This window comes from Sus scrofa, unplaced genomic scaffold (genome assembly GCF_000003025.6).
Source record: "Sus scrofa isolate TJ Tabasco breed Duroc unplaced genomic scaffold, Sscrofa11.1 Contig42, whole genome shotgun sequence".
NCBI lineage: Eukaryota > Metazoa > Chordata > Mammalia > Artiodactyla > Suidae > Sus > Sus scrofa.
In genome coordinates, this window is record NW_018085200.1 from 177,902 (window position 1) to 249,990 (window position 72,089).

The 72,089-nt window shown below is 36.3% G+C and overlaps 5 pseudogenes; all 5 read right to left on the minus strand.

Moving 5' to 3' along the window:
- Positions 1–10,857: 10,857 nt before the first annotated feature.
- On the minus strand, positions 10,858–11,895 carry LOC100512040 (annotated as a pseudogene).
- A 13,814-nt stretch (positions 11,896–25,709) lies between these two features.
- On the minus strand, positions 25,710–31,528 carry LOC100512952 (annotated as a pseudogene).
- Positions 31,529–31,747: 219 nt separating this feature from the next.
- On the minus strand, positions 31,748–33,689 carry LOC100512770 (annotated as a pseudogene).
- Positions 33,690–36,430: 2,741 nt separating this feature from the next.
- Positions 36,431–40,341, minus strand: LOC100512592 (annotated as a pseudogene).
- A 237-nt stretch (positions 40,342–40,578) lies between these two features.
- On the minus strand, positions 40,579–46,521 carry LOC102166126 (annotated as a pseudogene).
- Positions 46,522–72,089: the final 25,568 nt, after the last annotated feature.

Below are 72,089 nucleotides of genomic sequence, written 5' to 3' on the forward strand. Positions count from 1 at the left end.
AAGTGAGGAGATAGAATTATTATTCTTAAATCCTAGTTTCTTCCATACAGAACATGCTGAGGATAGACCAAAGTCTTGTCTCTGAAATGTCTTCACTTTCCCATTGAAATTGGTGTTCCCATAGGAAACACTTATCTTATTATAGTGTAGAGATTCACCCATTAGCTAATACCATAACATGTACATAACTATTAGAAAACACTTGTACATAAATGCATAAAATATTAAAAGAGTCTAAGAAAACATATACAATGTTGGCCACAAAGAACATGTATTGCTAGTATATTTTGCCTGTATGCACAAATCTATTCATGTCTTTCAGAGAATATGTTTCTCTTCTAAGGGTAAGGTAAATTAGAAAAATCTAGGAACAGAGCATAGCAATTCTACTTTAGCACCTTTTGTTCATTAGTGTCTAATCTTCCCATGGAATATTTCAGATGCTGAGGAGGACAATGGCTCATTCATTTTGAATTCTGAATAGAGTGTACACTTTATCAGGATTTATAGCCTATGAATTCTCTTATCTTGCAGCCCTAGTCATTGAATAGATATCTCTTCAAGGTCTCAAGATATGTCAGGTAAGAATTCCTTCAGAAGTAACTAGTTCCCAGAGTTCCAACTGTGGCACTCTGGGTTAAGAATCCAACTGCAGCTGGCTCAGGTCCCTGCAGAGGTGTGGGTTCAATCTCCAGCCCATTACAGTGGGTTAAAGGATCCAGTGTTGCCACAGCTGCAGTGTAGATGGCAAATATGGCTTGAATTCAGCCCCTGGCCTGTGAATTTCCACATTCTGCAGTTGCTGCCACTAAAAAAAAAAAAAAAGTCCTCATTGTTGTGAAAGCTTATCTATCAATTTAAGGTACATATAGAGAAATATGTATTATTATCTATTCCCAGCCCATAAGTTTATCCTAATCTTTGTGAGATGGTGGCCAGTGGTCTGGAAGCCAATTCTGCATGGCTGTTAGCTTGTGTCTTTATTATTATTGGACTCAGTATTAGATAGCATTTATAGTGACATAACATAAGTAAAGTTAAAGAAGATCCCAGTTACAATATCAAGAAAATAATACTCTTACTGTTTCATAAACAGCCTGAAAAACTTAGCTGCTTCAGAGAAGCAGGTCACCCCCACTGCATTTCTATGGAAACTGAGTATTCCTGGGCACCAAGTATTTACATTGACCTCTGTAGCCCTGGGGACTCAAACTCTGCAGGATCACTGGCAACTTATCCCCAGAAGCATCAAAACAGGTCATTAAAGTAAATGGCATGTCTCCTATACCATTTTAATGACTGAATTTCTTTGAAATTACACAGAATAATGGTGGCTTCAAGTTGACTACTAGGCTTTGCTTGCACATAATTGAGACGCTCTCTGGAACTAATAACTAAACTAAGAAAAAGCAACATTGGGATTCCCATCATGGCTCAGTGGTTAGCGAACCTGACTGGTATCCATGAGGACACAGGTTTTATTCCTGGCACTACTCAGTGGGTTAAGGATCCAGCATTGCAGTGAGCTGTGGTGCGGTATACATTGCTCGTGGGGCTCAGATCCTGCATTACTGTGGCTGTGGTATAGGTCAGCAGCTGTAGCTCCCATTCAACCCCTAGCTTGGAGACCTCCACATGCCTCAGGTGCATCCTAAAAAGACAAAAGACAAAAAAAGGCAACATTGTATATATCTAATGAGGTTCACAATTGGAAGTTGATTTGCATCATTCTCTTTGCATTTTGATTTGTCTCTTTCCTGAATACATAGTATATTAAACTATTCTGTTATGGATCTATTTCTCATTTACCAAAAAATGACAAAAATCAGATATAACTTTCCAAAATTTGTATGAACAAATATGCATTTTTTATACCCAGTGTGCACATTGACGTGATTATTTTCCTAGAAAGTATTTAGTCGAGATATGTTTTCTGTGTAAGTTATTATACATAGAATACAAATCAATTCACAGTAAGTTACTCTGTGTTTAATGGGACTCTGTAGGATGGAACCATTAGTAGCTGATTTCTGTCCAATTGAAATCAGAAAAAAATACTACACTGTGTTCCTCTCTGTCCTCATGGTTGAACACATCACTGATCTCTTCTCTCATTTGATTTGTATAAAATACCTAGTAAGCTAAACTGATCTCTCTCTCTCTCTCTTTTATATTTTTGCACTTTTTAGGGCTGTACCAGCTGCACATGGAGGTTCCCAGGTTAGGGGTCGAATCAGAGCTGTAGCTGCCAGCCTACACCATAGCTCATGACAATGACAGATCCTTAACCCACTGAGAAAGGCCAGGATCAAACCTGCATCATCAGGGATGCTAGTCAGATTTGTTAACCACTGAGCCATGAAGGGAACTCCCAAATTTCTCTCTCTATATAGCTCACAAAACTACTTTGTAAATTCTGTTAAGCTGTCCTCCTTTTCTTTTCATTTTTCTTTTTTTTTTTGGAGGGATGGGTAAATAAGTTTTTGAAAAGTGTTCTAGGCTATTTTGAATAATATTCGAATATGAATTCATTTTGCATTTCAAGAAAGATTTACATCAACACTGTGGAGAAAGAAATTTGGGCTTACATGGGCCAGTTTTCTGAAACAATACAATTACCCACCTTGAATATAAATGTAACCTCATTTACATCTCATAGGATTAAGGAAAATCTCCTGAGGCATCCACATGATAACCATTTTCCATTTTCCCCATGATTTTCCTAGACAGAGGTCAAGTTCCTAATGTCCTGAACTGAATAGGAACATACTCCTCTTCTCACTTGATGTAATTTTCTGATTTTCTTGTGATGTTCTTGTCCCATCTCTTTGGCTAAGAGATTACTCAATGTATTAAGTTGTGGTCATATGTATTTAGTTTCTTATGCATCTTTTAAGGTTTCTATATTTAGAAAGACTGATTCCTGTATTATTTTCCTGCAACTCCTATAATAAATTTACCACAAATGTAGTGGTTTAAAATACGACATAATTATTATCTTGAAGTAAGCAAGAAATTCAGTATGAATCTTTTGGGACTTAAGGAGTCTGCAAAACTGGTTCCTTCTAGACGTTCCAGAGGACATCCATCCCTTGCTTCTTCCTGCTTCTGGTGGCTGCCGACATTCCTTGGCTTATGGCTGCATCCCTCTAATCTCTGCTCCCAAGGTTACATCTCCATCACTTCCCTAACAAATTTCCTTCTTCCTCTCTCTTATATAGGCACTTATAGTTGTATTAAGGATTCAGTCAGATAATCCAGGATAATCTTCGTATCTCAAAATCCTTAATCACATCTGTAAAGTCCCTTTTGGTTAAAGGTAACAGTCACGGATTCCAGGATTTAGAGCCTGGGTGTCTTTGGAATCTCTTTTCAATCTATCATATTAATCCTCTACTTTTACCCAGTGAAGACATTTTATGTAGGTGTGTATATACTATGCATTTATACATTTGTATATTCATGTGTTTATTTATCTTCATTCATTTAGCCCACAAAGTACTGGACAACACTATTCATTAAGAGGAAATATTGTTCCCCCTCTGGACTTGCTGTTAAAATAATTTACTATTTCTATTCTTATTTGATTTTTAAATCTTCTATATGTATCATCTGCCCCAATGAATAACGAGAACAGATTAATTCTTAACTCTTTTTCCACCTTTATATAATTCTTTATCCATTCCATCCTTAGTGGACAATTATGTGGTTTCCACATCTTGGCAATCATTTATAATTCTGCATTTGGTATGGAGGTGCAGATATCTCTTCAAGATATAGTAATTTAGGAATTCCCACTGTGGCTCAGCGGTAGTGGACCTGACTAGGAACCATGAGGTTGTGGGTTTGAACCCTGACCTCACTCAGTGGGTTAAGTATCCCTTGCTGAAAGCTGTGGTGTAAGTTGCATACATCCTGTGTTGCTGTGCTGTGGCATAGAGCAGCAACTATAGCTCTGATTTTTCCCCTAGCCTGGGGAACTTCCATATACAGAGGTGGCGCTTTGAAAAAATGGGGAAAAAAAAAGATACAGCGATTTAAAAAAAAGTGTTCTTGCTGTGGTACAGTGTGTTAAGGATCTGACATTGCTGTAGCTGCAGTGTAGGTCACTGGTTTGTCTTGGATTCTATCCTGGCCCAGGAACTTCCATATGCTTCAAGTGCAGCCAAAAAAAAAAAAAAAAAGATATAGTAATTTCATTTCCTTTGGATATATACTTGGAAGTGAGATTGCTGGATCATAGTAGTTTTATCTACATTTTTATCTACCTTTTTTAAAGGAATTTCCATGCTAATTTCCTCAATGGTTATACAAACTTACATTCTCACCAATAGTGCACCAGGATTCTGTCTTTTCCTTGCCAGTAACAAATACTTGCTAGCATTTCTTTTCTCTAATTGTTTTGTCTTGTTTTTGTGTTTTAGATAATAAGCATTCCAAAAGGTACAAGAGATGATAATCTCATTTTGGATTTGATTTGCATTTCCCTAATGATTAGTGATGATGAGCATGTTTTCATGTATATATTGGTCATTCATATGTTTTTGGAATTAATAATCTAGTTCTAGGAGAAAGATAAAGAACTTTATAACTATGTTGTAAATCAAGGTGACACTCTTCTTTTAGCTAGGATTTTATAGTTTTTTTCAGTGAGTTAAAAATTTAAGAACACTGAATAATAAGGTCAGTTAAAAAGCTCTTTTTAAATTTAATTTTCTAGAGTTTCTTTTATTATTTACCAATATACCATTTAATATGATCCATTTACTATTTGCAATACCTCCTAACCTTCTTCATGTGAATTTTCTTGTCTTATAAAAGTCTCAACAATTTTGGATTTACACAAGAGAAATATGTCAATTTGGTTGTAAACAAGCAAACTACATGTGAAGACAGGTTGTTTTACCGCTCCAAGCTCCCTGAGCATGGAAATGTAATTACTTCCTAGAAAAAGATATTTTGTTTCTTTTAATGATCTCCCTTTGGGATCACTGAGAATTTTCTTTTCCCTCTAAAGCTCTTGAGGGTTTGACCTGAAAAAAAAAAATTAACGGTTGCTCATTTTTTAGAAACTAGATTGCATATCAAAGCCCTTTTCATAACTTGCAGCTGTGTCATTTCCCTCTCCCTCCTCAATGCAAACTTCATCTTTAATATGGTGATTTTCATTTCCATGATATAATTTATTTGGTTCATATATTAATATCCATATCCAATATACATGTGTGCATATATAGAGTATTCATTGCACTTCTATTTTGGCTTTGCCCACAGCATGCAGAAATTCCTAGGCCAAGAACTGAACCTATGCCACAGCAGTGACAATGCCACTAGGCTGCCAGGGAACTCCTTCATTGTACTTTTTAACTATTTAAAAATGATATTTATACTAAATGGTATATTTTTCATACCATAGTTTTAACTTGTATGATATTCAACATAACTATTTTGAAATATCTATTATGCTATTTTCATTTGTTTAATTATAAGCTATATGCAATTGAACATTAAAAAAAAAATTTGGCCAAGCCTAAGGCATATGGAAGTTCCTAGGCTAGAGATTACAGCTATGCCACAGCAGTGACCCAAGCTGCTGCAGGGTCAATGCTGGAGCCTTAATCTGATGCACCACAAGGGAACTTCCTTGAAGAGTTTTGTAGATCTCTTTTTGTCCATATGTGTTTGAGTTTCTCCAGAGCAGTGATTTTGCCCTCTTTTTTTTCAAATCATGATATACACAGAAAATAATATTTGGAGGATACACAATGAAAAATGGAAGACAATTTTTTATATAATTCCCCAGTATTATCACTTTCTTTGTTGCCTTTTCCTATTTAATTCTTCATAGATATTGCAATATTTATCTTTAGCAGATATTAATTGTAGATATTGATCTTTAGTCTGTTAAATATGTTGCAAAAATTTTATCTTCATCTGAGGCTTCTATTTCTAATGTTCCCATGTTCTTCAATGAAATATGCTTTAATTTTAACGTGGTAACATTTATTTTGCTTTTGGGATGCTTGTCTGCTCTGAAACCACAAAGTTTCTTCATTGTGTCAAGAGAGAACAACTTTTATAAGCATTCTTTTTTTTTCTTTTTAAGGTCTCACCTGCTGCATATGAAAGTTCCTGGGCCAGAGATCATACTTAAGCCTCAGCTGCAACTTGCACCAGCTACAGCAACACTGGGTACTTAACTCACTGCACCGGCCAGCGAAGAAACCCACACTGCCACAGAGATAATGTTGGATCCTTATCCTGCTCTACCACAGTGGGAATTCCTATAAGAATTCATTTTTTCTTTTAATGCACCAACAGCCTATGGAAGTTCCCAGGCCAAGGGATGAATTGGAGCTGAAGCTGCAACCTATGCCACAGCCATGGCAACACCATATTTGAGCTGCATCTGTGACCTATGCCACAGCTTGCAACAATGCATGATCCTTAATCCACTAATTGAGGCTAGGGATTGAACCTGCTTCCTTACAGGGACAACATTGGGAACGTAACCTGCTGAGCCACAAAAGTAACTCCAAAGAATTATTAATAGAAACTCTGCTTACAGAGAGCTTTGCATAGATATTTTGCAGAGCACTTACACATTTCAGACAGTTTTTCTTGTGGGTTGTGCATAATTATTTATGAATCCTAACCATTTTTGAGGTTTTACATGTCAAGAAATCTGGTAGTGACACATTATTATTTCAAACTTTGCAATAAGCAGTGTTACTGCTTGGCCAGTTCCCAAGAGGAATTTAGCCAGAAACACAAGGAATGATCCAGGAGTATTCTGGCACTTAATTGAAGCTATACACAACTTTCACCTCCATGTTGAACCAGGGTCATCTAATCTAGGGATATTATTTATCAATTATATCTATAACCCTAAAGGTTTGAATTTCTGAGTCTAAGTAATTCAAATGAACCAATGTTTCCTGAAATATTAACTGAATTCCTTAATAAACTATTCAATTTTTCTGAAATCTGTATTAAACTCTGAAAAAGAAGGATGTCTAAATTAAACATGACCCATTTTTAAAAACTATTCTCAAGCCTAAATAGAGACACCATTGATGATGGAAGCATCATTTTTATGCTTCTGACTACTGCAAGATAGTTAAGTAGTTATAGGATATCCAACTACTAGTAAATACTTAAAATTAGACTAGAAATATCTTCCACATTTCAATTATAGCAAAAGCATTCACATAAATAAGCATAGTTAAGGTAAACACTTTTCTCAGGGTATACATCAGGGAGTTTAGCACGGGGATTAGCACAGTATAAAAACACAGACCCTCCTTGAACAATTCCCTATGAGTATTTGGAGCTGAGCATACTGTGGAGAGAAACGATGATGGTGGTGGAAGACACAGGTGGGAAAGACTCTGTGATGCCTACAGGCAGAAATGACTTCTAGGACAAGGATAAAAAGGAAAACTAGGAAAAGATGACCATGAGCTTTCGTAATTCATTGGAGTTGGCTAAAGTAAAACACCTTACCTGGATAAAATGAACAGGATGCAGGAGGGCAACAGAATAGTCATACAAAACCTATTAACTATGATGGACTCAGTGCAGGCAATACAATTGAGAGGATGAGTGTAGGGAACAGCTTATCCTCAGCTGTGGCATCAAGCCTGGAGGATGGAACATAGCACCAGGTACAGGGCAACTGTGTGAGCCTTTTACAGGAAGCAATTATAGATCAGCACTGCTAAAACTGAGATTTTTTTTTTAAAAAAGAATCCTGTTTGGTGTAGGAGGAAAGAGAGAAGAAGAATTCATCATCATTTGTACACTATATATGCCTCTTATGCTTCTTATTTCTATTCTTGTTCTTCCCTCACAATTTGTTCTCAATATCAGACAGTTTTGCTTTTAAAATTTAGGCTGAGTCATTTCACTCTTCTAAAACACTGTATATGTCCCCATTTCACTTAAAGTAAAAGCCAATGTTCTTAAAATATAAAACAGAGCCCTGCTTGATTGTTTCTTGCCTTTTTGACTTCTGCAAAGATTTTAAAAATTCAAAGAAATTTAAAAAGGGAGAGTACTAAGACCACAAGATTATGAAGACTTTATTTCTCTAATTTAAATATTTCACATTAAGTATAGAACAGGGAACTGTGTCTAGTCACTTATGATGAAACATAATGGAGGCTAATGTGAAAAAAAAGAATGTATATATATGTGTGACTGGGTCACTCTGCTGTACAGTAGAAATTGACAGGACACTGTAAACCAACAATGATGGAAAAAATAAAAATCATTTAAAAATTCACATTAAGGAAACAAGCTTGTTATAAAGTTTGTGAAATTATAACATTATTTTAAATAATTTAAAAATTTTTTAAAATAACATTATTTTATTTCAGTCATAATTTAAATCAGTTTAATAGTTATTCAAATGGTTGCCAATGGCAGAAAAGGGAAAAGAGTTCACATAAGGGAGTCTCTGATGACTCAATACACAAAGAGATATGAGTTTAAACCAGTTGAATTTTACCCCAAATAAAAATGTCTGTTTATATTCTTACTATCCAGAGCCTGGTCCAATGTTGTAACACCTGCATTGCTTCCTTGGAGGTCTACTAGAAATGAGGAATCTTAGGACCCATCACAGACCACAGCACCAATATCTGATTTTTACCATATACCTGGATGAATTGCATGAAGAATAAAGTTTTAAAATCAATGATTATTTTGATTCAATGGAAACATTGGTGATTTGGCAAAATAAAAATAAATTAATAGACTCAGGCACCTTTTTGCTACTTTTTTCTATGTTGTCTGTTATCACTTTTTTCCTCTTTTATTCACAAATACAATCCAGAGAGTAGTCTTTCTCTTTCTGTACACAAGCCAGTGTGTCACAAAATAAGTAATAAAGTGATTTTTCTGAAGAGGAATGAATGAATGACAGTGCTTACTCTGTCATAAGTTTCTATATATTTTATACCCCAGTACCACACACATACACAGAAATACACAGTCCCAGAGAGTTCTCATTGTGGCTCAGTGGATTAAGAACCTGACATAGTGTTCATGAGGATGTGGGTTCAATCCCTGGTCTCACTCTGTGGGTTAAGTATATGGTGTTGCCATAAACTGTGATGTACGTTGCAGATGCAGCTCTGATCTGATGTTGCTGTGGCTATAGCATAAGCCGGCAGCTGCAGATCAAATTTGACTCCTGGCCTGGGAACTTCCATATGCTGTGGGTGCAGCCATTTAAAGATAGAGAGAAAAAAATATACAATCCATCCTGATGGAATTAAAACTGAAAATTTTCATTTCATTGCCCAGAGTGAAGACCAGCTTTTGATTAGCAATATCTGGAAAATGCACAATACAGTACATTAGTAACTGGTCAGAATATTATGGTAGTCATGTGGGACACCTCATTTAACTAAGAAAAATTAAAAGTAAGATGTCTGTTTATTTTGTTTTATAGTTGCCTACCTATTCACATATCAGACAAGTGTTGGTGGCATGCCTTTATAGTACTAGGTAAAGTTAACTGTTTTATTTGAGACCAACTCATCTTCTCTGGAGATGTGGTCATTATTTGACCACTAAGTTGGTGTGGAACAGCAATATCACACATCTATACAGTACATATCATGGGGAACCCTCTGTGATACAGATTATGGTCAGCAAGAGATAAACAGATGATATTTTGCATTATATTCTAACTCAGTCACTCACTGGGTTAAGATCAACAAATGATAATCAATTTATAGGATATTTCAATTAAAACAAATGTAATCCTGCCACATTTGTCCAGCACATGAATCCATGCCATGCAAGTAAAACATGTAGTTAATTAAAGATTCTAAAGATTAACCTTTAGAATCAAAACAATAATTATAGAAACTATTTTGAAACATATTATGATACTCATGGTATTTGTAAACAGAAATTACAATATCAAGTTTGACACAGTCTGTGAAATATGTGGAATTAGTAATAATGTTTCATTTTTGTCCATTCCACTCATTAATCCCTACAGATATAAAATCCACACTTTTACTTGAAATTCAGAGTCATCGTGTTTAACATCACTTTCTACATTACAATAAAATACAGGAAGACCTTAGGAAGAAAGGAGTAAAGAACTTGGCCTGATTTAGAGACAGTGCCTCCAGGCTCTCATTGCTAATTCTCCCATATTCACACTTTAAGTCAGCTACAGCTTTTCAGAATTCCTCTCTAATCCCGAGGTTCATATTACATTGAATGGAGCAATAGTTTTAAAAAAATTATTTACTACTCCAAGATTTTCTGACCTGGTATTTACTGTTACATAAGACTGTTAGAATTGCTGTAGGACATGACCACAGCCTTGGGGGTTAAACAACAGAAATTTATTTCCTCATAGTTCTCAAGACTGGAAGCTTGAAATTGAAGGGCAGGTAGGGCTGTACTCCCTCTAAAGATGCTAGGGGAGAATCATTCCCTGCATCCTCAGATTCTGGTGGCTTCTGGAGCCCCCTGGTGGGTATCAAAAAAGGGGAAATCTCTGCCTGCATCTTCACATGCCATCATCCCTGTGTACATCTGTGTGTCCTTTTCTCTCTCTTATAAGGACACATGTATTCAATCTAGGGTTCACTTTCATCTCATATTGATTCTTACCTTAATTACTTCTGTAAGGATCCTATTCCCAAATAAGGTCACATCCTGAGGTTCTGGGTGGAAGCGGACATTTGGGGAGATAACTATTCACCCACTAAATTTATGTTATTTCATGTATGATTTACATATCTTTTACTAAACATTGAATTGAGTAGAAACCAAATGATCAAATAACTGTTTTATGACTATAGATTTAAAAACCTAGTGAGCTGATTACATGATTTGAATAATCATCTCTACTAGAAGCATTGAACAGTGCTCTGTGTAATAGGTCACTTTTCTTTTAGAAATACAATATTTTGGAAATACAATATTTGACAACATTGTATGAAGTGATCCATTAATTTCCTGACACTCTTTCACATCTTTATTCCTGAGCCTGTAGATCAGGGGATTCAGCCTGGAAATCACCAGTGTATACAATATAGAACCTACTTCAACTATGAGCCATGAGTTTTTGGAGTAGGGTACACAATAAAGGAATAGGAGAGTCCCATGGAAAATGGTGAGGGCTGTGAGATGGGAGGCACAAGTAGAGAAGGCTTTTTGGTGCCCACCAGCAGAAGGCATTTTTAGGATAGTGACAAAAATGTAAATGTAATTAGTGAAGATAATTACAAGGCTGCTCACATCATTAAATATGGTGATGACAAAACAAAGCACTTGGCTGATCGAGGGGTCAGAGCAGGAGATGGAGACAATGACAGAGTGCTCACAGACAAAATTATTTATGATGTTAGACCCACAGAAGGAAACACCAGGAAGAAATAGGTGAGAGTCAAGAAAGCAACTATACCCCACATGTACAGTCTGGCCAATAATGATGTACAGAGTTTTGGGGACATGACCACTGTGTAGAGAAAAGGCTTACAAACTGCCACAAATCAGTCATAGGCCGTCACTGCTAACGTGAATGTTTTTGCAACCACAAATATGCATGCCAAGAAGAATTGCATGATGCATCTGATGGAGGAGATAGTTCTGTCTTCCACAACCAAGTTCTCCAAGAGTTTGGGTGTAACTGGTGGAATAACAGAAGTCAACAAAGGACAGGTGGCTGAGAAAATAGTACATGGGGGTGTGGAGTTTTGGACTGGTCCTGATGATGATGATCATGCCCAGATTCCCCTCCACAGTGACTGTGTAGATAATGAGAAACACCAGGAACAAAGGAACCTGGAGGTCAGGATATTCTGAGACCAAGTGGGTGAATGTGGCTCCAGCTCTCTGATTTCTTTCACCTAACACCATGATTGTTGTTGGATAAAATCTGAAATAGTGACAATGAGAATGATAACAATGATGTTGATAATGTATTTAGATCATATTAAACTCATGGCAGAATTTATGCCAAAACATTAAGATACATTATTATCATCATTATTTTGGCTGAAACTGCAGCATGTAGAAGTTCCCAGGTGAGGGATCAAACCTGTGCCACTATAGTGAGAGGAGACCTAGCAGCGACAACAATGAATCTTTAATGCACCTGAAGGATACATTAATTTTGGTTGCTAAATAACATTATGAAATCTGAAGCAGGAAATTGCGGTGTATATGAGTTAACAAACTTGTTTGCGGTTACACAGCTTGCTAATGATGAGTTATGTTTTGAAGTTGACCATAAGCAACAGAAATTGAATTAAGTTTAGAGTTAGAAACATTTTCTAAGGTATTGTAGAAAATGCGTTTTTCAAAGTTACTTCATTCAGAAGTTTTAATAAGACTAATATAAGAATGATGTAAATTTAAATCTAAAATGTATTTTAGAAAAATAATCAGGAGAAGTAATGTATTAAAGGCAGCAATACTTTTATAGTTATGCTGTTCAAACTGGAGGTCATAGGAAAAGCAGAGTTTATAAATCACCACAAGAATTTTCAAGTTTAAAAAAAATATATGAACATTGAAGGAAATAGAGACCTGCATATTTTAAAGATTTCCATTGACTCCAGTTGGATGCTAAAATTATTGTCTTAGTAGTCTGAAAACAAAGCAGCCCCTGGTAAAATAATGAAGTCATATTTATGATGCATAATACATTCACTCTTGTGTTTCCTTTACTTTGTTTCTACTTTTCTCACTTACTGATACTTTCAGTATCATCCTCTAAATTCCTTAACCAATATGTTTCAGCCTACTATTAATATTTTAATATCATATATTTACTAGGAATATTATAGCATTAAATTCTTAGATAATGTTTAGACTAGAAAGTAACTTAAAATATATTTTGTTCAACTCTTCCACATTCTGTAAGTTTTCTCGCAAGAACTAGACAATCTGCTAATAAACATCAATGGCTACATTTTCAACCTCAAGATTTCAGGTCACATAAATATTAGTTTTGATTAAAACCATATGTGTTCATCTTGTTTTGAGTTATGCAATCTTTTCTTGTATACATTATTTTGAGAAAGCAAAAGCATTTTGTATTTGAAAGCAGTTCATAACCATAGAAGTGTATTTAGTTATTTAACAATGATTTTAAAAGTAAGTTAGCTAATAACAAACCCATGTTTGAAATGTTCAGGTTAATAAAATACTGTTAGTATGACCCTCATAAATACAAGTGTCATTTCAATTTTGTTTGACCAGGTCAAGTTAGAAAGAAACTATTATATATTTCATAGCTTTATGTTATTCTGGATACTCAGAAAAAAAATGTATGTCCTACATGCAGAAGAGGGAATGGTCAGGAAAGAAGAAAAGAGCTAACGACAGACCAACATAATGAAAGAAGCATGGGTTTGTAAGCAGATTTAAATTCATTTCTAGGTTTGTCACTTACTTTGTGATCTTTGGTAAATCACTCAGATTTTCTGAGATTCCACTACTTCATCAGTAATGATAAAATGATAATACATAACGCATAGGTGCATAAGTATGAAGTTAATATACTTAGCACAGTCTGATAATTGTGGAGCCCAGAAGAAGTATGTTTCCCATCATCACTCCTTCGAATTCTTAGTGCTGTGTGTGTGTATGAGAGCGAGCGAAAGAGAGAGAGAGAGAGAGAGAGATGTATTGGGGCTGAACCCATGGCATGTGTTATTTCTTGTACCATGGATTGAACCAGCACTATAGCAGCAACCCCAGCCACTGCAGTGATAATGCCTGATCCTTAATTCAAGGCACCACAAAGAAACTTTCAAAATTAGTGTTATTTTTAAAAAAACTTATTAAAATAACAAAAACAAAACTAAGAAACAGACCAATGTCCAAAGTGGGCAGCAATAGAAATGTGGGTACAATTTGGGGCATCAAAGAGGGGAGCTCAGATCCTTTTCCTGAATTTGAGGGCATTCTCAGACATTATATTCTTTTTAGAAATTTCATTATGACATCAATACCAGACACATGGTGGATATTCACAATGCAAAAATCAGGATAATGCCCCAGGAAAACAGGTATGACAAAGTTTTTCAATGAGAGCCTTCAGTAAGATGGACTCAGGAGATATCCAGCTCTGAGACTGACAAAGATTGTCCCCTACCTTAGAGGTTGAAGGATCTCAGAGTTCACCATATAAGAAAAAGATAGCATAAGGTAGGTCACATGACCTGTAATCAACTCACCTGCTTATTGTGTTTCCATGATTAATAGACTCCAGGGAAGTTCCCTCTCAGAATTCAAACATCATGTAAAACATTGAGAGGTTGGTCCATATGCAGGAGTCCACAGTGAATTTAAATTAATGTGACTGCAATATATTTCTTTCTTTATATCCAGAAAAACTCAGAGAAAGGAAGAGTGGGAGAGAAATTGAAAAGGTTTGGAAGCTGAATCTGATTCTATGATGCAGGGCTTATGTTTGCCTCCATGACCTTGGGGATTTGGACCCCAGAGAATATTTACTGAACTCTTTTTTTTAATATATAAAATAATCTCAGAGATTAGATTGAATGCTCTCCCAGGTGGTTATTTACAAGAAGCATGCTTCTTCAAAATCACTGGAGGCTGTGCCTCTCCTAGCCTATTTCATGAAGTTCTTCTAAAAAATGAATTACAGAAAAATATACAAACTGTATTGGAAAACATGGTGACTACAGTAAAATATAAAGTGAAAGATTAGTCTGCTCAAATGCAACAATTCAGAGACAACTGCTATTGAATTTACTCTATGATTTTTCTGTCTTTTTCTGTGTAGACAGTATATGTTCTTTGAGACGTATAAACAACATGACTTGGATTCTGGCTATTTTGCTCAACATAAATAATTATTATTGCCTTTGGAAACAGTGATGTACTTTATTGACAATCTGTAGCACAGTAAATGATAATATCTTTGGAAATAATATAATGAATATAACAATATTGTAATGAGTGACAAGAAATTTTGTGACAGCTAATTTTCTGAATGTGTTTTTCATATCTTTATTCTGAAGGCTGTAGATCAAGGGATTCAGCATGGGAATCACCACTGTGCAGAGCACAGAAGCCACTTTAACTGTAAGCCAAAAAGTTTTAGGGTTAGGCATACAACAAAGGAAAAGAACCGTTTTTCTAATCTCACCCAGAGACAAAACTCCACACATCAGAGAGATAGGAATCAGCTCTGCCTACCAGTGGGAAGGCACCTGTCACTCCCATCAGGAAGCCTACAGCAGACCATGTACCAACTTCAGCCACAAGGGGGGCAGACACCAGAAGTAAGAGAGCCTACAACTCTATTATCTGTAAAAAGGTCCCCACATAAAAAACCTATAAAAATGAAAAGACAGAAAACCATAACTCATATAAGGGAGAAAGCATAAACCCTAGAATAACAGGTAAGTGATAAGGAGATTCTCAGCCTCCAGGAAAAAGACTTTAGACTGTTGATGCTGAAAATGGTAAAAGACATTAGAAATAAACTGGAGGCAAAAATGGATAACTCATAGGAAATACTGAGAAAAGAAATACAGGATAAAACTTAAGCAGGAAGAGATCCAAAACACAATAACTGAAATAAAAAATTCATTAGAAGCAGCCAAAAGCAGAATACAGGAGGCAGAAGAATGAATAAGCAAGGTGGAGGACAAATTAGTGGCAATCACAGGTGCAGAACAGAAAAGAGAAAAAAGATTGAAAAGAAATGATGAGAGTCTCAGAGAACTCTGGGACAATGTTAAACACACCAACATATTATTATAGGGGTGCCAGAAGGAGAAGAGGGAGAGAAAGTGACAGAAAAAATATTTGAAGATATAATAACCAAAAACTTCCCTAACATGGGAAAGGAACCACTCACTCAAATCCAGGAAGTGGAATGAGTACCATATAAAATAAACCAAAGGAAGAACACCTCAAGACACATATTAATCAAAATGACCAAAATTAAAGACAAAGAGAAAATCTTGAAAGCAGCTAGGGAAAAGAAACAAGTAACATACAAGGGAACCCCAATAAGTTTATCAGCAGATTTTTCAGCAGAAACTCTGCAGTCCAGAAGGGAGTGGCATGATATACTTAACGTGATGAAAGGAAAAAACCTCCAACCAAGGTTACTTTACCCAGCAAGGCTCTCATTCAGATTTGAAGGAGAAATCAAAACCTTCACAGATAAGCAAAAGTTTAGAGAATTCAGCAACACTAAACCAGCCTTACAACAAATACTAAAAGAATTTCTCTAGGCAGAAAAGAAAAGGCTGTAATAAGAAAACAAAATATCACAAATGACAAGTCTCACCACTAAAGGTATATATACAGTAAAGATATGAATCATCCATGCACAATTATGACACCAAAATCAAAAATCATGAGAAGAGGAGGGTACAAATGCAAGAAATTGAGATGCACTTGCAATTAAGAAACCAACAACTTAAAACAATATTGTATATATATAGACTCTTATATCAAAACTTCAGAGTAACTGCAAATGAAAAATCTATAATTGATACACAAAAAATAAGAAAAATCAATTCAAATACATCATTAAAAATAGTTATCATCCCAGAAGTGTAGAGAACAAAAGAAGGAAAGAAAAAAGAGGAAAAAATCCAAAACAATTAATAAAAATGGCAATAATAATATACATATCAATAATTACCTTAAAAGGACTAAATGCCCCAACCAAAAGACATAGACTGGCTGAATGGATACAAATACAAGATCCATATATATGCTGTCTTCAAGGACCCACTTCACTTCTAGGGACACATACAAATTGATAGTGAGAGGATGAAAGAAAATATTCCATGCAAACAGGAATCAAAAGAAACTGGAGTAGTAATACTCATATCAGACAAAATAGACTTTAAAATGAAGAATATTTTAAGAGACAAAGAAGGACATTACATAATGATCAAAGGATCAACCCATGAAGAAAACTTAACAAATTGAAATATCTACACACCCAACATAGGATCCCCACAATATATAAGGCAGCTGATAACAACCTTAAAAGGACAAATCATCAATAGGGCAATCATAGTGGGGCACTTTAACAACCCACTGACAGCAATGGACAGATCATCCAGACAAAAGATCAATAAGGAAATACAGGCCTGAATGAAGCTTTAGACCAGATGGACTTCATAGACATTTATAGGACATTCCATCCAAAAGCAAAAGAATACACATTCTTCTCAAGTGCACATGGAACATTCTATAAGATTGATCACATCCTGGGTTACAAATATAACCTCAGTGACTTTAAGAAAACTACAATCATATCAAGCATCCTTTCCAACTACAACGCTATATGATTGGAAATCAACAAGGAAAAAAAAGTGCAAAAAAAAACAAACAAATACATGGAGACTAACAAACATTCTACTAAACAACAAATGGATCACTGAAGAAATCAATGAGGAAATTGAAAAATACCTAGAAGCAAATGACAACAAAGACACAAAACTCCAAAACCTATGGGATGCGGCAAAACCTATTCTGAGGAAAGTTTATGGCAATACAAGCCCACCTCAGGAAACAAGAAAAAAGTCAAATAAATGAGGTAACTTTACATCTAAAGCAGCTAGAGGGAAAAGAACGAACAAGACCTAAAGTTAGTTGAAGGAAAGAAATCATAAAGATCAGAGCAGAAATCAATGAAATAGAAACAAAGAAAACCCTAGAAAAAATCAATGAGATGAAAAGATTTTTTTTTGAAAAGATCAACAAAATTGATAAACCCTTACACAAACTTATCAAGAACAAAAGGGAGAGGACTCAAATCAATAAAATTAGAAATGAAAAAGAAGTAACATCACAGAAATACAAAGGATCATAAGAGACCACTATATGCAGCTGTACACCAATAAAACAGAAAACCCAGAAGAAATGGAAAAATTCTTAGAAAAGTACAATATTCTGAGAGTAAACCAAGATGAAATAGAAAAGATGAATGTACCAATCACAAGACTGAAATTGAAACAGTGATTTAAAAAACTTCAAACAAACAAAAGTCCAGGACCAGATGGCTTCACAGGTGAATTCTATCAAATATTTAGAGAAGAGTTAATACCTATCTGTGTGAAATGATTCCAAAAAAATCACTGAGGAAGGGACACTCGCAAACTCATTCTCTGAGGCCACCATCACCCTGATACCAAAACTAGACAAAGACACCACAAACAAAGAAACCTAGAGGCCAGTTTCACTGATGAACATTGATGCAAAAATCCTCCACAAAATACTAGCAAACCAAACCCAACAATACATTAAAGGGATTGTATATCATGTGCAAGTGGGATTTATTCCAGGGACGCAATGATTCTTCAATATCTGAAAATCAATCAGTGTGATACACTGAAGAATAAAAACCATATGATCCTCTCAATAGATGCATAAAAAAGCATTTGACAAAATCCAACACCCATTTATGATAAAAAAAAAAAACAAAACTTTCAGAATGTGGGCATAGAGGGAACCTACCTCAACATAATAAAGGCCATATATGACAAACCACAACTAACATCATTCTCAATGGTAAAAAGCTGAAAAGAATTCCCGCTGAGATCAGGAACAAGACAAAGATGTCTGCTCTTGCCACTACTATTCAACATAGTTTTGGAAGTCCTAGCCACAGCAATCAGAGAAGTAAAAGAAATAAAAGGAATCCAAATTGGAAAGGAAGAAGTAAAACCATTGCTATTTGCAGATGACATGATACTATACCGACAGAATCCTAAAGACTCTTCCAGAAAACTAGCTCATCCATGAATTTGGCAAAGTCACAGGATACAAAATCAATATACAGAAATCAACAGTGTTTCTATATACTAACAATGAAATATTGGAAAGAGACATTAGGGAAGCAATTCAGTTTACCATCTCATCCAAAAGAATAAAATACCTAGGAGTAAGCCTACCTAAAGAGACAAAAGACCTTTACTCTGAAAACTATAAGACAATGATGAAAGAAATCAAAGATGACACAAATAGATGGAAAGATATACCATGCTCTTGGCTTGGAAGAGTCAATATTATCAAAATGACTATACTAACCAAGGCAATCTACAGATTCAAGGCAATCCATGTCAAATTACCAAGGACATTTTTCACAGAACTTGAACAAAATATTTTAAAATTTGTTTGGAAGCACAAAAGACCAAGAATAGCCAAAGACACCCTGAAAAAGAAAAATGGAGCTGTAAGAATCAGAATCCCTGACTTCAGACTATACTACAAAGCAACAGTCATCAAAACCATATGGTACTGGCACAAAGACAGAAATAGAGATGAGTAGAACAGGATAGAAAGCCCAGAATTAAACCCATGCACCTACAGCTAACTGAGGCAAGAATATATAATGGAGAAAAGACAGTCCCTTCAATAAGTGGTGCTTGGAAAACCAGACACCACATCTAAAAGAACAAAATTAGAACACTCCCTAACACCATACACAAAAATAAATTCCAAATGGATTAAAGACCTAGGTGTAAGACCAGACACTATCAAACTCCTAGAGGAAAACATAGGCCAAACACTCTCTGACATAAAGGACAGCAACATCTTTTCAGATCCACCTATTAGAGTAATGACAGTAAAAACAAATATAAATGAATGGGACTTGATTCAACTTAAAAGTTTCTGCACAGCAATGAAACCCTAAAAAATGTGAAAAGACAACCCAGAGAATGGGAAAAATGTTTGCAAATGAATTGACTGACAAGGGATTAATCTCCTAAATTTATAAACACCTTCTGCAGCTCAATACAAAAAAAAATCAAAAAATTGGCAGAAGATATAAACAGACAATTCTCCAAAGACAAATGCATGGCCAAAAAATACATTAAAAGATGTTCAAAATCACTCTTTATAAGAGAAATGCAAATCAAAACCACTATGAGGTACCCCCTTACACCAGCCAGAATGGCCATCATCAAAAAGTCTACAAACAATAAGTGCTGGAGAGGGCGTGGAGAAAAAGGAACCCTATAACACTGTTGGTGGGATTGTAAACTGCTGCAGCCACTGTGGAAAACAGTATGGAGATCACTCAGAAAACTAAAAATAGAACTACCATTTGTTCCAGCCATCCCACTCCGGGGCATCTACCCAGAGAAAACAATGACTTGCAAAGACACACATACTCCCATGTTCATTGTAGCACTATTTGCAATAGCCAAGACATGGAAACAACCTAAATGTCCATCAACAGAGGAGTGGATCAAGAAGATGTAGTACCTATGCACCATGGAATATTACTTAGACATTTAAAGAATAGATGACAGCATTTTTAGCCACATGGATGAACGTAGAAATTAACATTCTAAGTGAAGTCAGTCAGACAATGAGACACCAAGATCAAATGCTTTCACTGATGTGGAATCTGAAAAAAAGAAACGATGAACTTCTTTGCAGAACAGATACTGACTCAAACTTTGAAAAACTTATGGTTTCCAAAGGAGAGAGGTTGGGCATTGGGAAATGCTGGGGGTTTAGGATAGAAATGTTATTTCATTGTACAACTATTAATGTAATAAATCCATTGAGTAATAAAAAAAGAATAGTTTCATGGAAGATGGTGATAGCTGTCAGATGGGAAGCACAGGGAGAGAAGGTTTTCTGATTATATCTTCCCAATAGCAAATGGGACTGGGAAGATAAACTGCTAATATCCATTATTATTCAGACTATTTATTTATTTATTTATTTATTTATTTATTTATTTATTTATTTTATTTATTCAGCTGCATTTGGTGGTGTGTGGAAGTTCTTGGGGCAAGGATTCAACTGGTAATGCAGTTGGAGCCTGTGACACAGCTGCAGTGACAACACCAGATCTTTAACCTGTTGTACAACAAGGGAACTTCCTGTTCACAGGCTATTTCAAAAAATGAGTATTCTTCAACTCTTGAGAATATTAGCAAAACCCTAGCATATTAAAGAGATTGATAATTCTGATTTATTGGAATAATTACATTAATAACAAATGATACTCAGAAAATGACTTAGTATTCAACCCTAGCAATTTCAAATAGTTTTGGCAAATATACCTGGATTAGGATTGCTTTGTTCTCAGATTGAAACTGGGTCTATGATATTTAAAAATCAACAAATATCCTACGATTTTTTTGCATCTTCTTCATTGTTCACTGATGCCAGGTTCTGTAATACAAAATTTATTTATCAGAAAGAGTTCATGCCCTCTTAGCAAAAATTAAAATGTCTCTGACCAGGAGTTCCCACTGTAGCTCAGTGGTTTAACAACCTTACATAGTGTCCATGAGGATGTAGGTTCCATACCTCGCCTTGCTCTGTAGGTTAAGGATCCAGCATTGCCACAAGCTGCAGCATAAGCTGTAGGTGCAGCTTGGATCTGGTGTTGCTGTGGCTATGGATTATCTGTAGCTCTGATTTACCCCTACCCTGGCAATTTCCATATGTTTCAGGTGTGGCCTTTATAAGAAAAGAAAATGTCTCTGACCTATGATCTTTCTGATATGAAAGCCTCTCTATAATTTTTGGAACAATCTGTAAGAGCTGGAGATCCCATCTTTTCCAGCTAAAGTGACAGACACCAAAAGAGACCTGACCTGACCTGAAACCAGAAGATCTTGATTAATTTATGGAGTGCTTTATATGGACTTCTGGAATTTTCCTTCTCAGAATGAAACACTCTTTAAGATACCAACAAGTTTAGGTTTGTAATAAAAGTGGCAGTACATTTCAATGAGAATGCAAGTAAAATGGCATTTTTTTTGGCAGGACATAATATCAAAGAAGACAAAGAAAAAAACTGAAAGCTGAATTCACTGTCTAAACTTTGCCAGATTGTGGGTCTTTTATTTGCCTCCATGACAATGATGATAGAAACTGCAGAGAATTATAACTGGAGTATTACTCACTGGACCACAAAACCATATAATTATTTGAAACACTGTCTCTTGTGTCACTATGGTAAATGCATTTTCTTCTAAATCATTATAGGTAATTACACCACCAAATCTATTTCATTACTTAACTTTTTAGATTTTGAATTATTGAAATAATACATAGTTGTTAAAGTAAACATGAACTATAGGATTTTAAATAAGGAAGAGAACCATCTAGAAATAATCATTAGGGAACAACTAAATTTCAAATCATATATTCAGAAGTAGAGAAGAGAAATTTGGCTAACATACCCTGAAGCAAAGGATGAAGGTGACCATCACTGGTGGTACAAAGTGCTTATAATTTACCACCTGTGACAGACCAGAAGTGATTTGGGAGACATATCAACTTAATGGTCCCTGGACTGGATCCCATAAAATAAAAAGGACCTTACTGGAAAAAAATAAACAAACTGATATAATCCAAATAAAATTTAGATTTAATAATGTAACATTATTTATTTTTAAAAATTATATTTTATTGTACTAAAAACACACAGAAATCTATCTTTTTTTTAATTTTCAGGGTCATACCTGTGGCATGTAGAGGTTTTCAGGCTAGGGGTCAAATTGGAGCTGTAGCTGCCAGCCTACAACATAGCCACAGCAACACCAGATCCAAGCCTGTCAATTATACCATACCTTGCAGCAACACGAGATCCCTGACACATTGAGTGAGGCCAGGGATTGAACCTGCATCTTCATGGATACTAGTTGGATTCATTTCCACTGTGTCACCCCAAGGGAACTCAGAGATATACCCTCTTAAGATATTTTTGTTTTTGTGGCCTTACCAGGCCAAGGATCAGATCTGAGCCACAGTTGTGACCTACGGTAGAAACACCAGAGCCTTTAAATCACTGTGTGGGGCTGGGGATAAAACCAGTGTCCTGGCACTGCAGAGATGCAGATGATCCCATTGCACCAGAGCGGGAACTCCTTCAGATATTTTTAAGTGCACAATACAGCAATTGTTGACTACAGACATCATTTTGTACAGCACATCTCTAGATCTTATTCATCTTCTTTGACTGACACTTTGTGCCTGTTGATTTGTAACTTCCCATTTCCCCCTCCACTAGCCTCTGACAACTAACCTTCCCCCCTTTGACTTTATGAATTTGATTACATTATATATACTATATAAATGGAATCACATAGTATTTCTCTTTCTCTGACTGGCTTATTTCACTTAGCAAAATATTTTCAGTGTTCACCCATGTGGTCACATTTTACAGAATTTCCATCTTTTTAAAGCCAAATTATCTTCTGTTTTTTATATATACTACATTTTTTTAAATCCAAAAGTACAGAGATGTCTAGGTTGTTTCCACATCTTGGCTATTGTGAAGGGTTCTGCAGTGAATGTGGGAGAGCTAATACCTCCTTGAAAATTTGATTAGAATTTTTTTGATAAATATCCAGAAGTAGGATTACTGGGTTATATACAATTCAATTTTTAATTTGTAGAAACCCCCATACTGTTTTCCACAGAAGCTGCACAATTTTCATTAATACTAACAATGTACAGTGAGGTGTGATAAAAACTCTCTGAAATACATTTGCATTTTATTTAGTAAACTGAAAATTATTAAAAATAGTAGAATTTATTTTTAAAATATCAATCACATAATAGTCCCATTTTATTGTGTCTCTAATAATACAACCAGCTCTGCTTTATGCGAGCACACCATCTCTTGTGTCTTCTGGAAGCACTGAAACAGTGTAAATATAATAAGCAGCCTCTCAGTCTACACCCCAAACTTTGAGTTACTTTGATACTCCCCATTCAGACTTTGTTTTCAGTGTCTGTGGCTGTGAGTGTGCTGGTAATAGGTTGCAGAGTGGTGGTTGGGGGTAGTAAGTAGCATCTCTGAGCACTTATAACTAAATAAGAACTAATTTAGTGAATGTAAACTTACATAATATTTCCTGATATATATTTATATTGCATTCATATTTCTGGATATCAATATATACACATATTTAACAAAGACTTAAATAAGACACAAAAATGTCTAATTACCTAGACCACAAATTGGTGTTTGAAGATGTCCAGATTCAAGTACAATCCTCTTCATATAAAGAGAATCTAGAAAATCAGAGCAGCCTTAGGACATACTCCAATCTTAGCAATTATTGTAAGTTTTTTTAATGGCTGCATTAATAGTGAGGATTTTAAACTGTAAACCAAATTGAGGTATTACTACTCATCCACCAACTTGAAAATAGTGAGGTGTCTCATGACAGTATTATATGGTGGCAAGAATGGGCAATATGTAGAACTCAGATATAAGATGGGTGGGATGTAAATTAAAACATATGCCTTATCTCACAGAATGACAGCTTATGAGCAATGCAGCACATCCTTTTGTAAGAATGTTTCCATTAAAGACAAAAAATAAATACCCGGGAGCAGAATTGCTCATAGTTCCATTTTTAATTTTGGGAGGAACACCTCCATAGTTTTCCATAGAGTATGTAATAGGCTGCACCAATTTACATTCTCACCAACAGTGCACAAAAGTTCTCTTTTCTTCATCTTTTCCAACACTGTAGAATTTGTAGAAGGAAGGGAGATGGGGAAATTTATGGGATATTGAATAAAAATACACAAAATACTCTGTATGCAATAGATAAGCAACAAGGATATATTGAACAGCACAGGAATTATAGCTATGATGTTGTGATAAGTTTGTTTTTCCTTTACAGGTCTGTACACAGAGCATATGGAATTTCCAAGGCTAGGTGTCCAATCAGGGCTGTAGTGTCAGCTTAAAACATAGCCACAGAAATGCCAGATCCCAGACACATATGTACCCTACAACACAGCTTGCAGCAATACCAGAAGCTTAATTCTTTATGCAAAGCCAGCAATCAAACCTGCATCCTCAAGGGTACTGCATCATGTTCTAAATCCACTGAGTCACAACAGGAATTCCTCTATACTGTACACCTAAAACTAGTATAATACTGTAAATAATCTATAATTCAACATAAGAGAAGTAGCCAATTTCAATTAGTAGTAGTATGAATTAGCAAATTATGATATATTAACTTTATGAAACATGTTTTAGCAATACAAAATGAACTGCTGTTACAGTTAATCACTTACATATTATTTTAAAATAAATAAGCTTGATATGAGAGCATATATACTCTAAAACTTTATATGCATTTGAAAAGGAGCAAAGAGGTAACTTTGAGACTCTCATAACCTATTCTCAGGGGTATTAACTGGAAAGAAAAAGTTCTGAATATGACACAGTCCTTGAAGCAGTTTGCTCCTGGTGGTGTTAGAGAGGCACAACGACTAGAAGGTGTTTATGGAAATGCAAAGTGCTGATAGCATTTTTATATTTAATTTCTTGGAGAAAGTAACATACAGAAATCTTATTCAGAGTTTTGTCTGCTTATTTGTCATATTTCTGCATGTAAGACAGAGAGAGGAAGAGAAAAGGCAAGCAGCAGAAAAGGAGGGAAGAAAACAAGGAAGGGTGATAATTTACAGGCTTCTTTAGAGGAATGTTTGTAAGCCTCATATTCTGGGAGTGATACATAAACAGAATGTCCTTTCTTTTTTTTTCCTTCTGAATTGAAGATAATTTTTTAAAGCACAGTGAGATTTAATGGTCATATATATACACATATATTATCTAATTTTCTCAATAAATTGCAATCCCATTCCTAGAAGAAAAAAATAATAAAAATTAAAATGTATAAACACATTTAAAAAATAACTCCTTCTCTCGCTCATAAAAATTACATTAAGTGAGAAAACAGTGGTTTGGCATTGATTAACTTTCTGATTGATACTTTCATATCATTATTTCTAAGGCTATAGATAAGGGGGTTTAGCATGGGCATCACCACTGTGTAAAACACAGAGGCTATTTTGATGACAAATGATCTTTTGGAGATGGGCACACAGTAAAGAAGAAGAAAGGTCCCATGTAAGATGGTGATGGTGATCAGGTGGGGGGCACATGTGGAGAAGGCTTTTCAGAGCCCACCAGCAAATGACATCTTGATAATCATGACAATGATGAAAAGATAGGAAGAGAGGTTAGTCAGAAAGCTACAAGCCTCATTGACTGTGGAAATGATAAAACTCAGCATCAGGTTGAAATAAGTGTCAGAGCAGGAGGCAGAGATGATGGCAGAGTACTCACAGCCAAAGTGGTTTATGATGTTAGAACACACTACAATAGTTCCAAAAGAGAACATGTGAGTGTCAAGAAACAGAACCCACCCCATGAGTAAGCTGAGGCTATCATGAGGGTACAGAGCTTAAGAGACATAGCAACCATGTAGAACAAGTGGTTACAAACAGCCACAAACTGGTCATAGGCCATCACAGCTAACATGAATATTTCCATAATCACAAATGTTCAGCCAAAGGAAAACTGCATCATGCAACCCATGTAGGAGATAGTCCTTATATCCACAGAAGAGTAACAGAAATCAAGAAAGGAGAGATGGCTGAGAAAAAAATACACAGGATGTGGAGCTCAGGGTTGATTCTTATGATCACAATCATACCCATGTTCCCCACTACAGAGACTGTGTAGATGGCCAAGAAGTCCAAGAAGAGGGGTGCCTGGAGGTGTGGGTATTCAGAGACACCCAGGAGGATGAAGGTGATTCCAACACTCTGATTTCTCTTTTCCATCACTATGTTTCCTGGTGGAGATAATCAGAGTCCTTCCTGAGCAACCAACTATGACAGTGCTAGTGGCTATTTTTTTTTTCACTCAGACTAGGGTGGGGCCTGGAACAGGGATGGAGTCTGGGGCTTCCCAGGAAGGCAAATAGGGCCCAATAGGAGCCTGAAGGCTGCACCGTGTGTCTTCAGATGTTTGTGGGAGAGTATGTTTGGGTCTTAATGGATGGACTGGAATGATCTGAGCATTAGGGGTGGCTCATGGAATGCATCTGTTTGTATTTGCTCATCTTAGCTGTTTCCCACTTCCCTCCACATGAATGTTTCTTTAAATAGATCCAATTAATTAAAACTGTTGACTATGACTACAAATTCTCATTTACTATGGCCATTTTAGTTGGCCAAGATGTCTTCTTTTTTACTCACACTTTTCCTCACTTTTGTTTTTCTAGTCACTTTTCCTCTTCAACCCTCAGAAAAGCCCCAGTTTTACATCCTTATAATGATTTCACCAACTGGCTTAACTTTGTTAATGACGCATTTGTTGCATCTTCTAGAGAATATGAACAATATCTTGCAAAGATCTTAGACTTTGTAATATGGTCAACCTGGGTTCAAATTTGGCCCCAGCCACCTATTAATATGTGTCTCTGACAAGTTGTTTAATCTTGCAACTCATTCCATTACCTATAGAAATATGATAATATTATAAGCATTTATTGTTATCATGCAATTTTATATAAGGAATAACTTTAGATAGCTGTTTTTTAAACATCTAAGATTAAATTGGTCATGTAGTAAGTATCATCTCAAAATTAATTTCTTCTTATATTTCTAATTTTATGTTTGAATAAGTACACTCTGAATTTCAAATATATGACTGCAAAATATCCGAGAATACAGCACCAATTATAATTAGATATATGAAGCAGTGCAAATAGAGAATATAACATGAAAAAAATATTTCGGAGATGTAGAGGAAATAGCTATCTTTCCTGATTCTTTTCTAATGCTTTCATATTGGAAACACATTTCAAATATCATTTCAAGCCAACCATGGGTAAACTTTCTTTTCTCCATTTTTCTTCCCTATCCTTATCTGGATTTCTATGATTTTCTTTTCTTCTCAGGTTTAGGTTTTGAGAAAGGCAGTTAGGACTAAGTGAAAGTATTCTTCAAAATGTGATCCCATTTTTATCCCTAGCTACTACCATCTACTCACCTAGGTAGAAATCATCTTCACCTAGCCTTCCTACCTCCACTCTTCAGGACTATCTTTCATTAAATTTTGTTTTAGATTTGTGCTTAAATCCTTAAATATTTTCAAAATTACCTCCTTAGAAATTATTTGAAATCTTAACCCTTCTGTCTGGATTTCTATAATCTCTAATGTCACTATATCACCCAGACTCTTTAATTGATACTCCTTTTATTTCACTTACACCAGAAATTGATCATTTTTATATAAAACACATTTTTATAATTCCATATCTTCATTATATTGACCGCATTGTCTTCTATCCCATCAGATTTTAAGCATTATTACATTTTGATATCAAAATCCTGGCAAAACACTTCCAGACATCTTTGGTAATTAATCCATAAATTAAACTTTACAGCTCAAACCATGCTTCATGGTTTTAACCTGAAAATTTTAATGTGAAGTCTGGCATATTTCTCTACAGTTAATGAGCTTCTTTTTAATATTTTCCTAAAATATTTTTAAAAATTTAGAACAGGTAATATTACTTGAATATCCATCAAGTAAGTTACAGAAGGAAGATTCAAAGACATATGCATTCCAAGAACCTTAGCGATATAAGAATTATAGTGCAGTAACTCATACTTTTATTCTTAACTGAATTAAATGTGTACCATTGTACTGCTACTGGATTTGCAAAGGTGTTTCTCTGCCAAAAATATTGACGTTTCCAGAGTTTCCCACATCAGAATCAATGCATAGCACTAATTTAACAACTCACCAGAACACAGATATTTGTTTTAGATTTATTGACTGAGATATTCTTTGATTTAAATGAGATTCTTGAAAATTATTTCACAAAACACAACTTCTATAAAAAATATTGTAACATAGTTTTAGGGTAACAAAACTTCTTCCAAAGTATATTCCAATAAAGTCTTCAATAAAATTACATTTTTTCTCATTAAAACAATTAATCAGGGACAGCACAGAGAACTTCTCAAGAGTGAGTCAGAATTTCAAACTAAATTTAGGGATCATGATGTATATTTGCATCTACCTGAGTGACTTGGGGACTCACACCCCAGAGAATTTTGATGGAGATATTTGTCATGAGCTGCAAAGAAGTCAATTTAAAGAAAATCCTTTATTCCTAATTTAGAACATAATTTATTTAATTTGTTAAATCATACAGGAATGTTGAACGTGCTGATATTCTGATCTTAGAAAAATAAATGTAGCAAGCAACCTATTATCTGACATACTGTGTATTCATCAGAGAAAACATGACTTCCAAAATTCACAGAGAAAATCACAATCATAGTTCAGTAATCCAGCCATAGTACAGTAAGTGCATTATGTTCAATTTCAGTCTTTCCCTTAGTTTTTTATTTAGACATTTGTCTTTTGTAAATAACACATTCAGTATCACATTGAATGTAGATCTGATATTACAGCCTTTGATTTTAACATTGTACCTCAATACTTTCCTCTTTTATTAAACCTCTCATTGAATAATAATTTTTAATGAGGCAGTTGATATATTAGCTGAAAATCCAGTGGCTTAAACAATATTCATTTATTTGTTTACAAATAAATAATACATCTGAAGGCAGGCATTGAACAAGTGGTCCATTTATTCAAGTTATCTCTGGGCTGAAATCAAGGTGTCAACCTCAATGATCACTATTATTCAAACTAAAACTGCAAATTAAATATTCTATATTAAGTAAGTGGGCAAAATCATAAATGCTGATAATACTGAAAGTGGGTGAAGATGTGGCTCATAATTTTGAACTTTCAAACATTTATTTTAGGGGGTCTAAATCGATGCAATCATTTTGATAAATTTAAAACTAAATAAATGCATAATGGGTCTAGGTATAAATTCCATCTTCATGAGTACATATGCACAGCCTAATGCTATGCATGCTTATCATACTAAATTGAAGCTTTCCAAATGTCCATCAGAGTAGATTAAAGGAAAAAAATCTAAAATATTTATACTATGAAATATTGAAATGAATCAAGGAGTTCCCATCATGGCTCATTGGTTAACAAATCTGACTAGGAACTGTGACATTGCGGGTTTGATCCCTGCCTCTCTCAGCAGGTTAAGGATCTGGCATTGCCATGAGCTGTGATGTAGTTCACAGATACAGCTTGGATCTGGCATTGCTGTGACTCTGGTGAAGGACAGCGACTACAGCTCCAATTGGACCCCATGTGCCATGGGGACCTCCATGGGAACCTCCATGTGCCATGGGTGCAGCCCTACAAAATACAGAAAAAGAAAAGGAAAATTGATTCAAAATTGATCACACTATAAATATGTGCAAAAATATGGATTACTGGGGAAAAAAAGGAGTTCCCATTGTGTCACAGCAGAAACGAATTTTCCTAGGAACCATGAGGTTGCAGGTTCAATCCCTGGCTTTGCTCAGTGGGTTATTGATCCAGCATTGCCATGAGCTGTGGTGTAGGTCACAGACATGGCTCAGATCTGGCATTGCTGTGGCTGTGGCATAGGCTGGAAGCCACATCACGGATTAGACTCCTAGCCTTGGAATCTCCCTATGCCAGGGGTGTGGCCAAAAAAGAAAAAAAAAATGGATTACTGAGAAAAATAAATAATAAGATTCTCTCCTTTGTTTTACTTAAGCAGCTGAGTAGATGTGGGTGTCATTTACTGATATGGAGAAAACTGGTAGGTCAGAATTTTTTGGTGATAATGGATGATCAAATAGTACATTTTACTTATATTAGGTTTTGTAATGCTCAGTAATTGATATGCCTCTTTAAAAATAAATTTCATGTTTTATGTTTATTCCATATTATTTTCAATACATTTCATTGAATTATCATATATTACATAGATACTCAAAAAATGAGTGAGGCAATTTGGAGTTCCCGTCATGGCTCAGTGGTTACCAAATCTCACTAGGAACCATGAGGTTGCAGGTTCAATCCATGGCCTTTCTCAGTGGGTTAAGGATTCAGCATTGCTGTGAGCTGTAGTGTAGGTTGCAGATGTGGTTCGGATCCTGTGTTGCTGTGACTCTGGAGTAGGCCGGTGGCTACAGCTCCGATTCGACCCCTAGCCTGGGAACCTCCATATGCTATGGGAGCGGCCCTAGAAATGGCAAAAAGACAAAAAAAAATGAGTGAGGAAATTAGAGACTAGGTGATATTTTCAGCATCTTCTTACTTAAAAGCAGATAATAATTTTCATAATGTAAACACCAAGGTCTTCCTTTTGCTTGGAATGAAATAAAGTTTTAAAGAAAAAAGTTGCATTTTATAGAAGTATCTGAGTCAAAAGATTTAGTATAAAAACCTGAGTTATTTCTAAAACCCTGAGTGCAAGGAGTCCCCATTGTGGCTCAGTAAGAAAGAACCCAACTAGTATCCATGAGGATGCAGGTTTGCTCCCTGGTCTTACTCAGGTAAGGATGTGGTGTTGCTGTGGCTGTGGCATAGGCTGACAGATACAGCTTGGATTTGACCCCTAGCCTGGGAACATTCATATACCATGAGTTCAGCCCTAAAAAGAGCAAAAAAAACAAAAAAAAAAAAACCCTGAGTGCAAATTTAGTAAAAACAATTACTATCTGTGTTTGCAGCAGTGTTAGAAAGCACAGCATAAACTAAGACTGACCTAAGTAGTGAGTCAGAAGATACAATATCTCTATTAACACAGAGGTAATTGTAAGGCATCCTGACTACAGAAGAACATGAAAATAACAATATTTAATATTTTAAAACATAGTATATTTACTTAAAATGCAAACTAGCATGATATACATATATATATATATAAATATATATATATATATATGATAAATTATTGGGCATCATTTGAACATAAACACATGTATTTATTTGAATTACATTGAGTGAGAAAGCAGTTTGATATTTATTAAATGCCTGTCTCTTTCACAGCTTTATTCCTAAGCCTGTAGATAAGGGTTTCAGCATGGGAATCATGGCAGTTCAAAACACATTGGCCACTTTGATCAGTAGCCATGAGGTTTTGGAGCTAGGCATAGAGTAGAGAAGAAGGATGGTCCAATGGAAGATGGTGATGGTGTTCAGGTAGGAGGCACAGGTGGAGAAGGCTTTTTGGAGCTTGCCAGTAGATGGCATCCTGATGATTGTGACAACTATGAAAAGGTAGGAGGAGAGGATGATCAGGATGCTACATGCCTCACTGAAGGTAGAAATGACTAAATAGGTCATCTGATGGAAGTAGGTGTCAGAACAGGAGGCAGAGATGATGGCAGAATACTCACAGCCAAAGTGATTTATGACTAGAACCACAGAAGGATAGTTCCACAAGAAACTCTGTGAGTTTCAAGGAACAGAACCCACCCCATATGTATGTTGCAGCTACCAGGAGGGTACAGAGCTTAGGAGACATAGCAACCATATAGTGCAGGGGTTACAAAGAGTCACAAACTGGTCATATGCTGCCATGGCTAACATGAACATTTCCATAATCACAAATGCACAAAGAATAACTGCATGCATCCTTTGAAAGATATAGTTCTATCTTCCACAACCAAGATTTCCATAAGATTGGGAGTAAATACACTGGAATAACAAAATGAACAGATGATTAAGGAAAAATTCCATGGGTGTGTGGTGTTTGGGATTAATCCTTATGTTTACAATCATACCCAGGTTCTCCACCAGAGTGACTGTGTAGATGATATAGAAAATCAAGAAGAGAGGCTCATGGAGGTGTGGGTATACTGTTTGTTCATCCCAAGAGAATGAGTGTAGTCACAGAGCTCTGATTTCCCTCATTCAGCACCATGGCTCTGGATTAAAAAATAATAAAAAGAAGTAAAGTTGAGCAGAAGAAGGAGAAAAGGTGGAGTAAGAGAAACTAAGGGCAGAACAGCCTAAACTAGTGATGGCAATGTGGTTTGTGTAAATGCATGAGTGTTCTAAAGTTTCAGTTTGGCATATTACTTGACAACTTAACAAAAGTTGATTATGGGAAATTAGATTTATAGTTTAGAATTGCAGTTTCTTGATCTGGTAAATGATAAAAAATAGTAATTATCAACAGTATTATTTTATGTAAATGATACCTAAATGCATATAATACTTAGAGCAATGAATATCCCCATGATAAAATATAATTATATGAGAACATAGACGACACAGAGAGGAATCAGAAAAACTAATTGAATGGATTATAGTTATTTTATGATAATGGCATAAGTGCATTTGGGGAGGTTAAATACTTTTAATACATAAGAGAAAATTTATTTAGGGTAAAAAGTATTGTCATACCTTCACAATTTTGTACTGATATATTGAATGTTTACTATTCTAGGTATGTCCCATTATTGCTGACTAATAGAATATATACTTAAGAGAATCTTAAAGTGGTCTCATCAAAAATTCAACTGGTAACTATGTTCTCTCCTACTCAACATGTATAATATATAGTTTTCAAAGTGTCTTTGACAGGCAAATTTAAGTTGTTTTAAAAAGGGGTTTATATCGTGGAATCATTTTAATTTTAGATTTTTCCACCCACTTTCATTCCATGATTCACAATTACATCCACTTCTAATCTATTGATATGTAGTCATTTTCCCTTTCTTCTCAAACCCCATCTTATTCTTTCTGACTCTTTTTTGGTCATCTCATATCTTCAATCTTCAACCACGGGAAAGGTAATCAGAGAAAAATTAAAAAGGAGAAATATTCAAAATGTACCACCTTCATTTTTATCAATATCTAAATCATCTGAAATTAAGATTTCATCTATCTTATCAAACTATAGGCCAATCTATAATTAACTTTGTTGACTCTCACTTAGCCTGGAATATACTTGTAGTGTAAGAGGTTTGGAAGGCATTTTATACTAAATAAATCAAATCAAAAATTTTCCTCTTAGATTTCTGTAGGAACTACATACTACAACACTACTTCATTCATAGATGTATTTTAAAATTTTATGGTACAAACACAAGTTATTTATATTTAATCAATCTTCAACTTTTTATCCCTCTGAAATGTCATTTTTTCTCCCACATTGTGTCATTGTTTCACAAATTTCTGCATAACTCTTCCAAGAAAACTTTGCTGGTTAATCTAAATGCCATTTCCTTTGCTGTATTTTCTTTCCACTTATAATATTTATACAACACCTAGCACATAACTATTTATTATGTGTTTTTGTATCTCTGCGTGTACATGCATGTAGGCATATTAGCTTTTTTCTTGAAAAATATCGCTTCTTTAGGATAAGACCTACATCTAATATTTCTTCTGTTACCCCCTAAAATGCCTAACATAACAATTGGATATACATTTTTCAGTTTTAGGACAATGGTCCTGAGAATAATGAAAGCACACTTTAACATGTTGAATATAAACCACAGAGTAAATATTGCTGTTATTCAGCTTACTGAATAGGTTTTTGCTGCATAAATTTGCTGGATTCCAAAATTCTCCACATCATAATGAAAAGATGATCTTAGGTTGAATCAACACGCCAAAAGCCAGATTTTCCCAATTTATTTTTATTGATGGCTTCCTTGCTAGTATTAACAAGCCACATACCTGTCCTTTTTCAAAATTAAAATGTTGTTTAAATGTCTCCTATCCTTTAAGCAGAGAGTTGATGATTCTTGCAATATATAATTGATAAATAACTAAGAAATGGTAAATTTTTTTGCAACAGTCAAGAAATTGTAGAGGGAGCATGGAGATACCTTTGAGGAATAGACAAAATGAGAAATTATATTCTATGATTGTGTCATTTATTTTATATCTAACTGCCTAAAATTAGGGACACAGATTCTGGAGAATCTTGATAGAATTTATTGTCATGAGCCACAAAAAAACAAAACAATTAGGGGGAACTTCCTCTTCTACAGCAGCAGCAGTAGTGTGTGTGTGTGTGTGTGTGTGTGTGTGTGTGTGTGTGTGTGTGTGTGTTTAACTCATAAAATGTTAATAGATAAGACCCAAAGATTATTTCAGTATGATTTTGTTGTTGGGAATATTTACTGTGCCTTTGCTTTCAAAAAGACCATTACTCAAATGGTCCAAGGAAGATTTCATATATATATATATGTAGACTGAAGGTTAACTGATCTGGTTAGCATATCTGTGAAGCTCAGTGTCCTAGCAGGTATCAACAAAGCTACCTCAGTAAAGTTGCTAATTTAAAAATCATTGTTATTTTTGCATCTATTGGAGTTCATAATTGTTATTTTTCATCCATCAATAACTGATGCTTTAAAAACATCTGTATGTTATATCATTATCAGTTTCTTAATTGCTATGTTATACTATCATGGGAAAAACCGGGTAAAAATATTACAACTTAAAATGAATCTAAAATTATCCCAGGAGTTCTCTTGCAGTGCAGCAGGTTAAGGATTTGGAGTTGCCACTACAGCAGCTTGGGTCAGTACCAGGGTACTGGTTCAATCCCTGGCTCAGAAACTTTCACATGCCATGGGCCCACCAAAAATAATGATAAAATATAATCATCCCAGTAAAATATCCAGTGAATAAATAACATACAATCACCGTGGTATAAATGGATAAAACCAGAGTGATGGGTATATATCTTCAAAATTTGTGTGATTTTCTTCCCCTAGAACACAGAAAATATTTTATATTTGGTTATATTACCAATTATAACTTAACCATTCCACATTCTTAACTTTTTTTTTTTTTGCTTCTCTCAAGAAATGTGTAAGTTCCTGGGCCAGTTATAGAACCCACACCACAGCAGCAACCCGAGCCACAGCAGAGACAATTCTAGATCCTTAACCCTCTGAGCCACCAAAGAATTCCATATTCTGAACTTTTACAGGGAGAATGTATTTCTTATTTATTTTGTTTCCCTGAGAAACTATCAAAGCCAAATATTTCTTGTGGAATGTAATATAGTTTTAAAGTATACATTTAGGGTTTCATGTTGAACAGCTCTTAATGTACCAATTTCATATTAAGTAAACTTCCATTATAAGCTATAACTCTTCAGATCATATAAAAAATCACATACCTCACATGGCTGGAATTAAAATGATATTTGAGGAGTTCTCATCATGGCTCAGTGGAAAGGAATCTGACTAATGTCAATGAGGACACAGGTACAATCCCTCACCCCACTCAATGGGTTAGAGATCTGGTGTTGCCATGAGCTGTGGTGTAGGTCACAGACACAGTTCAGAGCTGTCAGTGCTGTGGCTGTGGTGTAGGCTGGAAGATACAAGTCCAATTCAACCCCTAGCCTCAGGACCAGCATATGCCACAGGTACAGCCTTGAAAAAAGAAAAAAGAAAATAAAAATTAAATAAAACTAAATTTGGCCAGGACAAATCACAAGGTCAGGAATGCTAACACACTCACACACACGAAGTGTATTTCAATATCTGAATCAAAAATCTAGTTTAAATATTCTTTTACATCTATTACTATTTGTAGTTTAAGGTTATTTTAATGAAATAAAAGAGTGAACATATGTTGAACTGTCAATCACAAGGTTAGCATAGACTCCTACATTGATTTACTATTGAAAAATTCTTACAATACTTGAAAAAAAAATAATGCTTATATCTAGATTTACATTTGATCAACCTAACATTTATCCAATAATTTAACATTGATTAACTTCTTCACTGACTCTTTCACATCTTTGTTTCTGAGGCTGTAGATCAGTGTTTTCAGCATGGAGATTACCACTGTGTAAAAGATAGAGGCCACCTTGACCATGAGCCATGAACTTTTGGAGTTAGGAACACAGTAGAGAAAAAGCATTGTCCCATGGAAGATAGTGATGCTGGTGATGTGGGAGGCACAGGTAGAGAAGGCTCTATGGTTCCCCCCAGTTGAAGGCATTTTCATGAGAGTGATAAAAATGAAAACATCGGAAGTAAGAATGATCATCAGGGTGCTTATTTCATTGAAAGTGGCTAAGACTTAAAATGATCTGCTGGCTGATAAAGAGGTTCATTGCAGGAAACAGCAATAATGGCCTCATGCTCCCAAAGTTATTTATAAAATTAGTCCCACAAAATGATAAGGTCAATAAAAGGTATGTATATACTTTGAAGGAACAGGCTATACTCCAAGAGTATGAGGCACCCATGAGCAAGGAACAAAGCTTCTGGGACATGACAAGTGTGTAGAGAAGATGGCAAGAAATTGCCACAAATAAGTCATAGGCCATAACTGCCCACATGAAAGTTTCTGTCACCATAAATATGCAAGGGAAGAAGAACTGCATGATGCATCCAGTGAAGGAAATGTTCTCTCCTGTACAAATGATTTTTCTAATAGTTTAGGTGTAACAACTGTGGAATAACAGAAATCAACAAAGGACAGGTAGCTGAGGAAGAAGTACATGGGGTGTGGAGTCTGGGATGGAGCTTGATAATCAGGCTTATGCCCAGGTTCTCCCACACAGTGACTGTGTAGATGGTGAGGAAGGCCAAGAAGAGTGGCAGCTGGATTCCTGGATGATCTGAGAAGCCAAAAAGAATGAAGGTGATGCCATCACTCTAATTTTCTTTTCTTCTGTGGAAAAAAAAAAGATGAATATTGACCCATAGGAGTAAGAAACATAATTTAAAATAGGTAAGAGAATAGAAAATTCATTAAGGCACTCAGTGGGAGGGAGTTCCCATTGTGGCATGGGCAGAAACAAATCTGACTAGAATCCATGAGGATATGGGTTTGATCCCTGGCCTCACTCAATGGGTTAAGGATCCGGAGTTACCATGAGCTGTGGTCTAGGTTGCAGATGTGGCTTGGATACTGCATTGCTGTGGCTGTGGTGTAGGATAGCAGCTGTAACCCAGATTCAATTCCTAGCCTGGGAACTTCCATATGCCCTAAGTTTGGTCCTAAAAAGACAAAAATAAAAAAATTAAAAAATTAAGTCTTCCCCTTTATTTCAAAAGTTAGTGTCCACTTATATAAAAATAACACAGTGAATCATAATTTGGGGTGGGTGTGATAATCAAAAACAGAGTTAATTCAAGAAGAACTAAAACAGACTAGAACTTGCTTTATTTCAAATAACAAAATTCCGTATCATTAGCTGACATCATGGAACATTCTCTTTGTAAGAATTGGAGCTTAGTGAAAACAGTTGCATTGGAAGAAAAGCATATCATGAGATTCTACATTTTCTTACCTGCTTTACCTCTTAATCAATGATATAATTAATACGTAATTGTTAATTTTGAGGGGGTATTTTGTATTTTTAGGGCTGCACCTGTGGCATATGAAGGCAAGGGGTCCAATTGGAGCTGCTGCCACCAGCCTATGCCAGAGCCACAGCAAGCCAGATCTGAGCAATATCTGTGCTCTACACTACAGCTCATGGCAATGCCAGATCCTCAACCCACTGAGTGAGGCCAGGGATCAAAACTGCAACCTCATGGTTCCTCATGGATTCATTTCCACTGCACCATCATGGTAAGTGCCTGTTAATTTTTTAAAATAGGAACATCCCTGAAAAATGGTTCATTTAATATTTTATTGGTTGTTCTATGTCCTTTCCACTGATCTTCATATTCTTAGTAACCCTACATTCTCAAACCATTCTGGAGCTGTGATGTAAATTTATATTAATTTTTTCACCTATATTGAACTAATTTTGAAACTCTTTAAATGTTTTTCTTCATAGCCTATTGTATAATTCACCAAGAGGGTCACAACAGTATATGTGTTATGTCTGCAGTGATAATAGTTGAAGTAATATTGAACAAAAAGCTCTTCTTTTTCCAATGTAGCAGATTTTGCAAGTTGGGTGACAAAACATAAGAAGCTTGAAAATACTGGAAAATTCAGGTAAGTTCAGGATGCAGAAAAAAAAATACATTTTGTCATTTAGAATTTGGTTTATAGCTTCTCCAAGACAAGTGTCAGGAAAAATATTTATTTGAAATGGGATACCAGAATATTTCTTGTTTATTAGTTGATCTCCCTAGGGATGTCCTCAATAGTAAAATAAGAATGTGAATATAACAGTTAAATAACTAGAATGGAAAAAGATACTTCAATAATGAGTTCAAGGCTATAAGTCATGGTGTGATGCATAGTAAATAGCTTTCTTCTTTTTTTGTCCATTCACATGGAATGCAGAATTTCCCAGGCCAGGGGATCAAACTCTTGCCACATCAGCAACCAGAGCCACAGTAGAGAGAACATGAGATCCTTAACCCTCTGAGCCACTAAGGAACTCCTTGTTAACTTTCTTATTTATTGGATTATAAATAATTGGTAAGATTTCAAAAAACTTATATGGTTATTCACACAAATGTAATATAGAAATTCTCATGTTACCACTAAATATGATAAGAAAATTAGATTTACATAATGTAATTTATATCCAACTTATAACATTTTCTCCATTGGATGACTATTAATTTTGTACCTTATTTTATGTTGTGAATAATTTTATCTAAAATCTTTCCACTGCTCTTTACAAAAAAATAAAATTGCTGCATCAATCCAAGCCATCAATAAGCATTTAAAGAAGAGTATAATTCCTACACATAAAGGAAGAGCCTATAACTACCACTTTGTAGAAACCACAACTAAATCTTTTATATTAAAATAATTTTATCATTTAAAATATATTTATTTAGATGAAATATATATACTTTCAAAATTTTTAGAGAATTTCTGTATTACATTTGTGTGAATAACTGTCCATTCAAAAGCATTTTTCATAATAACCAACAAATTATTGCAAAGGAGTTTGCACCATCCAGACATTTGATTTGTATTCTTCCACAAGACATGTCTAGTTATAGTTTCAATTATAAAATTTACCTAATATCTATCATCTGTTTTTTTAAAGGTTTAGATATTAAATACAAGGACATATAACATATGTCAAATATACTTCACTCTATTCTCTCTCCATATATGTTTTTTTCTGTCAGCTATATTATACACAATCCAAGAATGGAATGAATGACAATTTTAGATTTGTTAGAACTATTTCTAAAATTTCCATGATTAGCTTTTATTTTTTGATGCTTTATATACATAGAGTTAATAAATTTTATATTAACAAGTACATGTTAACCAAACAATACACTGGACTTTGTGACTGCAGAGATATCCTTTCTTTGCATTAAAAATATACCAATGCTTACTGTGTGGAATTACATAAATACGTCTTTTAAATTTAATACATAAGTGTCAAGAAACTCTTTATTTACCATATTGCATTTGATGGATTCTCCCTCAGGGTTAGCTATAAATTTTCAGAGCAAATATAAAAAACCCACTCTGCAGTGACTTAAAAAAGGATAGAAGAGGTCTTCTATTTTGGTGCAGCAGCATTGTCACTGCAATGGCTAGGTTTTCTACTGCTGTGGTGGAGATTCCATTCCTGGCCCAAGAACTTTCAGATGTCTCTGGCACAGCCAAAAAAAAGAAAAGAAGATTTACCCTGTATACCTGATGCTGGGAGTCAAATTAAATGAAATGTGTATTTATTCAAAAAGATTTACATGGAAAATCTCCATCTAGAGATTTAATTTAAAAGGCCTGATCTTTAATTATTATATCATTTATTATTTTATAGATAATCTACCAAAGTTTAAATTAAACAAATGTAGAATTGTCAACAAGGTGTTACATTAAATGTGTATTGTTTTTCTTTTTGAAAAAAGGAATCTGAAGTATTGAAAAAGCTGAAAGACTTAGATAATTCCCTGCAGTGCTCCTGAAAATGAAAAGAAGTAAATCCTAGCCATTTTACATTAATTCACATAATAATTTGGTATCCATTTATTCTTAACTGTCTCCTTCATATCTATATTTCTGAGGCTGCAGATCAGTGGGTTCAGCATGGGGATGACAACTGTATAAAAGATAGAGGCCACCTTGACCATGAGCTATGAACTTTTGGAGTTAAGAACAGCAGTAGAGAAAAATGATGGTCCCATGGAAGATGGTGATGGCGGTCATGTGGGAGGCACAGGTGGAGAAAGTCTTGTGGCCACCCCCAATTGAAGTCATCTTCATGGCAGTGATAAAAATGAAAACATAGGAAGTAAAACAATCATTAGGCTGCTTATTTCGTTGAATGTGGCTGGGACTATGATGATCTGTTGGCTGTGGTAAGGGTAAGAGCAGGAAACAGTAACAATGGTGGCATGCTAACAGACAAAGTTGTTTTGGTATTATTCCTTCTGAAGGACAATTCCAACAGAAATTAAGGGGCAGGGAATAGGCTATACCCCAAGAGTATGATGCACCCACCAGCAAGGAATAAAACTTCTGGGACATGACAACTATTAGAAAAGAGGATTGGAAACTGCCACAAATCAGTCATAGGCCATCACTACCCACATGAATGTTTCTGTCACCATAAATATGCATGCAAAGAAGAACTGCATGATGCATCCAGTGAAGGAGATAATTTTGTTCTCCACAACCAAGTTTCCTAATAGTTTGGGTGTAATGGCTATGGAATAACAGAAATCAACAAAGGACAGGTGGCTGAGGAAGAAGTACATGGGGAGATGTGGAGTCTGGGATGGAACTTAATAATCAGGATCATGCCCAGGTTCCCCTGCACAGTGACTGTGTAGATGGTGAGGAAGACCAGAAAGAGTGGCAGCTGGAGTCCAGATATTCTGAAAAGCCCAAGAGAATGAAAGTGACTTCTGCACTCTGGTTTTCTTGGTTCCCATGGACAATGTATAAAAGTTGATTCAGAGAAATGAGAAGTAAACTGAAGATATGGCAGGTTAAAGTGAGGATATGTGAAGAGACTTGGGGAATATCTATAAATTTTGTTATGGAAAACACATGTTCAATTTTTATATTTTTTAAAAAGTTAGAATTTACTAATACAACAGTTTTAGAAAGAGTATGAACTATGTGCAACTGGAGTAATAAAAGAAATGACTTGAGTTAGGGACAACAAAAAAGGAGTTGGCTCTGTCCCAAAGGATAATACTCAGTATCTTCAGAGGCAGTTGGCTTTATGACCAGTCTAAATTTTGCATAAATATGATTTTAGTTGAAATGCTGCTCTTGAAAAAAGATATTCCATTAGGAATCTACAAGTTCTTCCCTGCCTAACTTGTTTAATTGTGACAGTGTAGAACAAAAAGGTAATTAATAGCTCAGCAATATTGTCAATTTTTATTTTGCTATTGTTGCTAAAACTATTTCTGGATTTTCCTTTCCAGTTACCTTCTTACACTTAATCACACATTTCTTTCCCACATTTCAGATATTTCCTGCAGAAGAATAACATACTTATCAGCTACATTTACTTAATTACTAAAATTAAAAAAAAAAACTTTCACACCTTCCTTGGTGTATTTATAATATATTTAGAGGGATTTGTGGTGGAAATAAATTTAATATTATCTCAAGACTATTTTTATTATACTGGAGATCATTCTATAACATCAATATCAGATGGTCAACTTAGTGCATCTCAAAGACACCAAAGATGTGGTTGTGCTCCCTAAGGAGTTACAGTATGGTTTTTACTTGATTTGGGATTGTCCTGCTTTGAGTTGGTTTCTGCAGACATAAAGATAATTATTCCTATGCCCTATGCACTTAAGTTTCTTGATCTCATCAAATAATGTTTTCTATGTTACAGGCTGATAGTTAGGTATGGGCAGAGAAGGGGGACAAGGGGCCAGAAGGCAGGAAACCTTCCATTATGCAACAGTGGGATCCATGGGCAGACAAATAAATCAGGAACCTCCAGACTGACAAGAAACTACATATTTTGTGGGAGATAATTGCCCTAGAGGCAGACAAAGAAAGGTCAAAAATGGCACAGATCTCCAGGATATGAATGTAACTTATTGCTCATTATGCCCTAATTATACTAAAATTATATATGCCAATAAGAATTACCCATCATACACCAACACCATGACACTTCATATAAAAGCTAAATAAGGACAAAAATCTCTCCTCCCTTTGGGAAGTTGGAACTGAGATGAAAATTAAGGAAAAAGATCTCCAAATCCAACCTTCTCAGTTAATATCCTTCCCATGAAATTGGATGCCCTTTATAACCAGTATGCCAGAGAAATAGGGAAGTTGCTTGCCTCTCTTTAAGAGGTGTATTTCTCACCAAAATAAACCCTCAATTTTCTTTCACAATTTCTCTCATTTTTAAATTTCTTCTATGAGAAGATAAGAACCTAACCTTCTGGAACATCTCCACTCTACTCATGGCCAGTCAATAAACATCAGCACCCCCAAAAAACACAAATGTCATCCACATCTGTAACATAATACATATTTTACATATTTTTTGTCATTTATCATAGTACCAAAAAATCACAAAAACAACAATGGGATACTAGAATGAATTTGGCACAAAAAATGTGTTAAATAAATGAATAAAAGAATACACATGAATGAGTAAATTCTAGACATATACATATTGGGGTTAAAGCTTACAATAATATTATTATATTATGAATAATGTTCAAGTTATAATTTCCTATCATATCTTCACCACACTATAAACTCATAGTGCACTGAGACTCAGCTTATTCCTAGGAAACAAATAACCATTGGTAAATCCCATGGGGCCTAAACTCCTTGATTTAGCATACAATAAGGATACTTATGGGGAAAAATTATTTTTTAAAAATAGCTTGTGTACCTGAACTGTCTTTATCTGCTTATAATTCATTCTTCCCAAGGCCACTTCCTAACCTGTTACTGAAACTCTTCTATGCATTCAGCATAAATAGAAGTTCATTTCATGTAAAATTCTGCCCAAAAAATCTGTCTTATTCAGAGCTGAAATTAAATATTTATTGTTTTTACTCAGTTGTTATGAATTCATCCTCCAAGATCAAATGTAGCACTTAATTTTCCTTCACATATGTAATGATATTGTGGTAAGGGACCTCCCAGAACAAAGGGAAGGCAATATGGCATAATCATCATCTATGTGCACGTGCATAACTGAGGCAGCAAGACATAATCAATATCCATGTGCAAATTTTTCATGTAGACCATCCAACCAGAATTTACAGAATGTAGGTTATAAGGGGAGCAAAGAGACCAAAGTAAAAGAAAAAATAATTGAGGGCATATAAGACAGCCTTTGGATGTGATTCTGGTGAGGGGCTCGTATTGGTAAGCCTACACCTGAAAGGCAGAAGGTGAGTCCAATCACCTCCCCAGATTTGCCCAAGTAGTCTCAAAGGAGATGAAACCATGACTCTAAGGTGCTGGGTGGCAGGTTGGAGATGTGTGAATGTGAGTGAATGAGATGTACAACAGGAGAGTTCTGACTCGACCAAGGGCTGAAGTGAGTGTGGAGTCCTGTCCGTGGTTACATGTTAATCCTCATATGGCTTATGGTGGTGCTCTTTGGAGAGATCCTGATGTTGGAGTTTATACAGTCCCACCAATGCTAAGAGGCTCCTGAAATATCTCCATGAGGAGAGCTGCCAGAGATGGAAGAAATGATTGATCTAATGCAATCCATCATCCAGACCCAAAAGCCCACCTGGACTGATTGCTACAGCTACTCTTGACACTGTTCAGCACTGAGGAGCACTGCTGAATTACTCAGGCCACTTTAAAATGGTTAGAGGAACACACCCCAACAGGGACAGTGAACTCACAGGCTTACACCCAGGACAAGTTCCTCAAGAAAAAAATGCCAGTGGGACCCTAATAAAACTCAGGGATTTCAAATGCTTGATAACTACTAAGAGCCTTTTTTAAGTGGCATGAAGAAGGGAGAGGAAAAGGCTATGAACATGAGCAAAACCTCAGAGGTGCTCCATTGACCTAAAGAGATCCTAAGCCAGTTTGAGAGGCTATGCAAACATTTCACCTTTACACTCATGTAGACCTGGAAGCCACTGAGAATCAATGGATGGTTAATGCAGCCTTTGTTGCTCAGGCCCAAGGAGACATCTGACATGAGCTACAAAAGTTAGGGGGTTTCACTGGAATGAATGCCAGACAGCTGTTGGAGGTTGCAATAAAGGTATTTGTCAACTGAGACCAAGAGGCATGATGAGAATCAGAAGAAAAAATGAAAAATAAGGGAAGATCCGCTTGCTGGCCCCCTAGTGGATCAATCAGGACACTCCCAGAGAGGTGCTCCACCAAGCTGGGGCCCAGATCAGAGGAGGAACCTACAAGGGGGACCTCCTCACCCAGAGATGAATTGGAATGTAATGAATGAGCTTACTTCTGTCAGGAAGGTTACTGGAAGAATGAGTGTCCCACTGGTCAGAAAATTACCCAGCTCCTGGATAGAGGGAGAGAGGCTAGGTGATTCAAGGACAGTACCAACCAGTGCAGTTACCATTAGAAGTCCCTGATGACAATTTTGTTGGTCTGGCTACCATGGGAAACTATGAGATAGACCAGGACAGACCAGGCTACACTTTGTTTGGCCCCCATGAGCCCACGGTCCAAATAACTGTAGGGGGGCAGCCCATTGACTTTATGGCAGACACTGGGGCCGAACATTCTGTGGTGACTCAACCCATGGGTCCCCTCTCACAGAGACAAGCCACTATTGTGGGAGCCATGGAAAACCAAACCCGTCATCATTTGTACTGCCTTGATGCAATTTAGGTGACCATCAAGTCTTTCACCAATTCCTGTAACTCCCTGACTGTCCTGTGGCTTTGATGTGTTGGGACTTATTGGGAAAGCTGCAGGCCCAGAAAACATTTAATTCCCATGGCCAAGCAGCCCTGACACTAGGGAAACTGGCAAAAATCATGACTCTTACAATCCCCCGAGGAGAAGAGTAGTGCCTCTACAGTCTTACAGAGAGGCCACAATAGGAACTGAGATTCTCCTCATGCTACCTAGAGTATGGGCTGAAAATGACCCCCCAGATTTGCCTGAAACACACTTCCAGTAATAGTAGAACTAAAACCAGGAGTCAAACCCACCTGCCAGAAACAATATTTCATTTGTCACAAGGCAAAAGCTGGAATCCAGAAACACTGGAGAGACTTCTAAAGTATGGAATCCTCTGACCCTGCCAGTTGTCTTGGAACATGCCTCTCCTGCCAGTTCAGAAACCAGGAATAGATGACTACCAGCCAGTTAAGGACCTGTGAGCAGTAAACCAAGCCACTGTTAACCTGCACCAAGTTCTCCCTAACCCCTACACTCTCCTGAAGCTTATCCCCTTTGAAGCTGCCTTCTTCACATGCCTGGACCTCAAAGATGCCTTCTTCTGCATCCACCCCCGCCCCCGAATCAACCAATCTTTGTCTTCCAATGAGAAAATCTGGAAAATGGTGAAAAGGACCAGCTGACATGTACTAGAGTGCATTAAGGATTCAAAAATTCTCCAACAACCTTCAGAATTTCATTAGCCTCTGATTTAAAAGCCTTCCCAGCAAACCAGCATGGCTATATGCTACTCCAATATGTGGATCATCTACCACTGGCCAGGCAAACTCAGGAAGAATCTATTCAAGGGATGTGTCTGCTCCTCACCTTCCTAAAGGAGGCTAGCTACAAGGCTTAAAAGGAAAAAGGCCCAGATCTGTCAAGAAAAAGTCAAATACCTTCGCTTTCACTTATCCCAAGGACAATGTCAATTCGGTCCAGAGAGAAAGCAAGCTGTCTATTCAATCCCGGTTCCATCTACCCAACTCCAGTTTTTGGAATTTTGGGGGGACTGCAGTTTTCTGGAGAATCTGGATTCCCAGCTTCTCCATCTTGACAAAACCCCTTTATGAGGCCACAAACTGGGGTGAACAGGAAGCTTTGTTGTGGGAAAGAGTGCCACAAAAGGCCTTTGAAGAGATCAAGAAGGCCCTCACCAATGTTCCTGGCCTGGGACTCTCAGACATCTCTGAGCCTTTCTTCTTGTATGTGCATGAGCATACTGGTATTGCAGTGGGAGTCCTGACCCAAATGTAGTGGTCATGGCATCATCCAGTGGCACACCTCTCTAAGCAACTTGACTCCATTGCCTAAGGATAGCCACCCTGTCTATGGGCACTTGCAGCCATGGCTCTCTTAGTGTCAGAGGCTGACAAAATGAATATGGAACAAGAACTAACAGTCTGAGTGCCACACTTGGTATGGACATTAATGGAGTCTAAGGGCCAACTAATGCTCAGAGGGTCAAATATCAGGGGATGTTATGTGAAAACCTGCACATTCACCATAAACCCTGTAACCCTACTACCTTTTGGGCCGGGTCAGCCAGATCATGATTGTGGTGAAGTCATGGATGGGGTATTCTCCAGCCAACCAGACTTAACAGACAAGCCTCTCAAAGGCCCAGAAGCTGAGTATTTCACTGAAGGTAGCAGCTTTGTAAAATAGGGAGAATGCCTTGCTGGGTATTCCTTTGTGACCCTAAATTCCACCACTGAGGCAAAGTCCCTGTCAAAAGGAACTTCTGCACAGAAGGCAGAACTCATTGCACTAACCTGAGCCCTCCAACTGGCAGTGGGCATACATGTCAATATATACAAAGACTCTAAATATGTCTTAACTACCCTCCATGTGCATGGGGCTTTATACAAAGAAAAGGGTCTAATCAACTCAGAAGGAAAAGGTAAAGTATGGCAAAGAAATGCTCAAAATCTTAGATGCTGTGTGGGCCCCTAAAAGGATGGCAGTCATACATTATCAGGGACATCAAAAGGGAGACACCATCGTCATTCTGGGAAACCATAAAGCAGACCAAGAAGCAAAGCTCACAGCCTCCAAAGGGACATTGGAACCAGCAGCTCTGATTGCCACACTGTTCCCTAGTCCATTTGCAGAATGGGACTCTAAATACTCACAACATGAAAACACTTGATTTAAAACTAAAAATGAGAACTACTCCCTATGTGGATAGTAGAAATTTTAACATGGCTGGGTATCAGTTCCTAAGGCCTAACCCCAGCCTTTGTCAGTTTCAGCAGGAGACTCACATTGGCCTAATGGCTCTCGAGACCACAGTGGGCCAAAACTTCTACATCTCTTGGCTTGTTGGAAGCCATAAGGCTGCTCCAGTAAAGAAAACAAAGCCACAGTCAGCACCTGCATGAGGCTTGTCTGGTTAGCAGAGCTAAAGACAAGCTGAAGAAAGAAGAAGGATTGCAGAGCAATTCCTTGAAAAACCTCGGTTTCCTGGAAAATAAAAATGATATCCCCTAAAAAATATGTTAATCTATTTTTTTCTCTGTTTATCCTTCTTTTTCTATCTTTGATTCACAGCCTTTTTTACAGCTAAGTATTTGCCCTGGGTACCCGTAAAACGCCTGAACCAAAACAGAGTGAAGTCATTTAAACAATGTAATGGAAAAAGCATTTGTTTTGGAGTAACAATTTATGGCACCTATTTTGTAAGAGTATACAGGGGCAACTTATGATTTCTGTCACTTTACATAAAAAGAAGTTTGGGGCTGGGAAAAGTGTTGTATGGCCTACAAATTGCTATTTTCTACAACAGATATATTTTTTATTAAATAACAATGTCACCTGTAACTTCCATCCCTTGTGGGGGCACTTGATAATTTTGGGGCATAATACTCCTTTCTATTGAATTTGGTGGTTTGGAACTTGTGTAAGTCAGGACAATATGTTAAATGCTTAGCTTGCTGGAGCCAAATAAACCGCAGCCTCAAGAATGTCATGAGCCTAAGGCTTTCTTGCGTTTTTGTTAACTATATACGCCTTGAGTTAAAGAATGTTAGGTATCATAGTTTATTACTTATTAAAGCTTTGTTCTTAATATAGAATAGAATAGCTACTGTTATTGACCTTTTAAGAAAAATACAGTGTGAAACTTTAAGTTTGTAATCTTGAAGAAAAATCTAAAGTTGAAAGGAACACGTTTTAACTAACCTTTTTTTGTATCTCAGGTGGAGGGAACAGAAAGGGCTTTAAATCAAATGTTAATGTCAAATCTTACACAAAACTTGATTGTGAAATGGTATAAAAGCTGATGCTTTTCATTTAATAAATTGGGTCATCTGCAGCATGCAGTTGAGGAGTTGGCTCCAATTCTGTCCACGCCATTTGTAGCCCATCCTCTCCTTCGACACTTCCTGGCTGCTGGGGCTGGACCCTGGCATTGGCTTTCCAGCATGTCCCAGGTAATATGAAAATAATATGAAATGTGTGCCCCAAATAACCTGTGTCAGGGACCTAAGGCCACCCCTGGAGTACAGAGAGTTGGAGGAGCATCATTTGTAAATATTGTTGTGGACTTCACTGAGCTTCCCCAAGTCTGAGGCTATCAATATCTGTTAGCCTTTCTGTGTAGTTTCTCAGTACACAGTGGAGGCCTTCCCTACTTGCACAGAAAAGGCACATGAAGTAGCCCAACTTCTCCTAAAGGAAATCATTCCTGGTTTTGGAATCCCAATCACCATGGGATCAGATAATAGGCTGGCATTCATGGCTGAGGTGGTGCAATTGCTGGCAAAGGGGTTGAAGATGACCTGTAAGTTACACAGTTCATATCATCCCCAGAGCTCTGGGAAGGTTGAGTGAATGAACCAAACTCCAAAATTGCAACAAAGTAAACTGTGTAAGGAGACCCAGCTACAATGGGACCAACAGTTTTTGATTGCTCTGTTAAGGATTAGGTCCAGCCCTGCTAGACAGACAGGGTTTTCTCATTATGAGATTCTTTACAGATGCCCTCATCCCATTATCAGTGGTATATGAGGGGATCTAAAAGAATTGGGCAACATTACCCTGAGGCAGCAGACACAAGCTCTTGGCTCAACCCTAACCACTACACACCATTGTGTTAGGGAACAGATACCTGTGATCTTGACCACAGATATCCAGCCCTTTAAATCAGGAGATGCTGGATGGGTAAAATAGTAGAATGTCCAACCCCTAAAGCCCCTCTGGAGGGGGCCATTCACTGTCACTTCATCCACTCCAATGCAGTGAAGGTAGCCAAGTGGTCCCTTGGATTCACCACAGCAGAGTGAAACCTGCTTCCAAAGGATAGGAATGCACTTCTTATCCATCAACACCATGCAGGCTGACCATCCAGAGGAAGCAGATTGCAACCCCAGAGACCCTAGAGGACTGCAGCCCTGCTTTAGTCACTCTGGAAGCTGACTAATCAATGCATGGCAGAAGCTTGAGGAATTGGCTGCCTGAGTGGAAAAATAGACTATTTTTGTTTTATACTTGGGTTCTCTTACTCTGATTAACTGTCATCCCTTGTACCTGTCTGTTATTGTGATCCACACCCTAATTTTTACCATAGGGTTGGCAGAGACTGCTCCAGCTGGATGGAAGTGTGATGAAAGTTTTCTGCTAGCACTCTCCTCTTGAGGGTAGGATTTTTTTTTACTATTGGTTGCCTCTGATTTAGGCCCTTTTTTGTAGACCTAAGCTCCCCATCATGTGACCCATGCATCCACACTATTGAACATGATGAAGGTGTCACAAGGACCTTACTTTACCACACTCATTTCACTTGCCAGGGAGAAGTCTTGGGGACCTGCAAATGAGACAAGACCACCTATTCTAGCTACCAACAAGAGAATCAGTACACTTGCTTTGACCCACCGTACTCCCCAAGGGAAGAGTGGTTAGGTGTCAGGCACACCTGAGATGGGGGAATTTAATTAGCTGAACCCAGGTTACTAATCCTCACCTGTCAGTGTTGATACTTTTTGATGTATGTGGGGCCATTGGTAATACCTGTACATGGTTAAATCATACTATTCTATGTGAGGGCCTACACTTGGAATGAGAGTACAGACTTAAAGAAAAATATATGTGTGAAAAGTCCTGGGGAAGATGTGATGACCTGGACTACTCTTACTGCTCCTATTGAAGCTGCATTGCATGGGCCCCTTGGAAAGATGAAGACAAAACAGCACTCCTCCAACAGGGTATAGCCAACCCCACCTTACATTAGGAGCCTGCAACCCCATTAATTTTACTACCCTAGACCCAGAAGACCCTAGGTGGGAAAATGACCACAAGATTGGTATTCACATCCATGGGCAAGACATCTGCCCAAGAACTATATTGTACTTAATGAGGGCCACAGTTCCACTCTGAGCCTCAACTCACAAAGTCTTTCATTATTTTTATGAGGAAATAGAAAGTAGCCCACCTAAAATCTCTATCAAGACCAGAAACCTGTTTCTAGCCTTGGCAGAAACTATAGCCCAGACTCTAAAGTTTTCTTCTTGTTATGTATGTATGGGAGATCAATGGCTATGAGACGCCAGAGAGATAGAGCCCCATGAGTCTTATAATGAGGCAGGATACCCCAACCCTGCTAATGGGATTTAGGTTCTTAAGACCTCAATCATAGGAAACAACTGCCTTGTCTGATGGAGAGGACAATTCAACAACTCTGTTGGGAGCCTGATGTGCCTGGGCCAGAGATTCTATAATGTAACCACCCAGAAATACAAATGGTGTGGATCCCCAAGCCTTTCTGGACCAAATCCTCACCCCTACCCAACTTCTCTCATCTCTGACGGTCCTGGGATGAGGTTGACACTAACATCAAATGGTGGGCCCTAGATGGACTATACTGGATATGTGGGAGAATCAGCCTATACTGTGCTTTTCCAAAACTGGTTAGGATCTTATATGTTGGGGTTGATCCATCCATCTTTCTTCTTTTTTTTTTTTTTTTTGTCTTTTTGCTATTTCTTGGGCCGCTCCCGTGGCATATGGAGGTTCCCAGGCTAGGGGTCAAATCGGAGCTGTAGCCACCAGCCTACACCAGAGCCACAGCAACGCAGGATCCGAGCCGCGTCTGCAACCTACACCACAGCTCATGGCAATGCCAGATCGTTAACCCACTGAGCAAGGGCAGGGACCGAACCCACAACCTCATGGTTCCTAGTCGGATTCGTTAACCACTGCACCATAATGGGAACTCCCCATCTTTCTTCTTGATCCCACTTTCCAGAGGGGAACATTTGGGAGTCCAAATGTATTAAGACAGGGAGACCCATAAAAAATGGCATGCCCTATAGATTGGTAACTGGAAAGATGATGAATGTCCCCCATTACTATGGTCCATCCACCTTGGCAGAGAGTAGATCTTATGGATATTGTACTCCCATCTATATGTCAAACCATATCATCAGGTTACAAGCTGTTGTTGAAATTATAACTAATGAAACTGCAAAAGCCTTTAATATACTAGCCAAGCAGCAAACCAAAATGCATAATGCTGTCTATCAAAACCACCTAGCTTTAGATTACCTAACTGGCCTCTGAAGGAGGAGTTTGGTGAAAATTTAACCTGAGTAACTGCTGCTTACAAATAGATAGGTCACAGAGGAAATAACAGATTGAATGAGAAAAATCATTAAAGTCCAAATCCAAACCTGGATGGTTTTCAACTGTTAGGGGATTCAAAACCCTCATAGGTGTTGTGTTTTAAATTTGGGGGCTTGCTTCATCATACCCTGTCTAGCCCCCCTAGTTATACAGTCTGTCTCCAGCCTCATTGAGGCCATGGATAAGATCAAGAAACTAAGTGCATATGGCATTGGAATAATTATCTTTATGTCTGATGAAACCAACTCAAAGCAAGAAATCCCCAAACAAGTAAAAACCATATTGTAACACCTTAGGGAGCACTGACTCATCTTTAGAGACTTTGAGGTGGACTAAGTTTACCATCTGATATTTATGTTATAGAATGATGTCCAGTACAATAAAAATAGTCTGGAGATAATATTAAGTTTATATCCACCACAAATCCCTCTAAATATCTTATATTTTAAAGATGCTAAAGGGGTAAAACCTTTTTACAATTTCAGTATGTGGTAAATGTAGTTGATGAAGTATGTTATTCTACTGTAGGGAATATCTAAAAATGTGGGTAGAGAAACATGTGATTAAGTGTAAGAAGTTAACTGGAAAGGAAAATCCAGAAAATGTTATAGCAACAACAGCAAAATAAAAATTGACCATTTTGCTGCATCATTAATTGTCTTTCATCAATTGTGCCCCACACTGTAAACTCACAGAGACTCATCTTTAGTCCTAGGAAACAAGTAGCCATTGAGAAATCCCATGGAATTTAAGCTTCCTGAATTAGCATACAATAGGGATACTTACAGGGGAAAATGTGCATTGAATTCTTTTCTAAAAATAACCTGTGTTCCTCCAAAATGTCTCAACTGTCTTTTTCTGCCATTATAACTTATTCTTCTCAAAGGCATTTCTTAAACTTTTAGCGGAAGCTTTTTAAGCACTCAGTATAAAGAGAAGTTGTTTCCTCATAAAGTTTTGTAAAAAATATGTATACATATACATGTCTTATTTGGAGCTGAAATAAAACATTTATTTTTTTCAGCCAGTTTTTATGGCTTTATCCTCCAAAAGCAAATTTAGCATTTGAAGTTTTCCCACACATACACAGTGATATCATTCACATATCCTCACTCTCTTCTGTCATTGTGTGGAAAGTAACATAATGTCTTTTCTATCAAAGGAAATCTTGGTTACTGCATTTTACTCCAGTTTTGCCTTCCACCCCTCCACTTTGCCTATTCTCCCAGTAACAATTTGTTTCAAATTAGCCAACCAGGAAGAGTGCTCACCCTGACCTGACCAATGGGAAGGGGGCAGGTACATCACCTGCGTTAGGGATAAATAAGGGAGGGCTCTTTTTTTGGTGCACACACTTTTTGGAGTTCCCATGCCCTTCTGCAGAACTAAAGAGCCTTGTCAAGATTTCTCCTTGTCCATGTGTCTCACTTTCTGACACTGATGACTGGAGACAGAGTTATTGCAATTTCCAACAATTGTTCCTTTAGATTTTGATACATGTGATTTAATCCTTCATCACATTTATGACTCCCTGAAAATATTTTTCAATTTAATGTAAAACTCATTGGGTGCATAATCTATAGCTGGAGATTTTTTTTTTCAAAATCACTATTTGTTTCCAATGGCTATTGTAAGAATGTCTGAGGTGCCCAGAATTGAAGGCAAAATCATCAACTTCAAAAATAAATATATGTATATATTTATGCTCTTTCTTACACATAAGATTTCTCCACACCTGTAGCTTCTCATTCTACCTCCTATACTCTGTATTTATAAACAGACTTGGGGCCAAGTCCACAGTTCCCCATTTAGCACCAGTAAACAATTATGTTCACTTGTGAGCACAGGTGTTTTGTACACCGTATCTCTCCTTTCCAGTGACATCTATCCCGGAATGACTTTCTCATTGCAGGGCCACTAAGGACTCAGTACTGTAATAAGCATTTTAGAAACTATAAAATTACAAAGTATGAGCCTCATTTTCAACTTTTCTCTTATAAGAATTATCCTAGGGAATAAGGTATATAAGACAAATGCTATGTGACAACATATAGTTCTTACTTATTAAAATGTATGCATATAAATAAAAGGGTAGTGTGAAAACCAAATTGAGAAAAACTGAAATATTTTCCAGTAATGAAATCTAGGGAAAAATGAAAACATGCATTAGAAGATAAGTCTCAAATATTATTAGTTGGCTAAACTAAATAGACTTCCTAGCAGTTAGATTTACACTTGGTTTTTTTTTTTTTTTTTTTTTTTTGCCTTCAGCAAAGATTATTGGAACATTATTTTCCTTTTAAAATGAAATAATAACTGAGTCAACTCAACTGACTGCAAAAGAATTTGACTTACTTAATGAAGTAGTTTTTTAAAGTTGTGGATTCTGGGAAAATTTCTGCTTAAGATCCAACTTTTTTTTAATATAGTGATAAACCTGAAAAAAATAGTAACAGCAATCTAGATTATGTTGCAATGAATAGTTTAAGAAAATGACTTTTTCCTCTAATCTACTAAAAAATTCAGGAAGTTCCCTGATGGCTCAGCAGGTTAAGGATTGGGTGGTGACACCAGAGCTTATTGGGTTCAACCAAAAGGCTGAACCTGAACATCAAGGTGTGTCACAGATATATGCCACCAAAATGTTAAGGATCTTAACTCTGGAGAATAACATTGAAATCCTGCTTGAGATCACAAAGAGAGGAATTAGATGAAATAATGCTCATGTGATATTTTGTGGTTGCATTAAAAATTTATGATTTTTTTCTAAAGTTTGGTGAATAATTTAATCATGAACACTATCTAACCCATCTTCATTTTAAGAATGTTGAACCAGAAAATGTATTTTATCTTTAAATATTTGGAAAATTCACAATGTACAAAAAGAAAAAATGCTATTGAGCAGCAATCCCTGAATTCTTTTTTAAATTTTTTTTATAATTTTTTCCACTGTACAGCATGGGGACCAAGTTACACTTACATGTATACATTTTTTGCCCACCCTTTGTTCTGTTGCAATATTAGTATTTAGACATAATTCTCAATGCTATTCAGCAGGATCTCATTGTAAATCTATTCCAAATTGTATTCAATAACCCCAAGCTCCCAATCCTTCCCACTCCCACCCTCTCCCCCCGGGTGGCCACAAGTCTATTCCCCAAGTCCATGATTTTCTTTTCTGTGGAAAGGTACATTTGTGCTGGATATTATATTCCAGTTATAAGTGATATCATATGGGATTTGTCTTTGTCTTTCTGACTCATTTCACTCAGGATGAGAATCTCTAGTTCCATACATGTTGCTGCAAACGGCATTAAGTCATTATTTTTTATGGCTGTGTACTATTCCACTGTGTATATATACCACATCTTGCTAATCTAATCATCTGTCTATGGACATTTAGGTTGTTTTCATGTCTCAGCTATTGTGAATAGTGTTGCAATGAACATGCGGGTGCATGTGTTTTTTTCAAGGAAACTTTTATCTGGATATATGCCCGAGATTGTGATTGCAGGGTCATATGAAAGTTCTATGTATAGATTTCTAAAGTATCTCCAAACTGTTCTCCGTAGTGGCTGTACCAGTTTACATTCCCACCAACAGTGCAGGAGGGTTCCCGTTTCTCCACAACCCCTCCAGCACTTGTTATTTGTGGGCTTATTAATGATGGCCATTCTGACTCATGTGAGATGGTATCTCATGGTAGTTTTGATTTGCATTTCTCCTATAATCAGTGATGCTGAGCATTTTTTTCATGTGCTTGTTGGCCATCTGTATGTCTTCCTTGGAGAACAGTCTATTCAGGTCTTTTGCACATTTTTCCATTGGTTGATGGGCTTTTTTTGCTGTTGAGTTGTATAAGTGGCTTATATATTCTAGAGATTAAGCCCTTGTACACTGCATCGTTTGAACCTATTTTCTCCCATTCTGTAAGTTGTTTTTTTTTTTTTTTTGTTTTCTTTTGGGTTTCCTTTGCTGTGCAAAAGCTTTTCAGTTTGATTAGGTCCCATGGGTTTATTTTTGCTCTAATTTCTATTGCTTTGGGAGACTGACCTGAGAAAATCTTCATGAGGTTGATGTCAAAGAGTGTTTTGCCTATGTTTTCTTCTAGGAGTTTGATGGTGTCCTGTCGTATATTTAAGTCTTTCAGCCATTTGGGGTATATTTTGTGCATGGTGTGAGGGTGTGTTCTAGTTTCATTGCTTTGCATGCAGCTGTCCAGGTTTCCCAGCAATGCTTTCTGAATAGACTCTCTTTTTCCCATTTTATGTTCTTGCCTCCCTTGTCAAAGATTAGTTGACCATAGGTGTCAGGGTTTATTTCCGGATTCTCTATTCTGTTCCATTGGTCTGTGTGTCTGTTTTGATACCAGTACCACACTGTTTTGATGACTGTGGCTTTGTAATATTGCTTGAAGTCTGGGAGAGTTATGCCTCCTGCTTGGTTTTGTTTCTCAGGATTTATTTGGCAATTCTGGGTCTTTTGTTGTTCCATAAAAATGTTTGGATTGTTTGTTCTAGTTCTGTGAAAAATGTCATGCATAATTTGATAGGGATTTCACTGAATCTATAGATTGCTTTGGGTAGTATGGCCATTTTTACAATATTGATTTTCCCAATCCATGAACATGGAATATCTTTCCATTTCTTTACATCTTCTTTTATTTCTTTGATTAAAGTTTTACAGTTCTCAACATATAAGTCCTTTACCTCCTTGGTTAGGTGTATTCTGAGGTATTTGATTTTTTGATGTGCAATTTTAAAAGGTATTTTATGCTTGTATTCCTTTTCTAATATGTTATTGTTTCCATACAGAAATATGACTGACTTCTGAATGTTAATCTTATATCTTGCTACTTTGCTGAATTTATTAATCAGTTCCAGTAGCTTTTGGGTTGAGTCCTTAGGGTTTTCTATGTATAGTATCATGTCATCTGCATACAGCGACAGTTTTCTCTCTCCTCTTCTTATTTGGATGCCTTTTACTCCTTTTGTTTGTCTAATCACTGCGGCTAGAACTTCTAAATCTATGTTGAATAGCAGTGGTGAGAGTGGGCATCCCTGCTTGTTCCAGATTTGAGTGAGAAGGCTTTCAATTTTTCTCCATTGAGCATTATATTTGCTGTGGGTTTGTCATAAAAGGCTTTGATTATGTTCAGGAATGTTCCCTCTATAACTACGTTGGTGAGAGTTTTGATCATGAATGGATGTTGGACTTTCTCAAATGCTTTTTCTGCATGTATTGAGATGTTCAAATGATTTTTCTTTTCTTTTGTTAATATGGTGTATGATGTTGATAGACTTGCATATGTTAAACCATCCTTGTGAACCTGGAATGAACCCAACCTGGTCATGGTGTATGATTTTTTTGATATGTTGTTGGATTCGGTTGGCTAAGATTTTGTTGAGAATTTTTGCATCTATATTCATCAAAGATATTGGCCAATAGCTTTCTTTTTTGGTGTTATCTTTGTCTGGTTTTGGTATGAGGGTGATGTTGGCATCATAGAATGTCTTTGGGAGTGTTCCTTCTTCTTCAAATTTTGAAAAATTTCAAGGAGGATGGGCACATGTTCCTCATTATATATTTGGTAGAATTCACCTGTGAAGCCATATGATCCTGGACTTTTATTTGTATGAAGTGTTTTTATGTCTTCTTCAATTTCATTTCTAGTGATAGGTCTGTTCAGGTGATTTGTTTCTTCTTGATTCAGTTTTGGCAGGCTGTAAGATTCTAGAAAATTGTCAATTTCTTCCAGATTGTCAAATTTGTTGGTATATAATTGTTCATAGTATTCTCTTATTTTTTTTTTTTTGTATTTCTGCTGTATCTGTTGTGATTTCTCCTTCTTCATTTCTATTTTTGTTTATTTGGTTTCTTTCTCTCCTCTTCTTAGTGAGTTTAGCTAGGGGTTTGTCAATTTTGTTTACCATTTCAAAGAACCAGCTATTAGTTTTATCAATTTTCTCTATTGTTTTTTGCATCTCTATGTTATTGATTTCCTCTTTGATCTTTATAAGTTCCTTCCTTCTGCTGACTTTAAGTCTTTTTTGCTCTTCTTTTTCTAATTCATTTAGGTGGAGGGTTAAGTTGTCAATTTGAGATCTTTCCTTTTTTTTGAGAAAGGCCTGTATTACTATGACCACTTCTTTTGCAGCATGCCATGGATTTTGAGAGGTTGTGTCCTCATTATCATTTGTCTCAAAGTATTTTTTAATTTCCTTCTTGATTTCTTCATTGACCCATTGGTGTTTTAGTAGCATGTTGTTTAGTCTCCATGTAGTAGGTTTTTTCTCATTTCATTTCCTATTGTTGATTTCTAGTTTCATGCCAATGTGATCAGAGAAGATACTTGAAATAATTTCTATGCTCCTAAATTTTTTGAGGTTACCTTTATGTCCCACTATGTAGTCAATTCTTGGGAGTGTTCCATGTGCACTTGAGAAGAATGTGTATTCTGATTTTTCACTGGATGTAGTGTCCTGAAGATGTCAATTAAGTCGAACTTTTTTATTGTTGCCTTTAGGATCTCTGTGGCTTTTTTGGTTTTCTATATAGAGGGTCTTTTCATTGGTGTGAGTGGGGTATTAAAGTCTCCTACTATGATTATATTCCCATCAATTTCTCCCTTTATGGCTGTTAATGTTTGTCATGTGAATCTGGGTGCTCCTGTATTTGGGGCATATATGTTGATGATAGGCATATCCTCTTCTTGGATGGATCACTTAATCATGAAATAGTGTCCTTCTTTGTCTTTCTTTATGTCTTTTTCTTTAAAGCCTATTTGTCTGACATGAGTATTGCAACTCCTGCTTTCCTCTCATGTCTATTGGCATGAAATATTTTTCCCACCCCTTCACTTTCAATCTATATGTGTCCTTTGTCCTAATGTGAGTTTCGTGTAGGCAGCAGATTGAAGTTTTTCTGCTTTTTTATCCACTCAGCCACTCTATGTCTTTTGATTGAAGTGTTCAATCTATTGGCATTTAAGGTGATAATTGATAGATGATTATTTATTGCCATTTTAAACCTCATGTTCCAGTTGATTCTATGGTTCTCCATTCTTTCTTTTTTTGGTTGGTGGTCTCTGATTATCTTTTGCTTGAGTGTTTTATTTTACATTTTTTGTGAATGCAGTGTTTGGTTTTGATTTGTGGTTTGCCCTGTTTTTTAAGTATGCTAACCACTTCTTATAATTGTGTGTTTTAGCCTGATGGTCCTGTAGGTTCAAACACTTCATTACTATACTAAAATTAAGAAGAGAGAAAAAAAAGAAAAAAAAGAAAAAAATTAAAGGAGTTTATTTCCTTACTTCCCTTGCCCACATTTTATGATTTTGATGCCTCATTTTTCATTTTCATTTTATTTTGTTTTAAACATGTTCATGATTAAATCTGTATGCTGGCTTATTTGAGTGACTGCTTTCTGATTGTGGTTTCCTCAATCCTAGTTCTTCTTCTTCTTTTTTTTTTTTCATTTTCTTCCCTTTCTTTACTTCCTTTCTTTTTGGTTTACAGAAGCCCTTTCTTTTAGCCTGGGTTTTGCATTACTGTATTCTTTTAGCTTTTGTTTGTTGGCAAAAAAATTTTATTTCCCCTTTTTTAAAATGATATTCTTGCTGAATAGAGTATTCTAGGTTGCATATTTTTTTCCTTTTAGCACTTTAAATATCTCTTGCCATTCCCTCCTGGCCTGTAGAGATTCTGTAAAGAAATCTACTTATAACTTTATGGGGTTCCCTTATAGGTAACATTTTGCTTTTCTCTTGTTGCCTTTAGGATCCTCTCTTTATCACTACCTTTTTCCATTTTCATTATAATGTGTCTTGGTGTGGGTTTATTTGGGTTCTACTTGTTTGGGGCCTCTGTGCTTCCTGTATCTTGAACTCAGTATCCTTTACATTTGGAAATTTTCCAGCAATAACTTCTTCAAATATATTTTCCATCCCCTTATTTTTTCTACTCCTTCTGGAATTCCTATTAGGCATAGATTGGCCCACTTTATATTATCACATCGGTCTCTTATATTGCTTTCATGTTTTTTCATTTGGTTTTCTGTCTGCCATCTCAATTTGGTGATTTCCATTATTCTATCTTCCACATCACTAATTCGTTCTTCTTCATTATTCATTCTGGTTTTTACTGCCCTTAGCTCAGTTTGCATTTCTGCAAATGAACTTTAGTTTTTCTTGGCTCCTCCTTATACTTTGTAGTTCCTTTCTGAGGGAATCTGCATTACTGTTCATATCTTCTCTTAATTCCTGCAGTATTTTCACTATTTTCCTTTTGAACTCCAAGTCCGTCAGACTGCAGAGGTCTGTTTCATTGTTGACTGCTTTAGGTGAGTTCTCCTGTTGGTTTAAGTGGGGGTCACTTCTCAGCTCCTTCATCTTTCTTGTTGTTTTCTTTTCCTGGTGGAGTGTACTCCCCATGGCCAGGCAGGGTTTTCCCTGGCACTGCTGTGGAATGTTTCCCGAGGGCTGGTGTTATTTGTTGGTCTTCTTTGAGGCAGTGTGGCTTTTCCTGAGGGTGGACAGCACTGACAGGGTCTCTCTGAAGCAAAGGAGGACTTCCTGAGGACAGACAGGACTGGGAGATCAACACCACCATGGAAGCAGATTTCATGTTGCTGGGCAGAGATTGCTCTGGTGTTTTGGGCTGTGGGGCTCTTCCAGGGGGCTGGTGGTCCTGGGCACCTGTTCCACAGGAGTGCTGCACCCCCTGAGTGTGGGTGTGGCTATCTGGGCCACTGAGAATCCAAGGGGCTCTTCCCCAGGGCATCTGGAATTGGGAGGACCGCCTCAGAATGGAGGCCAATTTTTCACGGCTGGGCTGAGCTTGTTCTAGCTTTTCTGGGCTGCAGAGTCTCTCTCAGTGGGCTGGCAGTTCTAGGCAGCTATTCTATGGGAGTGCAGCACCCTTCGAGTGCTAGAGCAGCTAGCTGGGCCACTAGAACCAAGGGGCTGTTCCCCAGGGCAGCCAGAATTGACAACGTCCATAATGGAGGCAGATTTTGCATGGTCAGGCCAAGCTTGTTCTAGATTTTCTGAGCTGTGGACCTTTTCCAGGGGGCTGGCAATGCTGGCTGCTGCTCCATGGGGGTGTAGACCCTCCAGAGGGCAGGCAGGCCAGGCAGGGAAAGCCGCTGCAGTGGTCAACTTCCACAAATGGTGAGGCCAGCCCTCCAGGATGGCAGGTAGACTCAGGTCCAGCACATGTGCATGGGGTGGGGGAGGGGGGATGCACTGGGAAGCACAGCTTTCTGATAGGTGGTGGGCAAGTGAACTTGCTGTGACATGGGGAGTATTCTATGGCAGCCCACCCCTCCTCCTCTCCCCTCCCTAACACTTGCACCTTGTCTCACCTGCGATCCAGCTCTTCTCCCAGGTTCCCTCTGATGTGGCTTCCACTCCCCAGCCCTTAGTGTATTACTACTTCCACCTGTGACTCTACTTTCTAGTCTTCCAGGCAATCTCTGCCCTGCCAGCCCGACAGACCACTTACTAGTCCCCTGGGGCAGTCTCTGCCCTGCCAACTGACCGGCCACTTTCTAGTCCCCCAACCATTCTCTGCACTGCCCACCCCAGCCTGTTCCTGGGGACTAACCTCTGGAGCCAATGTCTAAGCCCCCCACCCAAGCATCTCTGTTTTTGGTGACTGTCCCAGTAGTTCAGATGATCTGTTTCATTCTCACTCTGCCCTTCAGACCTCAGACTTACTGCCATGCTCTTCTCTGAATCTGGAGATCCCTCCAATTCAGTAGATTTTTCCATTGAGTAGGTGACTTTCCAGGGTGTGGGATCCCTTTCTCCTCCACAGTTCCCTTTTGGGGGTGCCCATCCAGCCCTGATTCCCCTTCTCTCACTCTCCACTTTTCTCTTGCTTTACCCAGTTATGTCATGAGATTTCTGTCATTATTGGTGTTTAGGTTCTTGTGGCAGAGATTAATTGCTGTTCTGCATGAGTTGTTTAACCTCTAGATGTGCTTTTGTGTGTGTGTGTGTGTTTGTGGGAGAGCACGAGTGTGTCCCACCTACTCTTCTGCCATCTTGCCTTCCTCCCCAAATTCTTAATTATTATTGAATTTCTGGTTTTCCCTGTCTATATAAATACATATTTTTCAGTGTAATCTGGTTATAAAATTTATATAATAAATAAGTATTATGTAACAGCATTTAGTACCCTTTCCTTAATTTAACATTGTACTGTGTTCATTTTCTTCTTTATTTTTATTTTCTAAGAAACAATACTGTTTGCATTACTATTCCAAATATTAACACAATCTATTAAAATCTTATATTTATTACTGAAATTGAAAAAAAAACTGGCTCTGGTTTTCAAGCTTTGTGAGAAGGATAAAATTTATTATTAAAAAACTGCCATATCTTAACATACAAACATTTCAATATCAGTTAATTTACTGATAATGTTATCAGAAAACTTTCTTTTTTGGAAAGGGTCATACAGTAAATATTTTAGCTTTTGTGGGCTAAAATTTCAAGTATTCAATTCTGCATCCTGAAGCATGAATGCATCCATAAGCAATACATAAAACTATAAACATCTCCTCTTTCAGTAAAATTTTATTTAAAAAAAACAGTAGGCCATATTTGGTTTGTGGTTCACAGTGTTTCAGCCCATACAATAAAATGTATTCCTTGTTTGTTCAATATCCAATATTATCTTCAGAGCAGTAGGTGGATGTCCTCTGAGTGGGGATGCAGAGACCTAGATTTCTTTCAAATTGTGGCTTATGGTATGGTGATTATTATTAAATAATTATAATATAGTGGGAGAAATGATAATTTGCTTTAAAAATACTGCACTTGTATGCATTGTCACTGTGCATATTTTTTGTTTTTCATATTTTATTTAGTTTTCTTTTAAATTATGCCAAGAATATTGAATGTTCTTCACATGTTGAGATACTTGAATACTATCTAAGATATTTCCTTATTGACTAAATTACAATAGGTCTTTGAATTTGGAGAGGAACTATTCTTGGAGTCATGGCCTGGAGTGATATCTTAATTATATGTTCAGGAATTGAACCTGGGCAGCCAGAATGAAAATGAGGAATTCTCCACAGGAGGAGTTCCCATTATGGCTCAGCAATAATGAAACTGACTTGTATGCACAAGGACACAGGTTTAAGTCCTGGCCTTGCTCAGTAGGTTAAGGAACTTGCATGACCATGATGTATTGTGTAGGTCAGAGATGCAGCTTGGATCCCATGTTACTGTGGCTGTGGCAAGAGCTGGAAACTATAGCTCCTATTCAACCCCTAACCTGGGAAATTCCATGTACCATGGATGTAGTTCTAAGAAGACAAAAATAAAAATAAAAACTACAGTAAATCCCATTTTGGAAAAAGAACAACAAAAAGGCTTTACCTCCATATTGCCCCAAAACCAAATAGAATGAATGGCTGGAGTCTCTGGGTTTCTCAGTTTCACTAAAAGAATATAAAAATGGCTATATAGATCTAAACTTAACTGTAAGTAAAAGGAAGCATGCCTCTTTAGGAATAAATGGAGATAAAAAATAAAACTTAAAAGTTTCTGCACAGAAAAGGAACCCTAAACAAAATAAAAAGACAACCCACAGGATGGGAGAACACATTTACAAATGAAGTGACTGACAAGAGGTTAATCTTCAAAATTAATAAATACCTTCTGCAGCTCAATACAAACAGACAAACAACCCCTTCATAAAATGGGCAGAAGTTCTAGACAGACAATTCTCCAAAGAAGACATACAGATGGCCAAAAAACACATGAAAATATGTTCAACATCACTCATTATAAGAAATATTCAAATCAAAACCATTATGAGGTACCCTTTACACTGGCCAGAGTGGCCACCATCAAAAAGTCTATAAACAGTAAGTGCTGGAGAGGGTGTGGAGAAAAGATAACTCTATAAAACTGTTGGTGGGAATGTAATTTGGTGCAACCACTGTGGAAAACAGTATGGAGATTCCTCAGAAAACTAAAAGTAGGATTACCAGTTGATCCAGCAATCTCTCTCCTGGGCATCTATCCAGAGAAAACAATGACTCAAAATATACATGTAATCTAATGTTCATTGCAGCACTCTATACAATATCCAAGACATGGAAACAACCTAAATGCCCATTGACAGAGGAGTAGATAAAGAAGAAGTGGTACATATACAAATGGAATATTACTCAGCCATTAAGAGGAATGAAATAACAGCATTTGTAGCAACATGGGATGAACCTATAAATTACCATTCTAAGTGAAGTCAGTCAATGAGACACCAATGTCAAATGCTATCACTTACATGTGGAATCTAAAAAAGAGCACATGAACTTCTTTGCAGAACAGATACTGACTCACAGACTTTGAAAACTTACAGTTTCCAAATGAGAAAGGTTGGGGGTGGGGGAGGCACTGAGGGTTTGGGATGGGAATGCTATAAAATTGGGTTGTGATGATAAGTTTACAACTATAAATGAAACAAAATTCATTGAGTATAAAAAAACTTCACCTGTCTCTGCATTTCCCATATTCTCTGACTCATCCTCATAGTAGCCTAGAGCTCTCTTCAGGATTATTTCATTTTTGATGTTTTCAAAATTTTCTGCTGCTTCAAAATGATCTGTAAGATTCTCAAAACCCAGAGTTTATACATATCTAACAGACTGTTTTAGGGTGCATCCAATGAAAAACTATTAGCGTAATTAAATAGCACACTCTAAGCATCCTAAGAAATCATGATTCGGTTCAAAGCATCTCTATCAATCCTTGCCTTCAAATCAAGAGACCATCCCTGCAAGTATATATATATATATATATATATATATATATATATATATATATATAGCATGCTTTAAAAAATAAAAATTTAATTCAAAATCAACTCCAAAATTCAGGATGATATATAAATACATGACCGTGGATAGATATAGATACATAGAGACAGATACCTCTGAGAATGGAAAGTATAAATTGCAGCCCAGGTCTAGTGTTCTGGTTTCCAGGATAATTCAAGTGATTAAAGGCAATATTCTTAACCTTTCCTTGATTTAATCTGAATCTTAAATTGTTTACCTTTCTTTGATTTAATCCCAATCTTATATCCTTTACCTTTCTTGATTTAATCTGAAACTTTGGTCCAGCACATATTTCTGAAAAGATTAAAGGGTTAAAGTAGATCTGATAATGGATCTCATAAGTTCCACTCCAGTATTATTTTTTTATTATATAAGAGGCAATGCTTTTTTTTTTAATTTATCTTGTTTGACATAATGTGAAAGAAATATTATTTTTACTTTCCCATGACATTCCCAATCTGACTCTATATTCTTTATTTTTTGTCTCATCTTCAACCAAATTACATAATAAAGAGTAGAATTTTTTTCATAGGGTCTAGTAGTACAAAATTTCTCTGCAAATTAGTAGCAATAAATATGATTTTTTTCCCTTACAAGTAAAACAAAGAGAATATCCACTAGATGGCAAGGCAATATCATAATTTAATCAAGACACACACCAGTGTATTCATTGCTTCATAGAGAATAATAGAGAAACAAAGATAAAATAAGATGTTTGTGGTTTGAATATAGGCTTAGTAGTTGCTCATTCCAACTGCCTTTCTTTCAGGAATAAGGAAACCTGTTCAAAGATGGTAAATTATTTGGCTATATGCAAGAATATCTCTACTTTGAATTTTATCTTTGTTTTTCCAGTTTTCAGTTTTGAACTAGAAGTGATGTGTTGACTTTTATTCACTTATACAATCAAACAGTTTGGATAACAAAAAGTATTATGATGAGACAAAATGCCATTTAGTTAATTAAGTCATGGATATATTATCTAATTCATTGAATTCATAATTGATGATTTAATTATCCAGTCATATTTTTACTATTAGAGAACCAAGTAAGTACCTTACTAAATGAGAATTTAAGTAAAGCCTACCTATATGATTTAAGACTTTTGTCTGTTTGGCACAATTGCTGACACATAGTAATTAAAAACTAACTAATATTTTCCTCAAATCAATAGGAGATGAGTTTTATTTTCCTTTCTTGAGAGATTAAAAAAGTGGGACTGCTCAGAAAGTTTGCATAATCTGTTCAAAAGTCAGGCACCCACCATTAAATGCAGCTCTGAAAGGCTTCATGTGGTTAAAGTTTTTTATTTTTTCCATTATGTCCAGATCAGTCAGAAGATGAGGTACTGACTTTACTGCTCACCAGGATATGATTTCCTTACATAAGCCAAAACATTTAATAATGTCTGGCAGTAATTAATAAAAAAAAATTGAATCAAGTTAGGTAGTTCTAAGAACCAAAAGACTTAGAATACTTGAGTAGACACTGCATGGTGTTGTAGTTACTGACATCTACCTGGAAACATCAGGAGCTTAATAGCCTCTGATAGGACAGAACAAGTACTGTCTGGGAATATCAAGAAGGCCAGCTCCACTGGCACAGGGAATCATTAGAATTCCAGGGAAGGGAAGTTCTGATCTTGGCTCAGCAGCAACAATCCTGACTAGTTCCAATGAGGAATGAGGGTTTGATTCCAGACCTTGCTCGTTGGTTTAAAGGTCTTATGTTGCCACATGTGAGCTGTAGTATAGGTCACATATGCAGCTGAAGCTCAGATCCTATGTTGCTATGGCTGTAGCATAGGTCAGCAGCTGCAGGTCCTATTTGACCCCTAGCTTGGGAATTTCTATATGGCACAAGTGTGGCACTAAAAATGAAGGAAGGAAGGAAGGAAGGAAGGAAGGAAGGAAGGAAGGAAGGAAGAAAGAAAGAAAGAAAGAAAGAAAGAAAGAAAGAAAGAAAGAAAAACAATTCCAGGGAAGAATACTTATGTTTAAACTACAATCTTAATACTTTTTAAAAGATTAAAATATAAATATTAGTTGAATGTGACAGTTTATTTAACTGTTTTAACCTTTATTATTTAATATGAAGGATACCATATGGCCTTTTGTGGCCATTGATGATAGCTCTCATACACTAGAGATATTTCAACTTTTTCTATTAAAATGTTACTTTATGTGCACTTATTTGAATGGTAATTCCACTGAAAGGAGAAAAAGATGGAAGACAGTGCTAGAGTTTTGAAAATAAATTGTAAGTATATTGGTTCTGAAATTGTGAGTAAATGCAATGAAAAATTTTAAATACTATGGTTCAGTGTTTTATAACATAAAAACACAGTGTGATTTAGTGGAATGGTTGTTTTTCAGTAGTTCTCAATAGTTCTTTAGCTTATCTATGATTCTTGACCTTCTAGTAGAAAAATTTTTACTTATCCTATGATATGAGTTACTAACACATTATTAGAGTTGGTCTTAAATTACTTACAGTAGTGCCTAGTGGGAAGAAGAAATAAAAACAATAGATATGAAAGGGAGAAAAGCCAGCCTGAGGTACTGAGACTAGTGATGTGGATGATGAAAGAAGCTTGCAGTTTCAGTATGGCTGATTAGGAAGAGTTGAACAGTTAGTATGAATCAATTTGTAAGCATCTAATTTATGCAAATGTGTAAGGTATTATATGAGACTCTAAATGTTGACTTAAACCTACTATAATTATCCTCAAATGCCTTACTGAATATCAAAAACAAGTATTTTGAGGTCTGAGATGATAAAAATTTTGATAAATAGGTATGTTTCATTATCCTGTTTGACTATAAAATAAAATATTTCACTTTTAAATTAAGCCATTTTAAATCAATTATATTTATAAATTAAATACAAGAGAATTATATCAATTATGGCCATGTATATATGTATTTCTTGATTCCAAATATATTGACTTTTTTTCTATTTATCACCTTTCCACATAGGACAGATAACAGGAAATTTCTCACATGTAGCATTATCCACATATTTTGCTTCATAATTTGCACTTTTTGTATTTTCACTCAAGGTTTCATTTCTGGGAATATGTGCTCAATAAGAAACAGTGAGAATAGGAAATAGAGATTTTTTTTTCTTCTACAAAAACATTTCTTGAATTCTAACAGGGAAAAATACCAAATTATGATGGATAATAGAAGTATGTAGTTACATGGTCATAGGGGTATATGGTTACATAAGTATAATATGTTTATGTATGTATGTATGTATGTATGCTATTTTTGCACTGCACCAGTGGCATATGTAGGTGCCTGGGCTAGGGTCCAAATCAGAGCTGTAACCACTGGCCACAGCAACATGTGATCTGAACCACATCTGCAACCTATACCACAGCTCATGACTTCACTTCACACTCACAGCTTAACCCACTGAAAGAGGCCAGGAAATGAACCCACATCCTCATGGATCTTGGGTTTGTTAAACACTGAATCATGAAGAGATTTCTAAGTATAATATTTACTATAAGTCAATCTTTATTTAAGTAACCAGAGGTGTTTACCAGTAATTAATGTTTTCAAGAAAGCGACAGGCTTTTCAAATAAAAATCAAAAAAGGAAAGACTGGAGTTCCATTTTTGGCTCAGTGATAATGAACCTGACTAGTATCTATGAAGATGCTGGTTTGACCCCTGGCCTTGCCTAGAAGGTTAAGTAAGGATCCAGCATTGCCAGTTGCTGTGAGCTGTGTTGACAGAATACCATAAACCATGTGTAATGGGAAAAAAATCATTATACAAATTTTTAAAAAGAGGGAGAGAGAAAATAAAAAAAAGAAAAAAGAAAAATAATCAATGATAAATACAATGATAAAAATAGTAAAAATTTCTATGATTTTTATATATTTTTTAACATCTTCATGTTTAGATCTGTACGCTGACTTATTTAAGAGATAGCTTTCCAGTTGTGGCTTCCTTAACCCTAATTCTTTTTTTTTTCAATTTAGAGTAGCCCTTTCAGTATTCCCTTTAGAAAAGGTTTAGTATTGCTGTAATGTTTTAGCTTTTGTTTGTTATAGAAACTCTTCTATTTTAAAGGACATAATAGAAAAGTAAGACTTAATTGGCATTTTCAGGACATTACATCCAAAAAAATCAGAATACAGATTATTCTCAAGTGCACATATAATATTCTCAAGAATTGATCACATATTGGGTACAAAGCTAATCTCAACAATTTAAGAGTATAGAAATTTTTTCAACTATCTTCTGTGACCACAATGGCATGAATCTACAAATTGACCACAGGAGAAGAAAGGAGAAAAAACTTACTACATGGAGACTGAACAAAATGCTACTAAAAAACCCATGGGTCAGTGAGGAAATCAAGAAGGAAATTTAAAAATAGCTTGAGACAAAAGATAAGACACAACAACTCAAAATCTATGGGATGCTGCACAAGCAGTGCTCAGAGGGAAGTTCATAGCAATACAGGACTTCCTCATAAAAGAAGAAAAATCCCAAAATGACAACTTAACCCACCAAAATGAATTATACAAAGAAGAAACAAAACCTAAAATCAATAGAAGGAAGGAAATCATAAAGATTAAAGAAGAAATCAATAAAATATAGATTTAAAAAAACAATATAAAAAATCAATAAAATGAAGAGCTGGTTCTTTGAAAAGGTAAACTAAATTGACAAACCTCTGGCTAGCCTCACCAAGAAGAGGAGAGAAAAAAACCAAATAAATGAAATAAGAAATGAAAAAGGAGAAGTCACAATGGATACTACAGAAATACAAAAAAAAAAAAGAAAAGAAAAGAAAAAAAACAGAGAATACAATGAACAATCGTATGCTAAAATACTGGACAACCTAGAAGAAACGGACATCTTTCTAGAGACTTTAAGCCTGCCAAAACTGAATCAAGAAGAAATAGATCAACTAAACAGACTGATCACTAGAAATGACATTGAATAGGTCATTAAAATGATCCATACAAATAAAAGTCCAGGACCAGATGGTTTCAAAGGTGAATTCTACCAAACATACAAAGAGGAACTTATACCCATCCTCCTTAAAATTTCTAAAAGGTTTGAAGAAGAAGGAACACTCCCAAATTCATTCTATGATGCCTCCATCACTCTAATTCCAAAACCAGTGATACCACCAAAAAAGAAAACTATAGGCCAATATCATTGATGGATATATAAGCAAAATTCTCAACAAAATTTTATCCAATGGTATCCAAGAACATATAAGAAGATCATACACCAAGACCAGGTGGGATTCATCCCAGGCTCACAAGGATGGTTAAACATAAGCATAAATCAGCATCACACACCACAATAAAAAAAGAGAAGTTAAAAAACACATGATTATCTCAGTAAATGCAGAAAAAGCATTTGACAAAATCCAATATCCACTCATGATCAAAACTCTTGCCAAAGTGGGTATAGAAGGGACATACCTTAACATAAGAAAAACCATTTAAGACAAACACACAGCAAATATAATACTCAATGGAGAATAGCTGAAAGCCTCCCCATTAAAATCTGGAACAAGACAAGGATGCCCACTCTCACCACTGTTATTAAAGGTAGTATGGAATGTCCTAGCCACAACAATCAGGCAAACAAAAGAAATAAAATACATCCATAAAGAAGAGAAGATGTAAAACTGTCATTATATGCAGATGATATGATATTTTAAATAGAAAACTCCAATGACACAACCAATAAACTACTTGAACTGATCAACAAATTCAGGAAAGTAGCAGGATATAATATTAACATTCAGAAATCAGTTGCATTTCTGTATACCAACAATAAAATATTAGAAAAGGAATACAAAAATACAATACATTTGAAATTGCACATCAAAAGTCAAATACCTGGGAATGAAACTGACCATGGAGGTAAAAGACTTATACACTGAGAACTATAAAACATTATTCAAGGGAATTAAAAAGATGCAAAATAATATAAAGGTATTCTATGCTCAATGCTTGTAAATATTAATATTGTAAAAATGGCCATAATACCCAAAGCAATCTACAGATTCAATGCAATCCCTATCAAATTAACTGTGACATTTTTCACAGAATTAGAACAAACAATCCAAAAGTTTTTACAGTACCACAAAAGACCCAGAATTGCCAAAGCAATTCTGAGGAACAAAAACCAAGCAGGAGGCATAACTCTCCCAGACTTCAGGCAATATTACAGATACACAGTCATCAAGACAGTGTGGTACTAGTACCAAAACAGACATACAGACCAATGGAACAGAATAGAGAACTCAGAAATAAACCCAGATGCCTATGGTCAATTAATCTTTGACACAGGAGGCAAGAACAGAAAATGGGAAAGACACAGTCTATTCAGCAATTATTGCAGGAAACCTGGACAGCAGCATGCAATTCAATGAAAGTAGAACATACCCTCATGACATGTGTGAAAATAAACTCAAAATGGATGAAAGACTTAAATATAAGACACTATCAAACTCCTGGAAAAGAACATAGGCAAAACATTCTCTGACATGAACCTTACAAATGTTTCCTCAGGTCAGTCTCCCAAAGCAACAGAAATACGAACAAAAATAAACCAATGCAACCTAATCAAACTGAAAATCTTTTGTGCAGCAAAAGAAACCAAAAAGAAAACAAAAAGACAACTTACAGAAAGGGAGAATATAGTTTCAAATGATGCGACTGACAAGGGCTTAATCTCTAAAATATACAAGCAACATATACAACTCAACAGCAAAAAAGCCAATCACACAATGGAAAAATGGGCAAAAGACCCACATAGACATTTCTCCAAGGAAGATAAACTGATGACCAACATCACATGAAAAAATGCTCAATATCACTGATTATTAGAAAAATCCAAATCAAATCTACCACGAGATACCACCTCACACTAATCAGAATGGCCATCATTAATAAGTCCATGAATACCAAAAGCTGGAGGGGGTGTGGAGAAAAGGGAACCCTCCTGCACTATTTCTGGGAATGTAAGCTGGTACAATAACTGTGGAGAAGAGTAGGGAGGTATCTTAGAAAATTATACATAAAACTATCTTATGAACCAGCAATCCCACCATTGGGCATATATCCAGACAAAATTTACCTTAAAAAATACACATGC